This window comes from Arachis ipaensis, chromosome B09 (assembly GCF_000816755.2).
Source record: "Arachis ipaensis cultivar K30076 chromosome B09, Araip1.1, whole genome shotgun sequence".
NCBI lineage: Eukaryota > Viridiplantae > Streptophyta > Magnoliopsida > Fabales > Fabaceae > Arachis > Arachis ipaensis.
In genome coordinates this window covers 110,063,863-110,127,630 of record NC_029793.2, presented here as the reverse complement: position 1 = coordinate 110,127,630, position 63,768 = coordinate 110,063,863, and the positions used below count along the sequence as shown (strand labels likewise).

General features: G+C 38.2%; 1 protein-coding gene across 1 annotated transcript; it reads right to left on the bottom strand.

Annotated features, from left to right (window-relative positions):
* On the bottom strand, nucleotides 20,857–21,879 carry LOC110266702 (serine/threonine-protein phosphatase 7 long form homolog). The gene is made up of 2 exons (XM_021111670.1): nucleotides 21,383–21,879; nucleotides 20,857–21,290 (listed from the first exon to the last, which is right to left on the bottom strand). The coding sequence occupies exons 1-2, from the start codon at nucleotides 21,614–21,616 to the stop codon at nucleotides 20,871–20,873; spliced, it is 654 nt and encodes a 217-aa protein (XP_020967329.1). The 5' UTR covers nucleotides 21,617–21,879; the 3' UTR covers nucleotides 20,857–20,870.

Sequence of the window (63,768 nt, the reverse complement as noted above, 5' to 3'; positions counted from 1 at the left end):
TGATTGGATGAAGACAGCAGGAAAGCAGAGGTTCAGAGGAACGAAAGCATCTCTATGCGCTTATCTGAAATTCTCACCAATGATTTACATAAGTATTTCTATCCCTCTTTTATTATTTATTTTCGAAAACTCCATAACTATTTTATATCCGCCTGACTGAGATTTACAAGGTGACCATAGCTTGCTTCATACCAACAATCTCTGTGGGATTCGACCCTTACTCACGTAAGGTATTACTTGGACGACCCAGTGCACTTGCTGGTTAGTTGTGCGAAGTTGTGAACCATGGTATTGGCATCATATTTTTTGGTGCCATTACCAGGGAAAGAAAGAGCAATGAATTTTACATAATCAAGGTGTAATCACAATTTCGTCCACCAAGTTTTTGGCGCCGTTGCCGGGGATTGTTCGAGTTTGGACAACTGACGGTTCATCTTGTTGCTCAGATTAGGTAATTTTCTTTTTGTTTTCTTTTCAAAAATTTTTCAAAAATCTTTCAAAAAATTTCTCCTTTGTTTTCAAAAAAAAAATTTAAAAAAAATGTTTTCAAAAATCTATTTTTCTTCAGAATTTTTAAGAATGAATTCTAGTGTTTCATGAAGCATGTTGAAGCCTGGCTGGCTGTAAAGCCATGTCTAAATTCTTTGGACTGAAGTTTTGGCTTAAAAATTGAATGAATTACACTCATATTTTGACTAAAGCTTGGCTGGCTATTAAGCCATGCCTGACCCTTTGATTGGAGCTTTAGACTAACATGGCAAGATTCCTGGAATTCATATTAAAAATTTTGGAATCCTTATTTTTCTTTTTCAAAATGAATTTCGAAAAAAATTAAAAGAAAATAAAAAAAATCATAAAATCATAAAAATCAAAAATATTTTTATGTTCTTGTTTGAGTCTTGAGTCATGTTATAAGTTTGGTGTCAATTGCATGTTCATCTTGCATTTTTCGAAAAAACTCATGCATTCATAGTGTTCTTCATGATCTTCAAGTTGTTCTTGGTGAGTCTAAAATCTTTTTCAAAAATCAAATCTTTTTCATTTTTCTTAGTTATTTTCGAAAATTATAAAAATATTTTTCAAAAATCTTTTTCTTATCTTTATCACATAATTTTCGAAAATAACGTCATCAATTAATGTTTTGATTCAAAAATTTCAAGTTTGTTACTTACTTGTTAAGAAAGGTTCAAACTTTAAGTTCTAGAATCATATCTTGTGATTTCTTGTGAATCAAGTCATTAATTTTGAGTTTAAAAATCAAATCTTTTTCAAAAAACTAATTTCTATCATATCTTTTCAAAAATATCTTTTCATCTTATCTTTTTCAAAAATTTGATTTCAAAATATCTTTTCTAACTTCATATCTTCTTATCTTTTCAAAATTGATTTTCAAATTTGTTTCAACTAACTAACTAACTTTTTGTTTGTTTCTTATCTTTTTCAAAACCACCTAACTAACTCTCTCTCTCTAATTTTCGAAAATATCTTCCCTCTTTTTCAAAATTTCTTTTTAATTAACTAATTATTTTAATTTTTTATTTTAATTTTCGAAAAATTACTAACCTTTTTCAAAAACTATTTTCGAAAATCACTAACTCTTTTTCAAAAATAATTTTCGAAAATTCTCCTTCTCTCTCATCTCCTTCTGTTTATTCATCTACTAACATCTCTTCCTCACATCACTCACCAAATTCGAACCCCCTCTTCCATCTGTGTTCGAATTTTTTCTTCTTTTTTTCTTCTACTCACACAGGGACCTCTATACTGTGGTAAAAAGGATCCCTATTATTATTATTTTTCTTGTTCTCTTCTCTTTCTTATGAGCAGGAACAAAGAAAAAGGTATTCTTGTTGAAGCTGATCCAGAACCTGAAAGAACTCTGAAGAGGAAACTAAGAGAAGCTAAATTACAACAATCCAGAGACAACCTTTTTGAAAATTTCGAACAAGTAAAGGAGATGGCAGCCGAACCTAACAACAACAATGCAAGGAGAATGCTTGGTGACTTTACTGCACCTAATTCCAATTTACATGGAAGGAGCATCTCCATTCCTACCATTGGAGCAAACAACTTTGAGCTGAAACCTCAGCTAGTTTCTCTGATGCAGCAGAACTGCAAGTTTCATGGACTTCCATCTGAAGATCATTTTCAGTTCTTAACTAAATTCTTGCAGATATGTGATACTGTTAAGACTAATGGAGTAGATCCTGAAGTCTACAGACTCATGCTTTTCCCTTTTGCTGTAAGAGACAGAGCTAGAGTGTGGTTGGAGTCTCAACCCAAAGATAGCCTGAACTCTTGGGATAAGCTGGTCACGGCTTTCTTAGCCAAGTTATTTCCTCCTCAAAAGCTGAGCAAGCTTAGAGTGGATGTTCAGACCTTCAGACAGAAAGAAGGTGAATCCCTCTATGAAGCTTGGGAAAGATACAAGCAGCTGACCAAAAAGTGTCCTTCTGACATGCTTTCAGAATGGACCATCCTGGATATATTCTATGATGGTTTATCTGAGCTATCAAAGATGTCATTGGATACTTCTGCAGGTGGATCCATTCACCTAAAGAAAACGCCTGCAGAAGCTCAAGAACTCATTGACATGGTTGCTAATAACCAGTTCATGTACACTTCTGAGAGGAATCCTGTGAATAATGGGACGCCTATGAAGAATGGAGTTCTTGAAATTGATACTCTGAATGCCATATTGGCTCAGAAAAAAATATTGACTCAACAAGTCAATATGATTTCTCAGAGTCTGAATGGAATGCAAGCTGCATCCAACAGTACTCAAGAGGCATCTTCTGAAAAAGAAGCTTATGATCCTGAGAACCCTGCAATAGCAGAGGTAAATTACATGGGTGAACCGTATGGAAACACCTATAATCCATCATGGAAAAATTATCTAAATTTCTCATGGAAGGATCAAAGGCCTCAACAAGGCTTTAATAATGGTGGAAGAAATATGTTTAACAATAGCAAGCCTTTTCCATCATCCACTCAGCAACAGACAGAGAATTCTGAGCAGAATCCTTGTTCACCAATGAACTAAGTGATTTGGATCAACTGACATTGCCTCAGAAGAGACAGGATCCTGGAAAGTTCATAATACCTTGTACCATAGGCACCATGATCTTTAAGGCTCTGTGTGATCTTGGTTTAGGGATAAACCTCATACCTCTCTCTGTAATAGAGAAACTGGGAATCTATGGGGTGCAAGCTGCTAAAATCTCATTAGAGATGGCAGATAATTCAAGAAAACAGTCTTATGGACAAGTAGAGGATGTGTTAGTAAAGGTTGAAGGCCTTTACATCCCTGCTGATTTCATAGTCCTAGACACTGGAAAGGAAGAGGATGAAACCATCATCCTAGGAAGGCCTTTCCTAGCCACAGCAAGAGCTGTGATTGATGTGGACAGAGGAGAATTGATCCTTCAATTAAATAAGGACAACCTTGTGTTTACAACTCAAGGATCTCTCTCTGCATCCATGGAGAGGAAGCAGAAAAAGCTTCTCTCAAAGCAGAGTCAACCAAAGCCCCCACAGTCAAACTCTAAGTTTGGTGTCAAACCCCCATATCCAAACTCTAAGTTTGGTGTTGGGAGGTCTCAACAAAGCTCTGCACATCTGTGAGGCTCCATGAGAGCCCACTGTCAAGCTATTGACATTAAAGAAGCGCTTGTTGGGAGGCAACCCAATTTTTTTTATTTATCTAACTATATTTTTCTTAGTTATATGTCTTTATAGGTTCATGATCATGTGGAGTCACAAAATAAACGAAAAATTTAGAAACAGAATCAAAAACAGCGGAAGAAAAATCACACCCTGGAGGAAGCACCTGCCTGGCGTTCAACGCCAGAATAGAGCATGGTTCTGGCGCTGAACGCCCAAAATGGGCAGAATCTGGGCGCTGAACACCAGAATTGCACCCTGGAGAGGAGCTGGCGCTGAACGCCCAGAACAAGCATGGTTCTGGCGTTCAACGCCAGAAATGGGCAACAAATGGGCGTTGAACGCCCAAAATGGGCACCAACCTGGCGCTGAACGCCCAGAGTTGTGTGCAAGGGCATTTTACATACCTAATTTGGTGCAAGGTTGTAAATCCTTTAACACCTCAGGATCTGTGGACCCACAGGATCACCTCAGGATCTGTGGACCCCACAGGATCCCCACCTACCTCCACTCACTTCTTCTCACCCCTCTTTCACACAATCTCATAAACACTCTTCCCCAAAACCCTTCACCAATCACCTCAATCTCTCTTCCCCATCACCTCTTCACCACTCACATCCATCCACTCTTCCCCATAAACCTACCCAATAAACTCTACCTACCTTCAAAATTCAAAATCAATTTCCCACCCAGACCCACCCATATGGCCGAACCTTAACCCCCCTCCCTTCCCTATATAAAGCCTTCCATTCTTCTTCATTTTCACACAACACAACCCTCTCTTCTCTTCTTGGCCGAAATACACCTCCCCCCTCTTCTCCATATTTTCTTCTTCTTCTTCATCTAATTCTTTCTTCTCTTGCTCGAGGGCGAGCAACATTCTAAGTTTGGTGTGGTAAAAGCATAAGCTTTTTGTTTTTCCATTACCATTGATGGCACCTAAGACCGGAGAATCCTCTAGAAAAGGAAAAGGGAAGACAAAAGCTTCCACCTCTGAGTCATGGGAGATGGAAAGGTTCATCTCCAAAGCCCATCAAGACCACTTCTATGATGTTGTGGCCAAGAAGAAGGTGATTCTCGAGGTCCCTTTCAGGCTCAAGAGGCGCAGGAAGCTCATCACCATGAGATCCCGGAGATGCCTCAAATGCATTTTCCTCCACAAAACTATTGGGAGAAAATCAACACCTTCCTAGGAGAATTAAGTTCCAACATGGGACAACTAAGGGTGGAACATCAAGAGTACTCCATCATCCTTCATGAAATAAGAGAAGATCAAAAAGCAATGAGGGAGGAGCAACAAAGACAAGGAAGAGACATAGAAGAGCTCAAGGACATCATTGGTTCCTCAAGAAGGAAACGCCACCATCACTAAGGTGGATTCATTCCTTGTTCTTATTTCTTCTGTTTTTCGTTTTCTATGTTATGTGCTTATCTATGTTTGTGTCTTCATTACATGATCATTAGTAGTTAGTAACTTTGTCTTAAAGTTATGAATGTCCTATGAATCCATCACCTCTCTTAAATGAAAAATATTTTAATTCAAAAGAACAAGAAGTACATGAGTTTTGAATTTATCCTTGAACTTAGTTTAATTATATTGATGTGGTGACAATGCTTCTTATTTTCTGAATGAATGCTTGAACAGTGCGTATGTCTTTTGAAATTGTTGTTTAAGAATGTTAAATATGTTGGCTCTTGAAAGAATGATGACAAGGAGACATGTTATTTGATAATCTGAAAAATCATAAAAATCATTCTTGAAGCAAGAAAAAGCAGCAAAGAACAAAGCTTGCAGAAAAAAAAAATAGGCGAAAAAAAAATATAGAAAGAAAAAGAAAAAGCAAGCAGAAAAAGCCAAAAGCTCTTAAAACCAAGAGGCAAGAGCAAAAAGCCAATAACCCTTAAAACCAAAAGGCAAGGGCAAATAAAAAAGATCCCAAGGCTTTGAGCATCAGTGGATAGGAGGGCCTAAAGGAATAAAATCCTGGCCTAAGCGGCTAAACCAAGCTGTCCCTAACCATGTGCTTGTGGCGTGAAGGTGTCAAGTGAAAACTTGAGACTGAGCGGTTAAAGTCAAGGTCCAAAGCAAAAAAAGAGTGTGCTTAAGAACCCTGGACACCTCTAATTGGGGACTCTAGCAAAGCTGAGTCACAATCTGAAAAGGTTCACCCAATCATGTGTCTGTGGCATTTATGTATCCGGTGGTAATACTGGAAAATAAAGTGCTTAGGGCCACGGCCAAGACTCATAAAACAGCTGTGTTCAAGAATCATCATACTGAACTAGGAGAATCAATAACACTATCTGAACTCTGAGTTCCTATAGATGCCAATCATTCTGAACCTCAATGGATAAAGTGAGATGGCAAAACTATTCAAGAGGCAAAAAGCTATAAGTCCTGCTCATCTGATTGGAGCTATGTTTCATTGATAGTTTGGAATTTATAGTATATTCTCTTCTTTTTATCCTATTTGATTTTCAGTTGCTTGGGGACAAGCAACAATTTAAGTTTGGTGTTGTGATGAGCGGATAATTTATACGCTTTTTGACATTGTTTTTAGTATGTTTTTAGTAGAATCTGGTTACTTTTAGGGATGTTTTCATTAGTTTTTATGTTAAATTCACATTTCTGGACTTTACTATGAGTTTGTGTGTTTTTCTGTGATTTTAGGTATTTTCTGGCTGAAATTGAGGGACTTGAGCAAAAATCAGATTTAGAGGTTGAAGAAGGACTGCTGATGCTGTTGGATTCTGACCTCCCTGCACTCAATGGATTTTCTGGAGCTACAGAACTCAAAATGGCGCGCTTCCAATTGCGTTGGAAAGTAGACATCCACGGTTTTTCAGAAATGTATAATAGTCCATACTTTGCCCAAGTTTAGACGACGCAAACTGGTGTTCAACGCCAGCCCTCTGCCCAATTCTGGCATCCAGCGCCAGAAACAAGCTGCAAAGTGGAGTTCAACGCCCAAACTGGCACAAAAGCTGGCGTTCAACTCCAGGAATGACCTCTACACGTGTAGACTTCAAGCTCAGCCCAAGCACACACCAAGTGGGCCCCGGAAGTGGATTTATGCATCAATTACTTACTTTTGTAAACCCTAGTAACTAGTTTATTATAAATAGGACTTTTTACTATTGTATTAGAGGTCTTTGAACATCTTTGGACGCCTGGTTCTTAGATCAGAGGGGCTGGCCATTCGGCCATGCCTAGACCTTTCACTTATGTAATTTCAATGGTAGAGTTTCTACACTCCATAGATTAAGGTGTAAAGCTCTGCTGTTCCTCAAAGATTAATGCAAAGGATTGAATGACTGTGACGAGCTTCAAACTCGCGAGTGCTGGGCGTAGTGACAGACGCAAAAGGAGGGTGAATCCTATTCCAGCATGATCGGGAACCTCAGATGATTAGCCGTGCCGTGACAGGGCATCTTGGACCATTTTCACAAGAGGAGGGGATGTAGCCACTGATAACGGTGATGCCCTTGCATAAAGCCAGCCATGGAAAGGAGTAAGACTGATTGGATGAAGACAGCAGGAAAGCAGAGGTTCAGAGGAACGAAAGCATCTCTATGCGCTTATCTGAAATTCTCACCAATGATTTACATAAGTATTTCTATCCCTCTTTTATTATTTATTTTCGAAAACTCCATAACTATTTTATATCCGCCTGACTAAGATTTACAAGGTGACCATAGCTTGCTTCATACCAACAATCTCCGTGGGATTCGACCCTTACTCACGTAAGGTATTACTTGGATGACCTAGTGCACTTGCTGGTTAGTCGTGCGAAGTTGTGAACCATGGTATTGGCATCATATTTTTTGGCGCCATTACCAGGGAAAGAAAGAGCAATGAATTTTACATAATCAAGGTGTAATCACAATTTCGTCCACCATCGTCTTCCAACGAGTTGCAGGGAAGGGTGCTATTTTATTAATCAGAATGTTTTCGAAAAGGTTTTGGTTTAATGGTAGAAAATTAAACTAGAGAATTTATATAAATTTAAATAAAAGACTTGACTGGGAGTTGATTACATGGAAGCCCTATTCTTGATGGAATACTCTCAAGATTAATTGACAATTGAGAGTTATTACGTTTAGTTATCCCTTACTAAGTAAGGGAAGGTCAAACAAGTTGGAATGCTGTTCTATCCACAAGTCCCAATCCACCCTTGGGTGGATTGGTGTCAGGAACTAGAGAGCAAACCAACAATAACCCAATCACAATCTTTCTCTTGAGCATTCTAACTCAAGGGTTCCTTTCAATCAACTCCCCATCAAGTTAGGGAACTACTCACTCATTGTAAATGTAAAATTCATAACATCAGAATAGGAATTAAAGAAAGACATGATAAATAATGAGAAAAAGATTAATTAAAAATAAAAGTAATTCTTGTATTAATGAAAACTAAAATAATCCAATAGTAAAATTAAGTAAAATTAAGGAATATGAGAGAGTAAGAGACAAGTGAAGAGAACGAACTAGAATGTCGAAGTCTTGATGAGGCAATAACTCTTCTCAATATCCCAATGCAAAAACAATGAAAATAACCAATCCTAAAACTATAAATGTGTAGAGAGAAAAAAACCTAGAGGAAGAAGAAAACTAGATCTAAAAACTAAAACTACGTGGAATGAATGTTGTCTTTGGTTTCTGCATGTTCTCTGGCTCTAGTCTGCTGTTCTGGGCCGAAAACTGGGTCAAAATAGGGTCCAAAATCGCCCCCAGCGAATTTTGCAGATTATGCAGATCGCGCATGTCACGCGATCGTGTCATCCATGCGGACGCATCATTCGCGTTTTTCCCTGCCACGCGTTCGCGTCGTCCACGCCTCCGCGTCGCTTGTGCTTTTCCAATCCGCGTGGTCGCATGAGTCATGCGGCCGTGTCACTGCGATTTCTCCTCTTTCGCGCGGTTGCGTGAGCCATGCGGCCGCGTCACCTCTCGCTGGTTATCTCCTCAATTTCTTGTGTTCCTTCCATTTTGCTAGCTTCCTTTCTAATCTCCAACTCATTCATGCCCTATAAAGCCTGAGACGCTTAACACACAGATCACGGCATCAAATGGAATAAAGGAGAATTAAAATGCATAATTAAAAGTCTCTAGGAGGCATTTTTCAATCATGTAATAATTTTAGGAAGGAAATATAAATGCATGCTAAATTAATGAATAAGTGGGTAAGGATCATGATAAAACCACACAATTAAACACAATATAAACCATAAAATAGTGGTTTATCAACCTCCCCACACTTAAACACTAGCATGTTCTCATGCTTAATTGAAGGAGATAAAATAAATAAATATGAACATGTAGAAACTCATGCAATGCAATGCAATCCTATATACATGAATGCAACTATATGATTCTTGTCCACTTGATCAAAAGTAAATAAGCTCTTCAAAACAATTGCAAATCAAATTCCACTAATTCTATCATTATACAGTAAGACAGATAAAAGTGCAAGAAGATAGCTCATGAAAGCAGGGAACATGGAAATTCAAGCATTGAACCCTCACTGATGATGTATGTACGCTCTAATCTCTCTATTGTATAGGGTAATCACTCTATCCTTCTCTTAATCATGCTCTCTAACTTTTGTTCTTCTCCTAACCAATCAACAACAGTTAATATACCAATGTAAACATCATGAGGTCTTTTCAAGGCTGTAATGGGGCTAAGGTAGGGGTAGGGATACATATATGGTTAAATGAGCTTATAAATTAAATCTTTAATTAACCCAAGCTTTAACCCAACCTATGTATATTTAGTGTAACCTTAGAATTCATACCTAGCTACCCAGAATTCCCTTTTACATTCCATACTCATGTATCAACTTTTTATTTTAATTTTATCATATGTGCATTGATCTTTGAATTCTTAATTCAGCATTGGGGTAATTTTGTGCCCTTATTTATTTATTGATTGATTTTTTTTATAGACATAAAAATAAACATAGCTTATCGATGCACATAGATTTTTAATTCTTATAGTTTCACATGAGTAGGTATCCAAATTCCTATTGTATTATCATGACACATTCCCTTAATAACTTTTATTCCCACAATTTCCCATACTTAACTAGCACACACAATTCTATCTTAAGCTAACCAAAGATTCAATTTGGGATATACAATTATTTTTCCGCTTAAGGCTAGTAATGTGGTGAAATATAGAACAAACGGGATTTAAAGGCTCAAAGTGGTTAACAAAGGTAATTGAAAAGGTTAGGCTTAATTTGGATAAGTGAGTTTAAACAAATAATAGCCTCAATCATATGCAAGCATACAAATATAATAAATATTGGACATATAGGATGAAACAAAATATAGATTACAATCATAGAGAAGTAAACACACAAGAATAAAATATTTATGGTTAAATAATGTAACCATGCATAAAGGCTCAAATCTTCATAGGTTGTGTGTTCTTTAGCTCAAAAATCATGTTTCAAATACATCTTCAAGCAGATTTATCATAAAAAAATTTTAAAAATTAGTGAAATTTATTGTCTTTATACATCTTCAAATACATGTTCCAAAGATAGAGTCTTAGAAGAAACTTATTGTCTTTATAATCAAGTAGAGCATGCATGCAACTAACCTATTACTATGCAATTTATCCTATTCTATAAAAGAAAGAAAATCTAACTAAGATATCCTAATTTATTGGTGCTAGCAAAGAGAAATTACCTCCGGAAGTCAGGTACTGACCGACCTCCCCACACTTAAGGCTTTGCACCGTCCTCGGTGCCATCTGTCAGGAACAGGGGTGGGCTGGTAGCAGTATCTCCACAGTCGAGACCATCATGGCTCCCTGTGCTGGTAAAAGAAGTGGAGTCCGGGGTGTCTGAGTCCTTGAAGTGTCCCTTGAGTAGCTCCTTGAGGTGTTTGAATCGGCGCTCGTAACGGCGCTCTCTTAACTTCGCTTTCTATTCTTGCCGATCCAACCTTTCGATTATCTGCTGGAGCAGTTCGTCTGTTGTAGGTGCTTGTGGTGTTGAAGAAGGAATATCTTCAACTGGTGCAGTAGGAAGGCTTGTAGTGGCTGCTGGAGGTCTGAAGTATTTCCCGTTAGGGACATACTAATCATCCCGTGTAAGCATGGCTTTGGTGTCCCCAGCTCTGTAGGAGACTCCGGCTGCTGAGACAAGATCTGAGACCAAGGCGGGAAAAGGTAAGTTGCCCGCAATTTGGATGTGTCCCATGGCATTCCGGATATGTCTTGGTAGATTCAGAGGTTGGTCTGTAAGGATGCACCATAGTAGAACGGCCATGTCCGCAGTGAAGGAGGACTCATGAGTGCTCGGAAAGACGTAATGGGACATGATCTGTGCCCATACGCGAGCCTCCAAGGTAAGTGCTGAAGCCAATATTCCCTTAGGGCGGGTACAATGGTATCCGTAGATCCATCTGCTGCCAGGTAGTGCGATAACTCTGAGAACAACGTCCCAGTCAAATTGGTACATCTGGCGCTTGAGTGCCTCTCTTTGAAAGGCGTCCAATCCTTCTGGAATAGGGGGAAGACTTAAAGCTCTTTGAATGGCCTCTTCTGTAATGGGGACTTGCTTCTGACGAACAAAGACAGACTGCAGAGTTGGCAGGTGGAAGTTGGAGTAGAACTCGACTACCCAAGAAAGATTGACCTGCCTTGGCTGTCTCTGTAGGAAATCCCATTGTCTTTGGGCAATTTACGTCTCAACAAAGGTGGCAATATTGGGCGGAAGGAGAAGAAGGTATTCGTTGTTGTAATTCCTTTCTGCCAGGATGGGGAACATCTGCTCACAGTAGCGATTGGAAAATCGCGCAGTGTCCTTTGCTGGAAAGGCTCTTTCTTTATCATCAACCTTTATTATCCTCTTAATCTTCTTTGTTGAAGGCTTTACTGCAGTGGAAGGGGGTTCTGCCACTAATGCTCATTTTGTTCCTCTTCTTGCTGGTTGTTTGGGAGTAGCTTTCTCCTTTCCTTTCTTGGTGGCCATCCTGAAAAAGGGAAAAGAAAGTAAAATAATTTTAAAGGGATAGAGCAAGGAAGAGGGTTGTAGGAGTGAGAATCAATGCACAATCAAGGAGAATGACGTTAACACATGGTCCGGACGACATGGAAAAAGTCATCAATGGAAATATAGCAAGTGCATATAGGGACAAGTGAATGCAAGAGGTTTATTGGCATGCAGGCAAAGGCATGAGTAGCATAGAGCTAACATTCAATGTCCAATTTGAAGATGTGATCATTCGTAACAAACTATTACGTGTGTATTGACAATTAAATTCAATTAATAAAATAGTAAAAGAATTTTGTGAAAAGCAAGCATTGAATATTAGAGTAAAAAAAATATGTAGAGAAGCTCATAATGCCATATGGGATTTTTCACAAAAACATAGCATGCATGTAGAATAAGCTCTTGAAAAGAAGAATTTGAGCATGCAAGTAATCCCTTAAAATAATATATAATTGTCAAACAAATTTATAACAATCCACAAGCATATAATTATAAATTATGACTCACATAAATTGATAACACCAAGTAAAAAAGAAAAGGAAAGAAAAAGAAAATAAGAAGAATGAAGGTAAAAAGAAAAGAAAAGAAGATAACATGTAAAAATAAGAAGAATAATAGAAAAGTGAGGAGGAAAGAAGAGAAAAAAAAACCTTGTTAATGGGGTGAGAGAAAGCAAAAAGTGAGAAAGGAGGAAGAAGGAAGAAGGGAGGAAGAAGAAATAAGGGGGGGGGGGGAAGAGAAAATAGGATTTGGGGAGAAAAAGATATGATATTTGGCAAAATTAGGAAAACTATGCACCGCAAGCGACGCGATCGCGTGGGCACACGGTCGCGCGACTTGCGCTTAAGGTGATTGACGCGGTCGCATCGGTCACGCGATCGCGTGACCCGATTTGTGCCATTGGCGCGAGGGTTGCCTCGCACTCGCACAACTCTTTGTTCAAAATCATTAAATGCCAAATTTTTGGGTGACGCGCTCACATGGGGGCATGCGATCGCGTGAGGGGGCAGTTTATGGGGTACGACGCGGCCGCGTGGGACATGCAGTCGCGTGAGGGGACTGCGCGTCCAGCGCCAGTCCAGCACCACTCTAGCACAACTTTCAGCTGTGCATCATTATTACGCCAAAATCCTGGTCACGCGGCCGCGTGGGGCACGCGGTCGCGTGGGAGGCCATTATTCCCATATGATGTGGTCGCATCAGCGACGCGATCGCGTGGGACGATTTGTGCCATTGGCACGCCTCCAGCCACGCTCTCGCGTGACTCTCTGTTCATTTTTATTTGTCACCCATCTCCTTGCGACGCGGACGCGTCACTGAGGCCGTCGGGTCGCGTGAAATTTTTTTTTTAATTAAAAGCATGTAAATGCAGATGCACGAAATATACTAATAAAGAGAAGAGTTATTGAATAAGAAAACTAAAAATAAAGAAAGGAACGATCATACCATGGTGGGTTGTCTCCCACCTAGCACTTTGCTTTAACGTCCGTAATTTGGACGCTTCACTAGCTCAGTCTTCGGCTATGTGGGGATCTTCCAAGAGAAGGATCTCGAGTTCCTTGTCTTTCTTCCGCTTCTCGCCATGGTACAGCTTTAAACGATGTCCATTAACTTTGATAAGTTCAGAGCTCGAAGGATGGCTAAGGTGATAAACTCCGTATGGTTCGGCCTTCTCTACTCTGTATGGACCTTCCCATCTTGATCTCAACTTGCCTGGCATGAGCCTCAGTCGAGATTTGTAAAGGAGGACTGAGTCCCCAGGTTGGAACTCTTTCCACTTGATGTGCTGATCATGTACAGCCTTCATCTTCTCCTTGTATAATCTTGAATTCTCATAAGCTTCTAGGCGAAGGCTTTCCAGTTCCTGCAGTTGTAACTTCCTTTCAGCTCCGGCTTTATTAATTCCCATGTTGCATTCCTTTACTGCCCAAAAGGCTTTGTGCTCTATTTCAACAGGGAGATGACAAGCTTTTCCATAAACTAAGCGGAAAGGACTCATCCCAATGGGTGTTTTGTATGCTGTTCTGTATGCCCAGAGTGCATCTTGTAGCCTGGTGCTCCAGTCTCTTCTATGAGGCTTTACTATCTTCTGCAAGATACGCTTTATCTCTCTATTTGACACCTCAGCTTGTCCATTCGTTTGGGGATGGTAAGCTGTTGCAACTTTATGAATTATCCCATGCTTCTTCATCAATCCTGTTAGTCTCTTATTACAAAAATGGGTGCCTTGATCGCTCACGATTGCTCGTGGTGATCCAAAGCGACAAATAATATAGTTTCTCACAAAGGAAACAACAGTGTTAGCATCATCATTGCGGGTAAGAATTGCTTCCACCCATTTAGAAACATAATCCACAGTTGACAATATATAAAAATAACCATTAGAATTTGGAAATGGACCCATGAAGTCAATGCCCCAAACATCAAAAATTTCACAGAAAAGCATATATTGTTGAGGCATCTCATCCGTCCTGGATATATTACCAAATTTCTGGCATGGGATACAAGTTCTACAAAATTCAGCAGCGTCTCTAAAAAGAGTAGGCCACCAGAATCCACAGTCTAAGATTTTTATAGCAGTTCTTTGAGGGCCAAAATGTCCTCCACTCTCAGATGAGTGACAGGCCTCTAAGATGGACTGGAATTTTGATTGAGGCACACACCGTCTAATTACCTGGTCAGCGCCACATCTCCATAAATATGGGTCATCCCATATATAATTTTTAGACTCGCTTTTCAGCTTGTCTCTTTGATGCCTAGAAACGTTTGGAGGAAATGTGCGGCTAACTAGATAATTAGCTACAGGTGCATACCAAGGGACTATCTCAGATACTGCTTGCAGGTTATCAAATGGGAAATTATCAGTTATAGGAGTGGGGTCATCTGTAATGTGCTCAAGGCGACTAAGATAGTCTGCCACTAAATTCTGGTTGCCACTCCTATCCTTAATTTCTAAATCAAATTCTTGTAATATCAGTATCCAACGTATAAGCCTTGGTTTAGACTCCTTTTTAGCTAACAGATACTTTAGAGCTACGTGGTCCGAGTACACTACTACCTTCGTACCAAGTAAATAGGCTGGGAATTTATCCAGAGCGAAAACAATAGCAAGAAGCTCTTTCTCAGTAGTAGTATAATTAGACTGAGTGGCATCTAAAGTTTTAGACGCATAAGCAATAACAAAGGGGTCCTTACCTTCATGCTGAGCCAGTGCTGCTCCTACTGCATGGTTGGAAGCATCACACATAATTTCAAATGGTTGGCTCCAGTCTGGTCCTCTTACAATTGGAGCTTGAGTTAGTGTGGTTTTCAGCTTATCAAACGCTTGTTTGCAGTTTTCACTAAACTCGAACTCAATGTCTTTCTGCAGTAATCTGGATAAGGGAAGTGCTACCTTACTGAAGTCCTTAATGAATCTCCTGTAAAAACCTGCATGGCCAAGGAAAGAACGGACCTCCCTCACAGAAGAGGGGTAAGGTAAACTAGAAATAGCATCCACCTTTGTTGGATCAACAGAAATGCCAGTATTAGACACAACATGTCCTAGTACAATCCCTTGTTTAACCATAAAGTGACATTTTTCAAAATTTAATACAAGGTTTGTACTGACACATCTATCTAATACCCTAGATAATCCATCTAAGCAAAGGCTAAAGGAATCACCGTATACACTAAAATCATCCATAAAAACTTCCATACAATCCTCAATAAGATCAGAGAAAAGACTCATCATGCACTTTTGGAAAGTGGCTAGTGCATTGCACAAGCCAAAGGGCATTCTCTTGTAAGCATAGGTCCCAAAAGGACATGTAAAAGTGGTCTTTTCCTGATTCTCAGGAGCTATATGAATCTGGAAATAACCTGTGTAACCATCTAAGAAACAATAATGCGATTTACCTGACAGGCGATCCAGCATCTGATCAATGAATGGAAGAGGATAGTGATCCTTACGGGTTGCTTGGTTGAGGCGTTTGTAGTCAATGCAGACCTTCCAGGCGTTCTGAACTCTGGTTGTCAGGAGCTCTCCATGCTCATTCTTCACTGCAGTGACTCCAGACTTCTTTGGCACTACTTGTACTGGGCTTACCCATTCGCTGTCTGAGATGGGGTAGATGATATCGGCCTCTAGTAGTCTGGTCACTTCCTTTTTGACAACCTCTAGGATAGTGGGGTTCAGTCTTCTCTATGGTTGACGGACAGGTCTTGCTCCCTCTTCTAAAAATATTCTATGCTCACAGATTTGAGGGTTGATGCCTACTATGTCTGCCAAACTCCAACCAATTGCCTTCTTGTGCCTCCTCAGCACACCAAGTAGCTGTTCTTCCTGTTGAGAAGTGAGCTCCCTTGCAATGATGACCGAAAACTTTTGCCCGTCTTCAAGGTAAGCATATTTGAGGTGTGGAGGAAGGGGTTTCAATTCTAACTTCTGATCATGGTCAGGCTCTGGGTTGTCTGGAGCTGGTAACAGTGGCAAGGCACTGTCATTGTCCTCTGAGAATATCCCCACACTTGGACCTTGTCCTGTGTGCTTCTCTTCAAATTCCTCCTGGTGAACTTCAGCCACGGTTTCATCTATAATGTCACATTGGAGGATAGAATGATCCTCTGGAGGATGCTTCATAACTCCATTCAGATTGAAGATCACTACTCGGCCATCTATTTCAAAAGAGTATGTTCCTGAGAAAGCATCTAATTTAAACCTTGAGGTCTTCAGGAATGGTCTTCCGAGTAGGATCGATGATGGCTTATCTGAGGCATTCTGGGGCATCTCCAGGATATAAAAATCAATGGAAAATGTGAGCCCTTTAATGCCCACTAATACGTCTTCAGCAACTCCAGCCACTATAATAATACTTTTATCTGCTAACACAAAACGAGCTGCCGACCTTTTTAAGGGAAGGAGCCTCAAAATATCATATATAGACAAAGGCATTATATTCACACATGCTCCTAAATCACACATGCAATCTGAAAATACTACACCACCAATAGTACAATTAACCATACAAGGACCTGGGTCACTACACTTTTCAGGTAAACCTCCCATTAAAGCACATATGGAACTTCCTAAAGGAATGGTTTCTAATTCATTAATTCTATCTTTATGGATACATAAATCTTTTAGAAACTTTGCATATTTAGGTACCTGTTGAATAACATCAAAAAGGGAAACAGTTACCTCAACCTTTTTGAATATCTCTACCATTTTGGGATCAGGTTTCAGCTGCTTCCTGGGCTTCCTTGCAAGTTGTGAAAATGGAATGGAAAAGGTGTTTTCTGCAGTGTCTGTGCCTTTTGGTGCTTCCTCCTGTGGTTGGGCTTCTTTTTTTCAGCTATGTCCTGTATGTCCTCTTCCTCTTCAACATCTTCTATTTCTACTACCTCTTCATCTGAGGCGTGTTCTGGTGGGCTTGGCTCCTCCTGATTCCTCTCCTGCAGTGTGGTTCCAGACCTTAGGGTGATGGCATTAATGCCTCCCTTTGGATTGGGTAATGGTTGAGAGGGAATTCTAGTGGAGCTCAAAGGTTGGTTACTGGGGTTATTCATTGATCCAATCTGTGAGACAAGAGCTTGCAAAGTAGAGGCCAGACCATTCAGACTGGCATTAATGTTATTCATAATATTATTTTCCATGTTGTCTTCGCTCAAAAGATTGTAGTAACTCTTCATTAGAAGATGAAGAAAGATGAGTAAATTGAGAGGTCTGCTGTTGGGTATTCTGTGGTCCTTGGGATTGCCTCAAGTGAGGTGCTCTGTAAGGTTAATTCTGTTGCCTGTTGTTGTTATTATTACACCTCTGATTTCCATGATTATCTCTGCCTCCTCTGTTACTGTTGTCTCTCCAATTCTGGTTAGAATTATCCTGCCATCCATGGTTATGATTTCCACCTTGATTGTACCCTTGGTTGGGACAGTCATAGAAGTTATGAGTGGATGCCACCATGTTGTCTTCCTGCTGGAGCTGCGGGCTTTCATCAGTATAATGGCTATAATCAGCACAAATTCCACAGACTCTCTGTGGGACTAACTGTTGGCTTTGCTGTGCTGGAGAAGGTTGAGCTTGCTGAACTTATTGTTGATTCAATTGCATCTGCTTCAGCAAGTTGGTCATTTCACAGATACTCTGAGCTAGAGCAGCAGTCTCTCTGCTAGAAGATACTTCTACGACGGCTTTTGAACGGCCTTGTTTCTGCCTGTGGTTCCTAGTAGATTCAGCTAAGTCGCTGATCAATTGTCATGCCTCATCAGTGGTCTTGTACTTCTTCATAGACCCATTGCTAGCACTTTCCAATGTGGTCTTATCTTGGGGCCTCATGCCCTGTGTGATATAGCTGAGTAACACTATCTTGTCAATCCTGTGGTGGGGGCATGCTTCCAGAAGATTATTGAAGCACTCCCAGTATTCAAAGAGAGTCTCGTTGTCATCTTGAACAATCGTGGAAATGTCTTTCCTTAGTTTATCAGTAACTTCAGATGGAAAGAATTTTTCCAAAAATTCTTTTCTGAGTGTATCCCAGTTGGATACATTTGCTCGGGGTTGAGTGTAGTACCACTCTCTTGCTTTTTCCTCAAGAGAAAACGGGAAAGCTATCAGCAAAATTGAAGTTTCATCTGCACCATCACGCCTGACAGTAGAACAGGCTGCTTGGAAATCTCTCAGGTGCTTGATAGGCTCTTGAGTAGGTAAGCCATGAAACTTGGGCATCAAATTGAGCAGTGCGGTCTTTATTTCAAAATATGTAGCCACCGCTGGGTGATGCGCTTGAAACGGTTGCATTGTAAAATTAGGGGCTCCTTCCTCCTAGATAGTAACTCTTCTGGCTGCCGCCATGTTACCTGTACGTAAATCAACCGAATCAGTAGAACGGGAGCTGGTTTCTTCCTCAAATGGAGTTTCAAATCCGCCCTCAGAGAGGGCTAACCGACGCCGAGCTCGCCTTATTCGTGAAATAGTCCTTTCAATTTCAGGATCGAATATTGGCAAGCTTGGATCAGGAAGTGAACGCGTCATTTGACGAAAGAAACATGCCGCTCATAGTAGCAAAATAAAATAAAATGCAAATAAATAAATTCTAATTAATAACTTTAGCACTCTATTGCAACTTCTCGGCAACGGCACCAAAAATTGATGGTAGCAGAAATTGGCGAATTAAAAATTGTTAAAATATATACGTTGCAAGTATAGTTCTTAACTCGCCAGAAATCCACTTTATCAATTTAGAAGGGTGTCACAGAAATTAAAACTAAAATACTGGGAGTATGAGTCCCAGTCATCTCCCAACGAGTTGCAGGGAAGGGTGCTATTTTATTAATCAGAATGTTTTCGAAAAGGTTTTGGTTGAATGGCAGAAAATTAAATTAGAGAATTTATATAAATTTAAATAAAAGACTTGACTGGGAGTTGATTACATGGAAGCCCTATTCTTGATGGAATACTCTCAAGATTAATTGACAATTGAGAGTTATTACGTTTAGTTATCCCTTACTAAGTAAGGGAAGGTCAAACAAGTTGGAATGCTGTTCTATCCACAAGTCCCAATCCACCCTTGGGAGGATTGGTGTCAGGAACTAGAGAGCAAACTAACAATAACCCAATCACAATCTTTTTCTTGAGCATTCCAACTCAAGGGTTCCTTTCAATCAACTCCCCATCAAGTTAGGGAACTACTTACTCATTGTAAATGTAAAATTCATAACATCAGAATAGGAATTAAAGAAAGAAATGATAAATAATGAGAAAAAGATTAATTAAAAATAAAAGTAATTCTTGTATTAATGAAAACTAAAATAATCCAATAGTAAAATTAAGTAAAATTAAGGAATATGGGAGAGTAAGAGACAAGTGAAGAGAACGAACTAGAATGTCGAAGTCTTGATGAGGCAATAACTCTTCTCAATATCCCAATGCAAAAACAATGAAAATAACCAATCCTAAAACTATAAATGTGTAGAGAGAAAAAAACCTAGAGGAAGAAGAAAACTATATCTAAAAACTAAAACTACGCAGAATGAATGTTGTCTTTGGTTTCTGCATGTTCTCTGGCTCTAGTCTGCTGTTCTGGGCCGAAAACTGAGTCAAAATAGGGTCCAAAAAATCGCCCCCAGCGAATTCTACAGATTATGCAGATCGCGCATGTCACGTGATCGCGTCATCCATGCGGACGCATCATTCACGTTTTTCCCTGCCACGCGTTCACGTTGTCCACGCCTCCGCGTCGCTTGTGCTTTTCCAATCCGCGCGGTCGCATGAGTCATGCGGCCGCGTCACTGCGATTTCTCCTCTTTCGCGCGGTCGCGTGAGCCATGCGGCCGCGTCACCTCTCGCTGGTTATCTCCTCAATTTCTTGTGTTCCTTCCATTTTGCTAGCTTCCTTTCTAATCTCCAACTCATTCATGCCCTATAAAGCCTGAGACGCTTAACACACAGATCATGGCATCGAATGGAATAAAGGAGAATTAAAATTCATAATTAAAAGTCTCTAGGAGGCAGTTTTTAATCATGTAATAATTTCAGGAAGGAAATATAAATGCATGCTAAATTAATGAACAAGTGAGTAAGGATCATGATAAAACCACACAATTAAACACAATATAAACCATAAAATAGTGGTTTATCAATGTCCAATGAATGCAAACGGCAATAAATAAATCTACATATTAAATTGATACATGATGCGGAAACTATGGTAGTCACTGAAATAATCACTAAACAGCCGTTTTCAAAGTACAATATCTTGATTCGGAACAACAAACTGAAACATAAATAACCAACCTACATGTTCGATCGTCAGAGTACATCAACGACAAAAGTAAACTTGGCTAACATACAACAATGAACATGAACAAACAAAATACATGAGACATGAATCATCTAAACAGATGCGAGCCGGTGAAGCAACGACGGGGTACCCGTGTCCTCTGACCTCTGCGGATAAGCGGCTCCTCGTCCTCGATCTCATCCTCCTCATCATTCGGGGTAGGCTGTGCAGGTGGCCTAGGCTAGACGGGTGCCGCAGACGGCCCGGCAACTGAATGTGATGCAGCAGTGTATGCGGAAGGAGGGGTACCCCCAATGCAAAATGGTCAGCAACAGGCATCGTAGGAGGCTCGTTCAGATCGACATCTAAAGGTGCCTGTGTGCCGGAGCTCTGACCATGCCTACGGGCCGCACATCCTCCTGCATGATGGCAGTAATCTCGTCTAAAAAATGTGACCCGCCAAAGTCCGCATCAAGCCCATCTGATGCAAGGAAGTCTGAAAACATCGACCCCGGACTAACCCATGGCGTACTCTCCTGAAGGGTCTGGTCATGGGCTGGTACACCAACGAAGTAATCTCCAAGCGGCCCCGATGAAAATGCCATGACTGCAAAGCATACGGGAACGAACGATCACCGCTTCTACCGTCTTTCGACATCAGAAAGTCAATGTTCAGGGCGGGATGCGGACGGGGATGGACTCCGCCGAACTGCGGTAGAACCCTATCTATCTGATGCCACTCTATGACGGCAAAGTATATCAGTGACGTCACAGACCGCCACAACACCGTATGCCGAGGCTCCAACACCTCCGGATGCACAACCTGCAGTACCTCGAGCAAGCTATACGGCATCCAGATAAACTGCACAAAGAACTAAACATTGTCAGGCCAACTCATGCACCAAATTCATAAAGTTTGGTTAACTAAATAAACTTAGGCAGTAGTATACTCACATCCCTGTCCTGTAACATGTCTATTCTCAGTCTCCACATCTGCACTCTAGGACCCTTCTCGCTACCGGAAGGGTTGTAACCTGACCACCTGCAACTCACATGGGTGTTATGGCTAATTAAATGTGTGACAGATTTGTAATACATTAGAAGCGTACATGGACTTAGATATGTTAAATTGAAATAGAGAAGCCTGACTAAAGTACCTCGAGGCCAACGGCCAGCTGAACGTATCATACTTGGCAGGCCTAAACCTAGGAAAGCGCCAGAAGATCCAGGACTAAAGTAGCTGAAGTGGGCCTGCTAACTTGACCACATGTCTGTTCGCCACTCGGCACATGCACCGGTACAACCATGCCAGTGCTGCAGACCCCCAGCTGTAGGTCCCCATCTCCTTAAGCCTAGCTACGTAGGGAAGCCATCTGATGTGAATGTGGTTACCGGACTTGTCGGCAAACAGCTGAGTGCCCAACAACATCATGATGTAGGCACGAGCAAAGCGTCGCACAATCTCCCCATCGGCTCCCTCAGGGCACTCTCCAAAAGTCTCCTGGAACCAGGTACAGTTTACTACGAACTTCTGAACCTGGCTCGGAGGAGGAATCACTCCAAGCAACTCCTAGAACCACACCCAAGCTGGACGGCCACCCTGGATGTATATCTGGAAATCTGTAAGGCAACCACTGACATAACACTCGCCCACTGGCAACCCCAACTGGTACGCCACGTCCTGAAGTGTGATAGTGCACTCTCCGAACGGCATATGGAAGGTGTGTGTCTCCGGACGCCACCGCTCGACGAAGGCACTGACAAGGGGCTCATCTAACCGAAACCATCTATCGTTCAGCCTCGCAAGATGGTATAATCCAGCCATCTGCAAGTACGAAACATACCGCTCATCAAGTCGCATGCCCTGCTGCCGCCGCATGCTCCTGATGCATCGCTATGGCTGCGCATTACATGCACCGCATTTTTAGAACCACGTAGAAAACCAGTGACAAAAATAACCAACACCAGAAACCACTAATGGAAACCACTAACAGAATCTACATGCAAAACCAATATAACAAACCAGTTGCAGAACCACATGCTCAAACCGCTAACATAAACCGCATACAAATCCACTTACGAAAACCACATGCAAAACCACTATCATAAACTGCACACAAAATCACATAATAAACCACTTCTAATACCACCAAAATAAACCACCAACATAAACCATCAACAAAACCGCATACAAAACCACTAACATAAAACCACTAACATAAATCACCAACTAAAACCGCATGCAAAACAACTAACAAAAACTATTAACATAAACCATCAACTAAACCACCAACTAAACCGCATGCAAAACCACTAACTCAGATAAACCGCTAGCACAAAGTTTTCTATCTACTAATCTCGTCATTGATGACCCCGGCTATATGAGCAACTCCGTCCAACCGATATAGCCTTTCCGGATCGTCCCCATCGGCTGAGTATTCTGTTCGAGTCTTTATCGGATCAAATCTGGGTCGTTTTCTCTGGGATTTGGTGGGGTATGAGAATGAAAAAGTGATTCGAATGAAGCTGATTCGAACTCCTTATATAGCGGATTCCTGTGTAATTCGAACCAACCCAGTTCGAATTACTATTCGAGGCAAACTTTGACAAATTCGAACCAACTAGGTTCGAATTACTTGGTGAAGCATCCAATGTGTAATTCGAACTCTCCTAGTTTGAATTATATGCAATTCTAGTTCGAACCATATAGGTTCGAATTACGTTCATCACGAGTTCCATCATTATTCGAGCTACCTTGGTTCGAATTATGTGTTATTGTAGTTCGAACCAAGCTGGTTCGAATTTTTATGTACCTCTTCCTATTAACTTAAACTTTTAGAACAAGTAATATCATAACAAGCAATTATATAGCCTTAATAAATCTATGCAGCATAAAATTAAACTGATTCTCTAAAACATTTATTTTCTGTCTCAGCTTTCACTTTATCACTTTTTTTTTATATAATTTTATGATATGACTCATAAGATTAATCAATCTCTTTAAAAATGTTTAGGGTTAAGTTCGATTTTGGTCCCCAACATAGAGGTCGAAAATCGGAATCGTTCCTAACTTTTTTTTGCTACAAAATGGTCCCCAAAGTTTCAGTTTGTTTTAAAACTGTTCTTCGGACCAAAATGTCCCTATCCCTTCTTCCCCAAAATCATGCAAAGCACCAGCAGAAACACAAGCATAAGCACCACCACCACACCCACTACCACACCCACCACCACCATCATCATCATCATCATCATCATCATGGAATCATAAGTACTCAGAACCAAAACCACTACCACCCCCCACCCACTGCCACTCCATCACCATCTACATCACACCAACCAAAATTCAGAAAATCAACATCATCATCGTCATCCTCATCAGAACCCAGAACTCAGATCCAGAACTCAAACTCAGACAAACAAGAACTCAACTCAGAAAATCATCATCATCATCAAGAACCTAGAATCAGCAACAACAATACTCCAAATTCAAATTTCAGCAACAACAATGTTCCATAACAAATTTCACAAAAAATCCAGAAATTTCACAAAAAATTCAATTCACAGAATTCACAGAAGAAGAAGAAGAAGCGGCGGGCAACGGGTGGCGGTGCGGCGGTGGGGTCGGTGGTAAGAAGAAGAAGAAGAAAAAGAAGAAGAAGAAGAAGAAGCGGCGGGTATGGCGGTGGTGAAGCAGGGGAGGGGAAGCAGGGATGCTCGCTGGCGGTGGTGAAGCAGGGAAGGCTGCTTACCACAAGTAGCAGCTCAAGGTAATTCGAATTGGTCTCATTCGAATTATCAATGAATGCCCTATAAGTGCTTGTTTGGACGCCATTATTTTGATAAAAAAAAATCTTTTTTCAATGAAAAAATATCTTTTTTTATTTTTTAGTGTGTTTGGCAAATTTCTAGTAGTAAAGTAAAAGTACTAGAAAAATAAAAAAAAAACATCTTTTTTGAGAAACTGTAATTACATCTTTTTTTAAAATATCTTTTTCTTTAAAAAAAATATTTTTTACGTAATAAATAAACAAAAAAGTACTTTTATATGGTTATACCCAAACATAATTAATAAATAAAAAGATCTTTTTACATGAGTTATCCAAACATAAAATTACTTTTACTTTTCTATAAGATCTTTTAAAAAAAATAACTTAAAAAAAATCTTTTATTAAAAGCTCACCCAAACAAGCCCTAAAACTCTTAAATATTATTCATCTATATATGTTGTTATTTCCTTTCGGTGAATTGAACTTTTTCATTTCTAAAAAAGAGTAAACACCTAACTCGGTCCTTGTTTATTTTCACGAAGGACAAAGCGATCCTTGTAAAAAAAAAGGGACACTTCAACTCTCAACCTTTTTATTTTGAAATAATACGATCCTTCTGTTAAAAAATTTGTTAAATAATAATAAAATTTAATTTTGTGGGAGGTTTTATTTGTATTCATTAGGGGTTTTAAACATCTACAAACTATTAATAAGTTTGTTTTTAAAAAATTCCATCACCAACGGTGGTTGAGTGAAGAAAAACCATTGATAAAAATGATGCCGCAAAAAAAAGTAATTGTAGTACAAATACCTTTTAAAAAAAAATAACATCGAATAAGAGATGAAAGAAGAGAATTTTAATGTTGATAATATTGGTATTGGTGATGATGACGGTAGAGGAGATAATGAATGATGATAAAGCAATAAAAATAATAGAGGTAGGAATGATAATAATGAGGATGAAGAAGGTAGTGGTAGTAGTGGTAGTAATTGGTTATATTATTGAAAAGAATTTTGTGGATGTTTAAAACCCCCACAAAATACAAATAAAACCCCCTACAAAACTAAGTTTTGTTATTATTTAACAGATTTTTTTACAGAGAAATTGTATTGTCCCAAAATAAAATGGTTAAGGGTCGAAGTGTCCCCCTTTTTTTTTAACAAAAAACGCTTTATTCTTCATAAAAATGGACAAGGACCAGATTGGATATTTACTCTTTAAAAAATTGTTCACTAACCAAAACTAATTAATAGCCTACAGACATTATTTTTACCAACTTTATATTCTCAATGTTATCTTACCGATACTTTTTTCAAGTTATGTGAAAGAAAATAAGTGTCCATTAGGATTTTAGTGTTTTGTTAGGGCTTCAATGCTCTGTCAGGACTTCACATTAAAAATTTTAAAATCCTTCCCATCACAAACACGTTTCTCTCCTTTTCAATCAATTCATACACAAGTGAATTAGAGAATCATCAACATGGATCCAGGTGAAGAGAGAAGACGTGATCCTGATCTGGGGAGTGAAGAGGACGAGGATGATCTAGTACAATTGGGAGGAGAGGATGTACAGAAAAGAGCAAAAGTATGTTCAAAGAGTCTGATGAATAGATTATTTGCAGACAAGAGATTCTCAACTAAAATAATGGATAATACCCTGAAGGCGATATGGAGGAGTCTTGTAGGGTTCTGGGCAGTTAGAAGGGGAGACAATAGATTTCAATTCTTTTTCGATAACGAGTGATGATCGGATTTTTGATGGTATAGAATTTCACAAATGAATTTTCGTTGCAAGTATAGTTTTTAAACCAATCACTAATCCTTTCATACAAAAAGTTGTTTGTCACTAAAACAAACCCTTAAAATTAATAACCGAAGTATTCAAACCTCAGGTCGTTCTCCCTAGAAATTACAATAAAGTGTCTTGTTATTGGTTATGAGTTATTTTGGGGTTTTGGATAAGAAGCATGAAAAGTAAATGGCAATGAAAATAAACTAACAACTATAAAAGGCTCTTGGCAAGGTATGAAAATTAGAAGTCCTATCTTAGTTATCCTTCTCAATTGTGATGAGAATTGTTCGTTGCTACCACTTAGTTAACCCTTACTAATTAAAGGAAAGTCAAGTGGATGAATTGACTTGAGCCACAAGTCCTAGCCAACTCCCAAGGAAAGACTAGCTTTAGTGCACTCCAAACCAATTAGCAATCTCTCCAATTATCAATCAACAAAGGGATTAGATAACTCAAGTGTCACTAATTACTCTACCTAGGCCAAGAGAAACAAAATCTACACTATATCTAGAAGAGGCATTTCAACAAACACATAGAGTGCAATAGAAGTAAACATTATTAATTGCAAGAATTAAAGGAATCTACAACTACAAAGGCAAGAGATCAAAAATAGAAAAGCAAAGAAGAACAATTATTATGAATTACCTCTTATTGAATTGGAAGAATGTAGAAGGAACAATACTAGATCTACAACAAAATATAAGAACAACATAAAGGAAATTATAACAAAAGAATAGAAGAAGAATGAATGTAACAACAAAGAATTGAGAGGTAGAAAGAGATGAAAGCATGAATTAAAATCTAGATCTAAGATTATTGAACTAAACCTAATCCTAATTCTAGAGAGAAGTGAGAGCTTCGAAACTAACTCTAAACTAATCCTAATGAGTGTGTATGATTTTTGAATCCCCATTGCTCTTCAATCCTTGGCTTTAAATAGCATCTTTGGCACCAAAGTTGGTTGGGATTGGGCCCCACAACCCTTGAGAATTCGTTGGTCACATTTTCATTAAAAAATCATAAACCAGCACCGACGCGTACGCGCACAGCACGCGTACGCGTCCATGGGGTGATTCGCAGGTACGCGCAAGCGCCAGGTGCGCGCGCGTCCATGGGCAAGTTCAACTTCTTTGACTTTTCATGATTTCTCCACTTGCATGCTTTCCTCCTCATTCCTTTGATCCATTCCTAGCCCTTTTCAATCTGAAATCACTAACAAACATATCAAGGCATCTAGTGGAATCAAAGGGAGATTAAAACCATCAAATTAAGGGTCTAAAAGCATGTTTTCACATCTAAGCACAAATAAGGAGACAATCACAAAACCATGCTATTTCATTGAATAAATGTGGGTAAAAGGTGATAAAATCTCTTAAAATCAATACAGGATAAACCGTCAAAACGGGGTTTATCAATGAGCTAGACGCAATGAGAATTGAGCATGGTTCTCCATCAATATTCAAAGATTTTGTTCTTCATGTTCAAAAATGGTCTAATTCAAAAGGCTCAGAGGAAGAAGAGATTCAATCCGTCCCTGTTTGGGTGCAATTATGGGGCATCCCGAAGAAATTCAAGACATTGGAGGTAGGAAGGAAGCTAGGAAGAAGCTGGGAGACATTCTGGATGTTGGGATCTTCTTGGTAAGAGGAAGGGAGTCCTGAATTCTAAAAGCCAGAATTTTAATGAACGGGAGTAAAAGGGTGAAAGATTCAATTAGAATGTCTAGACCTAATAAGGTGGTGATGGAGATGGGTTTTGAGGTATGAGAGGCTTGGAAATCGTTGTTCCTATTGTGCAAAGCTTAGGCACGAAAACAAGAACTGCCATGCTTTTATTGCAGATTTGGCTGGTGGACAAACTCAGCAAGATTGCATAGGTGATTGGGTGAAGGCGGATCAAGCAGGAAAGCAAATTGATACAAGAGAGGATAATAATGCGACTAGTGATACACCCCTAGAAGTAAAATTACAACAAAAAAAAAGTCATCACTCGCTTGGCTTGTTGAGAGCTTTTTGGGGTTAAACATGCAAGTACCCACAAACAACACAGAAAGAGAATGTTGAAAAGAATAAAGAAGCTGAAATTGTATTGGGTATCCTCCCAAATATCAATTGACAATCTATTGAAAGGAGAGGGGATCCTATTGTCTTAGAAGATATCACAAATGATGATCATATAGCAAAACCATATCCTAGAATAACAAGGGATGAAGAGACCAGCAGCAAAAGGGTGAAAATAAAAAGTATGGCCAAGCAAAGACCAGACTAATTAAATAACTTTTGTAGCACAAAAAAGAGAGTATATACTGAAATGAAGAAACCACATATTGACGGTAGAAAGGATGATGAACTGACGTTGGTAGAGGGTGTTCGCTGTTCAATGGCACCCTTAGTACCATGAAGCTACTTACCTGGAACTGTTAGAAATTTGGAGAGAGCCCTGATAGTCCATAATCTTAAAGGGATGGTTTAGTCCCACTCCCCCGAGTTGATTTTCCTCTGCGAATCTAAAACCAAACTTGAATGGAGGAAACAAAAATCAGATCCTGTGGATTCGTGAATTGGCACATTGTTAATCCTAACGGCTTGGCAGGTGGTCTAGTGCTAGCCTAGAAGGATGATTGCAAGGTTTAGATATGCAACAGCTCTGAATTCGATATAGCAGCAATGATGGAAGATTCGACACTGAATACTACATAGGGCATGGTAGGAGTGCATCTAAATTGCAATGAACAGGTGAGATCAGGGCAATTCCATGAGTTAACAGATTATAAGGCATTTTCAAGATGGTGGAGCTGTCTTTGGTGATTTCAATTCGATTAATGGCCACAATGAAAAGGAGGGAAGAGGGCTCAAACCAGTATCTTCTATGGCAGATTTTAATCTGTTTATTGATGAAAATGATATGCATGACATAGGAATGGTTGGAAGACCTTTTACATGGTGTAATAGGAGGATAGGGGATGAGCTAATCCAAGAGAGGCTAGACAGGATTTTGGTGAATGAACAATGGCTACTGCACTACCCAAACCCAGTGGTTTTGAGACTTTTTTAGACTAGTTTTAACCATGCCCCACTGTTGCTGGATACCAAACCTCAACTAGAGGGATCAATGGCATTTTAAATTTCAAGAACGCTGGTGTGGCCTTGAGAAAGTTTGGGAGATAGTTCAAAAAAGCTAGAATATTAATGTTGACGGCTCTCATATGTTCTGAGTAGCTTAGGAATTAAAAGCTTACAGACATATGCTTGTTCAATGGAATCAGAATAGTAATTCTAACTCAAAGAAGGTAACAGGCGAGCTCACAGAATAACTAGAAGAACTGAGAACAGTAAGAGTAACAGAAGCCCCGAAGTCATTGAAATAGAGCTAAAACTCGAAAGAGCCTACCTTAATTAAGTCTCGGGTGAAGTAGCTAAAGGAAGGTGATCAAAATATAGCTTTCTTCCACTAAAAATTCAAAGCGCGGTCAAAGCGCAATAAAATCTGGAAGCTCATGCGTAATGATGGCGAGATTGCTACATCTCACACTGACATTACAAGAGTGGTGGAAGACCACTTCAAAAAGATTTTTTTTCCTCCTTTGCCCAGGCAAACCCTGAGCCTTTTTTTTATACATATTTTGAACCTAAGGTTACAACTAGCATGAACCGAAGGTTACTAGTGCACGAATTCTCATACTTCATACAAATGAACCAGCAAGTGCACTGGGTCATCCAAGTAATACCTGAGCGAGTCAGGGTTGATCCCACGAGGATTGTGGTTTGAAGCAAGCTATGGTTATGTTTTGGATCTTAGTCAGGTGAATAGGAGATGTAGGTATGTCATTTACTTGCATAAAAGAAAATAAAGAGAAAACGTTACTCAGAACTCAGAAGTTGTGTAAACTATGATAAGAAGGTGGTTTAGGCTTGGAGGTGCTTTGTTCTTCTGGATTAACTTTGGTCTTACTGTCTTCTTCAACTGCGAATGATTTTTTCTATGGCATGCTATATGTGATCAACGCCGGTTGAGAGTTCGCCAATGCTCCTCCAGATCTGAACCCGAAGGTTAGTGTGGATCCATTTTGATTGAGGGTGAAGCTCCTACAGTCCATTCTCCTTAATGATCCTACTCAAAATGCCACAGATAAGGTCGAATCTTCCAGATCAGAGAATGTTGTGCCTTTGGGTTCTAGCCTCTACCACAGAGACTCTAATCTCCCCATACCTCGGCTAAACTGATGTTTCGAGAAGTCCCCAACGAAGTCGTGGATTAACCATCTAAGAGATATATAATCAAGCTAGTGCTTCAATGCTTTCCAGTTACATAGTCACACGAACCCAGTGGTTGTCAGGCACATAGTCTTAGAATGAAGAACGAAGATACATCTTAGAATAGAAAATCAAACACAGATTGAAGAAAAACAGTAATACTTTTATTGATCCATAAAACTCAGCAGGGCTCCTCCCCTCAACCTAGGAGGTTTAGAAACTCATACTGATAGAAAATACAATATGTAAAAACGAAAATTATGACAGGTCCTCCTAAAACTATAAAAGTTCTCAAATAAATGCTAAGCTAATGACTAAGGATTATATAGGAAGGGTAAAACAGTCTTTTAGTGCTAAAATCCACTTCCGGAGCCCACTTGGTGAGTGTTTGGGCTGAAATTTGATGAGATCTAGGTGCTAGGAGGCCTCTAGGGCGTTGAACGCTGGTTAGGGGGTCCTTTATGGGCGTTGGACGCTGAAATAGGGTAGGAGGCTGTCGTTGGACGCTGGTTTTGGGCCTTCAGTTCTGAAGCAAAGTATGGACTATTATACATTACTGGAAAGCTCTGGAAGTTAGCTTTCCATAGTTATTGAGAATACTCCATTGGGATGTCTGTAACTCCAGAAAAGCTCTTTCGAGTGCAAGGAGGTCAGATCCGGATAGCATCTGCAGTGCTTTCTCTGTCTTTGAATTAGACTTTTGCTCCAGCTCCTCAATTTCAACAAAAAAATACCTGAAATTGCACAAAAATACACAAACTCAAAGTAGAATCCAAAAATGTGAATTTTGCACTAAAACCTATGAAAACGCAATAAAACTTAAATAAAACATGCTAAAAACTATATGAAAATGATGGCAAAAAGCGTATAAAATATCCGCTCATCAGAACACCAAATTTAAACTGTTGCTTGTTCCCAAGCAACTAAAAACAAAGTAGGATAAAAAGAAGTGTAAGATATAATAAATCTCAGAGTTTTCAATGAATTTCAATTTCAATTAGATGAGTGGGACTTAGTAGCTTTTTGCTTCTGAATAGTTTTAACATCTCACTATCCATTGAGACTCAGAAGTGTTGGTCTCTCTAGGAACTAATAATCCAGATGATATTATTGATTCTCCTAGTTTAGTTCTTTTTTATTCTTGAACATTGCTTTTTAGAGTCTTGGCCGTGACCCTAAGCACTTTGTTTTCCAGTATTATCACCGGATACGTAAATGTCACAGACACTTGACTGGGTGAACCCTTTCGGATTGTGATTCAACTTTGCTAGAATCCCCAGATAGAGGTGTCCAGAGTTCTTAAGCACACTCTTTTTGCTTTGGATCATGACTTTAACTGCTCAATCTCAAGCTTTTCACTTCACACCTTCACACCACAAGCATATGATTAGGGACAGCTTGGTTGAGCCGCTTAGGCCAGGATTTTATTCCTTGTAGGCCCTCCTAACCATTGATGCTCAAATCCTTGGATCCTTTTACCGTTGCCTTTTGGTTTAAAGGATTATTGGCTTTTGCTCTTGCCTTTTGGTTTTAAGAGCTATTGGATTTTTCTACTTGCTTTTTCTATTTATTTTTTTCACCTTTTTTTCGCATGCATATATATTATTGTTTTTTTCTTTTGCAACATGCTTTTTCTTTTTTTTTTCTTTTTGCTGCTTTTTCTTGCCTCAAGAATCAATTTTTGGATTTTTCAGATTACCAATAATACTTTTCCTTTTTCATCATTCTTTCAAGATCCAACATTCTTAATTCTAATTTCAAATATGCACTGTTTATTCATACATTCAGAAAACAAAAGCAATGCCACCACATCAAAATAATTGAACTATTCTTATTATATAACTTGAAATTTATGTATCTCTCAATTATTTTCAATTAAAATTTTCTTTTAAGTAAGGTGAGAGACATATGGAATATTTTATAACTTTAAGACATAGATAGAAATGATCTTGCAATAAGAACAAGAGAACAGACAATAAAACATAACAGAAAACAGAAAAATAACATAAGGAGAGGTGATTAGAGAATGAATCCATCTTAATGGTGGCTGCTAGTGCTCCTCTTTGAGGATCCAATGTAGTGCTTGATCTCTTCAATGTCACTCCTTTGTCTTTGTTGTTCTTTCCTTATAGCCCTTTGATCTTCTCTAATTTCATTGAGGATAGTGGAATGCTCTCGATGCTCCATCCTCAACTAATTCATGTTAGAGCTTAATTCTCCCATGGAAGTATGCCATTGATGCCAATAGCTTTGAGGAAGAAAATACATCCATTGAGGCATCTCAGGGATCTCATGCTGAGGTGGCTGCACAGGCTCATGTGTATGCTCTCTAGTGTGCTCCATCCTCTTCTTAATGATGGGCTTGTCTTGGGAATCACTTTTCCATTGTGCTCCTTCCACACGGATGTCTGAGAGCACTTGATCCAGTCTCTGATCAAAGTTGACTCTCCTAATGTAAGGATATGGGTCTCCTTGCATCAAAGGCAAGTTGAATTCCAACCTCACACTTTTTGGGCTAAAATTTAAGATTCTCCCTCGGACCATGGTGCTCCAATTCTTGGGATTTGGGTTCACACTAATGTCATGGTTTTTTGTGACCCATGCATTAGCATAGAACTCTTGCACCATTAAGATCCCAACCTCTTGGATGGTATTGGTTAGGACTTCCCAACCTCTTCTCCGGATCTCTCTTTGGATTTTCGGATACTCATTCTTCTTAATCCCAAAAGGGACCTTAGGGATCACCTTCTTCTCTGCCACTACTTCATAGAAGTGGTCTTGATGGACTTTGGTGATGAATCTCTCCATCTTCTAAGACTCGGAGGTGGTGGCTATTGCCTTTCCTTTCCTCTTTCTAGAGGTTTCTCCAACCTTGGATGCCATAAGTGGGAATCGAAAGCAAAAAGTAATGCTTTTCCAACACTAAACTTAAAAACTTTGCTCGTCCTCGAGCAAAAATAAATAAAAGAGAAAAATAGAGTTGAAGAAGAAGAAAATTAAAGGAGATGGAGGGAGAGAGCAATTCGGCCAAGGGGGCTTTAGGGTGTATGAAAGGTGTGTGTATGAAGGGTTAGAATGAGGGGTATTTTTAAGAGTGGGCTAGGGTTGAGTTCAGTCAAAGGTTGGGTAAATGGGACAAAAATTTAATTTTGAAGTGGGTGGGGATTGGTGGGGGTTATGATGGTTTTGGGAAAGTGATATGGATGTGATTGGGCTAGGATTTATAGGGAAGAGTGTATGGGAAAGTGTAAAAGTAAGTGGGGTAGGTGAAGATCCTGTGGAACTCACTGGTCCTAAGAGGCTAGGGTTTTCAGATTCCCTGCTCTCTGCATGGGCTTTGAACGCCCAACATTATGCCCATAGCTGGCGTTCAATGCCAACAAGGCTGCCATTTGGGGCGTTGAACGCGCAGCCCATTATGGGCATTGAATGCCCAGTCAGTGCTCCCTGGCTGGCGTTTAACGCCAGTAAGACACTCCATCTAGAGTGTTTTATTTTCATTGCTGAACCTTTCTGTCTCTGTTCTGACTGCTGTACATGATCATGAACCTAAATAAATGACTTAAAGAAAAACAAAATTAAGGAATTAAAAGAAATAAAAAAAAATTAATTAGGGTTGGGTTGCCTCCCAACAAGCACTCCTTTAATGTCACTAGTTTGACGGTTTGCTCCTTATGAAGATTGATATAGGCTCAGAATTTTGCCCCTTACAGTGAACTTTGTTCCTGTCCTCTCAGGAATGAGCTCCACATGCTCTAGAGATAGGACACAACTCACTGTATGTGGTATGGCTAGCTTCTTGGTGAAGACAACTCTCATGCCAGGTGAGAGGCCTTCAGTGGGGACTTTCTTATCCCTCTAGCCTTTAGGTACTTTCTCCTTAGTAACTTTGTTCTTAGTGCTTGTCAATGGCTGTCCAACACCAAACTTAGAATTGATGTTTGGGGGCTTAGTAAAGCTTTACACTGAAAAAGATGGTTAGAACACTAAGTATTGCACAGTTATTTCTCTATTTTCAGAGGAAGAGTTAGGGTGAGGCATCTTGAACAAGATGTGATCCTCCCCTAGTTGTAGAATCAGTTCTCCCTTTGCTACATCAATGATAGCATTGGCAGTGGCTAGGAAAGGTCTTCCAAGGATGATGGATTCATCCTCATCTTCCCTAGTGTCTAAGATTATGAAGTTTGTAGGGATGTAAAGGTCTTCAACCTTCACCAATACATCCTCTACTAAGCCATATGCTTTCTTTATTGACTTGTCTGCCATCTCTAGTGAGATGTTTGAAGCTTGTACCTCAAATATTCCCAACTTCTCCATTACAGAGAGTGGCATGAGGTTTATACTTGATCCTAGATCACACAGAGCCTTCTCAAAGGTCATGGTGCCTATAGTGCAAGGGATTAGGAAGCGTCTAGGATCCGGGAGCTTCTGAGGTAGCTTCAGCTGAGCCAAAGCATGGAGTTCTTTGGTAAGCACTGGAGGTTCTTCCTCCAAATGCTTTGTACCAAATAGCTTGGCATTCAGTTTCATGAGAGCTCCTAGGTACCGAGCAACTTGCTCTTCTCTAGTGTCCTCATCCTCATTAGAGGATGAGTATTCATCAGAACGCATGCACTGCAGGAGGGCATGCAAGCGAACCTCTATGGTTTCTATATGAGCCTTGGCTTCCTTTAGTTCTTGGATAGGGATTTCTTGAGTGGGTATTGAGTACTCAGAGGGTGTGCCATTACTAGTGTTTAATGTCAGCTCTTGTGACTCTTCGGGCGTTGAATGCCCATCATGCACCCTTTCACTGGCGTTAAATGACAGGTTCCTTACCAAGTTGGGTGTTGAACGCCCAGCAGGTCTATCCTTGCTGGCATTCAACGCCAGAGTCCTTGCCTGTTTGGGCGTTGAACTCCTAGTGAGGGCTTCCTCACTGGCGTCCAGCGCCAGGCTCTTGGCCAGTTTGGGTGTTGAACGCCCAGTGAGATCTTCCTCACTGGCATTCAATGCCATCCTATTCTCTCCAAATTCAGCCTCTACCTCTATGGTGATGGCCTTGCACTCTTCTCTTGGATTTACTTCAGTGTTACTAGGAAGAGTGTCAAGAGGAGTCTCAGGGATTCTCTTGCTCAGTTGACCAATCTGTACCTCCAAATTTCTGATGGAGGATCTTGTTTCAGTTATAAAACTATGAGCGGTCTTAGAAAGGCTGGAGACTAGAATGGCTAAGTCAGAAAGGCTTTGCTTAGGAGTCTCCATATTTCATTGAGAAGATGGAAATGGTGGCCTGTTGTTGAACCTATTTTGGTTCCTTCTACCTTGATTGTTATTGAAACCTTGCTGAGGTCTCTGTTGATCCTTCCATGAGAGGTTAGAATGATTCCTCCATGAGGGATTGTAGGTATTTCCATAGGGTTCTCCCATGTAATTCACCTCCTCCATGGTGGGTTGATCAGGATCATAAGCTTCTTCTTCAGAGAAAGCTTCCTGAGTGCTGCCAGCTGCAACTTGCATTCCAGTCAAATGCTAAGAGATCATATTGACCCGCTGTGTCAAGATCTTGTTCTGAGCCAATATGGCATTCAGAGTATCAACTTCGAGAACTCCTTTCTTCTGAGAGACCCCATTGTTCACATGATTTCTCTCAGAGGTGTACATGAATTGGTTGTTTGCAACCATCTCAATGAGTTCTCTTGCTTCTGCAGGCATTTTCTTTAAGTGGAGTGATCCACTTGCAGAGCTGTCCAATGATATTTTGGACATCTCAGAAAGGCCATCATAAAAAATTCCTAGGATAGACCATTCTGAGAGCATGTCAAGAGGATACCTCCTGATCAGTTGCTTGTATCTTTTCCAAGCTTCATAAAGGGATTCACCTTCTTTTTGTCTGAAGGTTTGAACTTTCACTCTGATTTTTCTCATCCTTTGATGAGGAAAGAATTTAGCTAAAAAAGCATTGACTAGCTTTTTCCAAGAGTCTAGGCTCTCTTTTGGTTGAGAATCCAACCATATTTTAGCTCTATCTCTAATAGCAAAGGGAAATAGCATAAGTATGTAGACCTCAGGATCCACTCTATTGGTCTTAACAGTATCACAGATTTGCAAGAATTTCAACAGGAATTAGTGTGGATCTTCTAGTGGAAGTCCATGAAATTTGCAATTCTGTTGCAGAAGAGAGACTAAGCTCAAAGTTGTTAGCTCCAATGGCAGGTACAGAGATGCTTCTGCCATAGAAATCAGAGGTAGGAATGGTGAAGTCACCAAGAACCTTTCTTGCCTCTCCTTCATGATTAGGCTCGGCTGCCATGTTGTCAACTTCCTGTTCGAAATTTCTGAGAGATTTCTTCCGGAGTGTTGTGCTTTAACTTGTTGTAAGCTCCTCCTTAAAGTCCTCTCAGGTTCAGGATCAAGATTAAAGAGAAGCTCTTTATCCCTGTTCCTGATCATAAACAAGAAAAAAGAAACCAAGAAAGAAGGAGAATGGAAGTTCTATGTTCAAGAATAGAGGACTCCTTGTGAGATGTGAAGAAGAAAGGAAAGAAGAATGAAGATAAAAGAAGAAGAAGAAGAAGAAGAAGAAGAAGAAGAATTCGAATAAAGAGAGGAGAAGAATTCGAAAATTAGAAGTAGAAAAGATAAACAAAAATTAAAATATTTTTATTTTTATTTTATTTACTTATTAAATTCAAAAATAGAGGTTAATTAATTAAAAAGAATTGAAAATTAGTTAATAAATTTTGAAAAAGAAGAGAGAAAAATAGAAGAAATTTCAAAAATTACAAGAGAGAGGAATTAGTTAGGAAGTTTTAAAAAAGAAGAAAGAGAAAATAAGTAAGTAATTAAGAAATATTTGAAAATAAGATAAGATGGAAGATTAGAAAAGATTTTAATTTAAAAATATTTGAAATAGTCAACAAGATAAGATAAGAATTGAAAAGATTTGAAAAAATATTAATTTTAAAAATTAAAAGAAGAGAAGACAGAAAATATTTTAAATTAAAGATAAGATAAGTTAGGTAAGAAAGATATATAAGATAAAGATGAATCAAATTTTAAAAGAAAAGATTTGAAAAGAAGTTAAAGAAGATAAGATTTGAATTTTGAATTTTGAAAAAGATTTGATTTTGAAATTTTAAATTTTAAATTTGAAACAAGATAAGATAAAAATTTAATTTTGAAATTTGAAATTAAGATAAGATAAGATAGTAATTTGAAATTAAAATCTGAAATTTTAATTAAAATTTTCGAAAATTAATAAAAGATAAGAAAAGATATTTTATTTTTTTGATTTTTTAATTTAATGAAGAAAGAGAAAAACAACTAAAAGACACAAAACTTAAAATTTTTAGATCTAAGACACCTACTATGCAAAAATTTTAAAGAAAAATACAAAGAGACACCAAACTTAAAAATTTTAAGATCAAAACAAGAAGAAAAATGATGAGCAGATAATTTATACGCTTTTTGGCATTGTTTTTACATAGTTTTTAGTATGTTTTAGTTAATTTTTAGTATATTTTTATTAGTTTTTATTCAAAATTTACATTTCTGGACTTTACTATGAGTTTGTTTATTTTTCTGTGATTTCAGTTATTTTCTGGCTGAAATTGAGGGACTTGAGCAAAAATCTGATTCAGAGGCTGAAGAAGGATTGCAGATGCTGTTGGATTCTGACCTCCCTGCACTCAAAATGAATTTTCTGGAGCTACAAAAATCCAATTGGCGCGCTCTCAATTGCGTTGGAAAGTAGACATCAAGGGCTTTTCATATTTATATAATAGTCCATGCTTTGCCTGAGTTTTGATGACTCAAACTGGTGTTCAAACGCCAACTTCCTGCCCTATTCTGAAGTTAAACGCCAGAAACAGGTTACAAACCAGAGTTAAACGCCACAAACAGGCTGCAACTTGGTGTTTAACTCCAAGAGAGGTCTCTACACGTGTAAAGCTCAACGCTCAGCCCAAGCACACACCAAGTGGACCCCGGAAGTGGATTTCTGTATCATTTACTTATCTTTGTAAACCCTAGTAACTAGTTTAGTATAAATAGGACTTTTTACTATTGTATTTTCATCTTTGGAACGTTTAGTCCTTAGACATTGGAGGCTGGCCTCACGGCCATGCCTGGACCATTATCACTTATGTATTTTCAACGGTGGAGTTTCTACACCCCATAAATTAAGGTGTGGAGCTCTGCTGTTCTTCATGAATTAATGCAAAGTACTATTGTTTTTCTATTCAATTCAAGCTTATTCTTATTCTAAGATATTCATTCGTACCCAAGAACATGATGAATGTGATGATTATGTGACACTCATCACCATTCTCACCTATGAACGCGTGCCTGACAACCACTTCCGTTCTACATGAAAACGAACTTGAGTGTGTATCTCTTAGCCTCCATTCCGAAAGATCGGAGTCTTCGTGGTATAAGCTAGAATCAATTGGCAGAATTCTTGAGATCTAGAAAGTCTAAACCTTGTCTATGGTATTCCGAGTAGGATCTGGGATGAGATGACTGTGACGAGCTTCAAACTCGCGAGTGTTGGGCGTAGTGACAGACGCAAAAGGATCAATAGATCCTATTCCAACATGATTGAGAACCAACAGCTGATTAGCCCTGCGGTGACAGCGCAGATGGACCATTTTCACTGAGAGGACAGACGGTAGTCATTGACAACGGTGATCCCCCAACATACAGCTTGCCATGGAAAGGAGTATGAATGATTGAATGGAGGCAGTAGGAAAGCAGAGATTCAGAAGGAACAAAGCATCTCCATACGCTTATCTGAAATTCTCACCAATGAATTACATAAGTATCTCTATCCTATTTTATATTTTATTTATATTTTAATTATCAAAATCTCATAACCATTTGAATCTACTTGACTGAGATTTACAAGATGACCATAGCTTGCTTCAAGCCGACAATCTCCGTGGGATCGACCCTTACTCACGTAAGGTTTATTACTTGGACGACCCAGTGCACTTGCTGGTTAGTTGTGTGGAGTTATGAAAAGGAATTGAGATTACAATCGTGTGTACCAAGTTGTTGGCGCAGTTGAGATCACAATTTCGTGCACGAAGTTTTTGGCGCCGTTGCCGGGGATTGTTCGAGTTTGGACAACTGACAGTTCATCTTGTTGCTCAGATTAGGTAATTTTATTTTATTTTTAAGCTTTTTATTTTCTATTATTTTCGAAAAATACAAAAAAAATCTAATAAAATCATAAAACCAAAAAAATTTTGTGTTTCTTGTTTGAGTCTTATGTCAATTTTTAAGTTTGGTTTCAATTGCATCTTTTTAATTTCCTAAAAATTTTCAAAAATTCATGCATGTGTCCTTCATAATCTTCAAGATGTTCTTGATGATTTCCCTTGTTTGATCATGTGATCTTCATGTTTTGTGTCTTTTCTTGTTTTTCATATGCATTTTCAATTTGTTAGTGTCTAAACATTGAAAATTTTTAAGTTTGGTGTCTTGCATGTGTTTCTTTTCTTAAAAATTTTCAAAAATAAGTTCTTGATATTCATCTTGATCTTCAAAGTGTTCTTGGTGTTCATCTTGACATTCAAAGTGTTCTTGCATACATTGTGTATTTTGATTAATAATTTTCATGTTTTGAGTCTTTTTGTTGTTTTTCTCTCTCCTCATTAAAAATTCAAAAATAAAAAAAATATATTTCCCTTATTCTTCTCATAAATTTTGAAAATTTGGTTTGATTTAGTCAAAAATTTTTTAAAAAATCTAGTTGTTTCTTATGAGTCAAGTCAAATTTTCAATTTAAAAATCCTATCTTTTCAAAACTTTTTCAAAAATAAAATCCTTTTCATTTTTCTTTTATGATTTTTGAAAAATTTAAAAATTATTTTCAAAATCTTTTTCTTAATTTTATTTCATAATTTCAAAATCTTTACTAACAATTAATGTGATTGATTCAAAAATTTTAAAGTTTGTTACTTGCCTATTAAGAAAGGTTCAATCTTTAAATTTTAGAATCATATCTTTTAGTTTCTTGTTAGTCAAGTAATTAACTTTAATTTCAAAAATAAAATCTTTTTAAATTTCTTTTTTCAAATCTTTTTCAAAATAAATTTCAATCATATCTTTTTCAAAACTTAATTTCAAAATCTTTGCTAACTTCTTATCTTTTCAAAATTGATTTTCAAAATCCTTTTCAATTAACCACCTAACTTTTTGTTTGATTTTAAAAATTCTTATCTTTTTTTAACTATCTAACTACTTTCCTCTCTCTGATTTTTGAAAATTACTAACACTTTTTTCAAAAATCTTTTTAATTAAGTAATTTATTTAGCTTTCAAATTTTATTTTATCTCTCTTTTTAATTTTCGAATTATAACTGATTTTTAAATAAAAACAAAAATATTTTTATTTTATTTTAATTAATTTTTGAATTTTTCTCTTCTCCTTCTTCTATTCTTCTCTTCTTCTACTCACATAAAGGAATCTCTATACTGTGACATAGAGGATTCCTCTTCTTTTCTATTCTCTTCTTTTTCATATGAGCAGGAACAGGGATAAAGACATTCTTATTGACGCTGATCCTGAACCTGAAAGGACTCTTAAGAGGAAACTAAGAGAAGCTAAAGCACAACCCTCTGGAGAGGACCTGACAGAAATTTTTGAAAAAGAAGGAGACATGGCCAAACCCAATAACAATGGTGGAGATGCAAGGAAGATGCTTGGTGACTTTAGTGCACCCTCTTCTAACTTCTATGGAAGAAGCATCTCAATTCCTGCCATTGGAGCAAACAACTTTGAGCTTAAGCCTCAATTAGTTTCTCGAATGCAACAGAATTGCAAGTTTCATGGACTTTCATTGGAAGATCCCCATCAGTTCTTAGCTGAATTCTTGCAAATCTGTGACACTGTCAAGACCAATGGAGTTGATCCCGAGGTCTACAGGCTTATGCTTTTCCCTTTTGCTGTAAGAGACAGAGCTAGAACATGGTGATTCACAACCTAAGGAAAGCCTGAACTCTTGGGATAAGCTGGTCAGTGCTTTCCTGGCTAAATTCTTTCCACCTCAAAAGATGAGCAAGCTTAGAGTGGAAATCCAAACTTTCAGACAGAAGAAAGGAGAGTCCCTCTATGAAGCTTGGGAAAGATATAAGCAACTGATCAAAAGGTATCCTTCTGACATGCTTCTAGAATGGAGCATCATATGTATATTCTATGATGGTCTGTCTGAGTTGTCAAAAATGTCATTGGACCATTCTGCAGGAGGATCATTTCATCTGAAAACCCCTACAGAAGCTCAAGAATTCATTAAAATGGTTGCAAATAACCAGTTCATGTACACCTCTGAGAGGAATCCTGTGAACAATAGGACGCCTCAGAAGAAGGGAGTTCTTGAAATTGATACTCTGAATGCCATATTGGCTCAGAACAAAATATTGACTCAGCAAGTCAATATGATTTCTCAGAGTCTGAATGGATTGCAAGCTGCATCCAACAGTACTAAAGAAGCATCTTCTGAAGAAGAAGCTTATGATCCTGAGAACCCTGCAATGGCAGAGGTGAATTACATGGGAGAATCCTATGGAAACACCTATAATCCTTTATGGAGAAATCATCCAAATTTCTCATGGAAGGACCAACAGAAGCCTCAACAAGGCTTCAACAATAATGGTAGAAGAAATAGGTTTAGCAATAGCAAGCCTTTTCCATCATCTTCTCAGCAACAGACAGAGAACTCTGAACAGAGCCATTTTGGTCTAGCAACCATAGTCTCTGATCTATCCAAGACCATACTAAGTTTTATGAATGAAACAAGGTCCTCCATTAGAAATTTGGAGGCCCAGGTGGGTCAGCTGAGTAAGAAGATTACTGAAATTCCTCCCAGTACTCTCCCAAGCAATACAGAAGAAAATCCCAAGAGAGAGTGCAAGGCCATAACCATGACCAACATGGCCGAATCTAGATAGAGTGAGGAGGATATGAGTCCCAGTGAGAAAAGCCTCATGGGACATCCTCTAGACAGAAAGGAGTTTCCCTTTGAGGAACCAAAGGAATCTGAGACTCATACAGAGACCATAGAGATTCCACTGAACTTTCTTCTGCCATTCATGATCTCTGATGAATATTCTTCTTCTGAAGAGGATGAAGACATCACTGAAGAGCAAGTTGCTAAGTACCTTGGAGTAATCATGAAGCTGAATGCCAAGTTATTTGGTAATGAGACTTGGGAGGATGAACCCCCCTTGCTCACCAATGAATTGAATGCATTAATGAGGCAGACATTACTTCAGAAGAAACCGGATCCCGGAAAATTCTTCATACCTTGTACCATAGGCACCATGACCTTTGAGAAGGCTCTGTGTAACCTGGAGTCAGGGATAAACCTCATGCCACTCTCTGTAATGGAGAAACTGGAATCTTTGAGGTACAAGCTACAAGAATCTCACTAGAGATGGTAGACAAATCAATGAAACAGGCTTATGGACTAGTAGAGGACGTGCTAGTGAAGGTTGAAGGCCTTTACATCCCTGCTAATTTCATAATCCTAGACACTGGGAAGGATGAGGATGAATCCATCATCCTTGGCAGACCCTTCCTAGCCACAGCAAAAGCTGTGAATGATGTTGACAGAGGAGAGTTGGTCCTTCAGGGTTCTCCTTCTGTAACCATGGAGAGGAAGCATGAAAAGCTTCTCTCAATACAGAGTCAAATAAAACGCCCACATTCAAACTCTAAGTTTGGTGTTGGGAGGCCACAACCAAACTTTAAATTTGGTGTTGATAGGCCACAACCAAACTCTAAGTTTGGTGTTGAGAGGCTCCAACCCTACTCTGATCATCTGTGAGGCTCCATGAGAGCTCACTGTCAAGCTATTGACATTAAAGAAGTGCTTATTGGGAGGCAACCCAATGTTATTTAATTATATCTATTTATTTTCCATTGTTATTTGATGTTTTCTTTAGGTTGATGATCATGTGAAGTCACAAAAACAACTGAAAAATCAAAAACTGAATGAAAAACAGCATTAAAAATAGCTCACCCTGGAGGAAGAGCTTACTGGCGTTTAAACGCCAGTAAGAGTAGCAAAATGGGCGTTAAACGCCCAGTCTGGCACCATTTTGGGCGTTTAATGCCAGAACAGGGCACCAAGTTGGCGTTAAACGCCAAGAAGCGGAGAAAAGCTGGCGTTAAACGCCAGAAATAAGCAGCAACCTGGCGTTTAACACCAGAATTGCACTCTAAGGGCGTTTTGCACGCCTAAATGGAGCAGGGATGCTAAGTCCTTGACCCCTCAGGATCTGTGGACCCCACAGGATCCCCTCCAAACCCAACCCCAAATACACGAATTCACCCTCTCCCTCAATCTCCTCTATTTTCTTCTTCTTCTCCTTCATTCTTTCTTCTTTGCTCAAGGACGAGCAAACACTTTAAGTTTGGTGTGGTAAAAGCATTGCTTTTTATTTTTCCATAACCATTTATGGCACCTAAGGCCGGAGAAACCTCTAGAAAGAGGAAAGGGAAGGCAAAAGCTTCCACCTCCAAGTCATGGGAGATGGAGAGATTCATCTCAAAGGTCCATCAAGACCACTTCTATGAAGTTGTGGCCAAGAAGAAGGTGATCCCTGACACTTTCCTTCACAAAACTATTGGGAGCAAATTAACACCTCCCTAGGAGAATTACGTTCCAACATAGGACAACTAACGGGGGAGCACCAAGAGCACCATTGGTTTTTCAAGAGGAAGGAGACGCCACCCTCACTAAGGTGGACCTGTTTCTTAATCTCCTTGTCTATTTATTTTTTCTGTTTTCATTCTCTATGCTTTATTTTTATTTATGTTTGTGTCTTCATTACATGATCATTAGTGTCTAGTGTCTATGCCTTAAAGCTATGAATGTCCTATGAATACATCACTTTTCTTAAATGAACAATGTTCTAAAAGCAAAAGAACAAGAAGTACATGAATTTTGAATTCATCCTTGAGATTAGTTTCATTATTTTGATGTGGTGGCAATACTTTTTGTTTTCTGAATGAATGATTGAACAGTGCATATTTTTTATATTGCTGTTTATGAATGTTAAATTTGTTGGCTCTTGAAAGAATAATGAAAAATGAGAAATGTTATTGATAATCTAAAAAATCATAAAATTGATTCTTGAAGCAAGAAAAAGCAATGAAGAACAAGGCTTGCGAAAAAAAAAGGCAAAAATAAAAGAAAAAAAAGGGAAGAAAAAGAAAAAGCAAACAGAAAAAGCCAAGAGCTCTTTAAACCAAAAGGCAAGAGCAAAAAGCCGGTAACCCTTTAAACCAAAAGGCAAGGGTAAAAAGGATCCAAGGCTTTGAGCATCAGTGGATAAGAGGGCCCAAAGGAATAAAATATTCGCCTAAGCGGCTAAACCAAGCTGTCCCTAACCATGTGCTTGTGGCGTGAAGGTGTCAAGTGAAAAGCTTGAGATTGAGCGGTTAAAGTCATGATCCAAAGAAAAAAGAGTGTGCTTAAGAACCCTGGACACCTCTAATTGGGGACTCTAGCAAAGCTAAGTCACAATCTGAAAAAGTTCACCCAGTTATGTGTCTGTGGCATTTATGTATCCGGTGGTAATACTGGAAAACAAAGTGCTTAGGGCCACGACCAAGACTCATAAAGTAGCTGTGTTCAAGAATCAACATACTGAACTAGGAGAATCAATAACACTATCTAAATTCTCAGTTCTTATAGATGCCAATCATTCTGAACTTCAAAGGATAAAGTGAGATGCCAAAACTGTTCAGAGGGAAAAAGCTACTAGTCCCGCTCATCTAATTGGAGCTAAGTTTCATTGATATTTTAGAATTTATAATATATTCTCTTCTTTTTATCCTATTTGATTTTCAGTTGCTTGGGGACAAGCAACAATTTAAGTTTGGTGTTGTGATGAGCGGATAATTTATACGCTTTTTGGCATTGTTTTTACATAGTTTTTAGTATGTTTTAGTTAATTTTTAGTATATTTTTATTAGTTTTTATTCAAAATTTACATTTCTAGACTTTACTATGAGTTTGTGTATTTTTCTGTGATTTCAGGTATTTTCTAGCTGAAATTGAGGGACCTGAGCAAAAATCTTATTCAGAGGCTGAAGAAGGACTGCAGATGCTGTTGGATTCTGACCTCCCTGCACTCGAAATATATTTTTCGGAGCTACAAAAACCCAATTTGCACGTTCTGAATTGCGTTGGAAAGTAGACATCCAGGGCTTTCAATCAATATATAATAGTTTATACTTTGCCCGAGTTTTGACGACGCAAACTGGCATTCAAACGCCAACTTCCTGCCTTTTTCTGAAGTTAAACACCAGAAACAGGTAACAAACCAGAGTTAAATGCCACAAACAGGCTGCAACCTGGCGTTTAACTCCAAGAGAAGTCTCTACATGTGTAAAGCTCAATGCTCAGCCCAAGCACACACCAAATGGGTCCCGAAAGTGGATTTCTGCATCATTTACTTATCTCTGTAAACCCTAGTAACTAGTTTAGTATAAATAGGACTTTTTACTATTGTATTTTCATCTTTGGAACGTTTAGTCCATGGACATTGAAGACTGGCCTCACGGCCATGCCTGGACCATCATCACTTATGTATTTTCAACGGTAGAGTTTCTACACCCATAGATTAAGGTATGGAGCTCTGCTGTTCTTCATGAATTAATGCAAAGTACTATTGTTTTTCTATTCAATTCAAGCTTATTCTTATTCTAAGATATTCATTCACACCCAAGAACATGATGAATGTGATGATTATGTGACACTCATCACCATTCTCACCTATGAATGCATGCCTGACAACCACTTCCGTTCTACATGAAAACGAGCTTGAGTGTGTATCTCTTAGCCTCCATTCTGAAAGATCGGAGTCTTCGTGGTATAAGCTAGAATCAATTGGCAGCATTCTTGAGATCCGGAAAGTCTAAACCTTGTCTGTGGTATTCCGAGTAGGATCTGGGATGGGATGACTGTGACGAGCTTCAAACTCGCGAGTGTTGGGCGTAGTGACAGACGCAAAAGGATCAATGGATCCTATTCCAACATGATCGAGAACCAACAGCTGATTAGCCCTGTGGTGACAGCGCAGATGGACCATTTTCATTGAGAGGACGGACGGTAGCCATTAACAACGGTGATCCCCCAACATACAGCTTGCCATGGAAAGGAGTATGAATGATTGAATGGGGGCAGTAGGAAAGCAGAGATTCAGAAGGAACAAAGCATCTCCATACGCTTATCTGAAATTCTCACCAATGAATTACATAAGTATCTCTATCCTATTTTATATTTTATTTATATTTTAATTATCAAAACCTCATAACCATTTGAATCTGCCTGACTGAGATTTACAAGATGACCATAGCTTGCTTCAAGCCGACAATCTCCGTGGGATCGACCCCTTACTCACGTAAGGTTTATTACTTGGACGATCCAGTGCACTTGCTGGTTAGTTGTGCAGAGTTGTGAAAAGGAATTGAGATTACAATCGTGCATACCAAGTTGTTGGCGCTGTTGAGATCACAATTTCGTGCACCAAAAAACAAGAACACTTTGAATATCAAGAAGAACACCATGAACAAAACTCAAAGAATTCAAAGAAAATAAGAACATGCAAAAGACACCAAACTTAAAAATTTTGAAAACCAAGAACACAATTTTCGAAAATTTAAAAGAAAAGACACAAGAAGACACTAAACTTAAAGATTGACAGAAGATTCAAACAAAAGACACTATTTTTGAAAATTTTTAGAAGAAAGACTCAAAGAATTCGAAAATTCAACAATAACAAAAACAAAAGACTCAAACCAAAAACAAAGATTAAACAAAGAAAAGAAAAGGTTTTTAAAAAAATATTTTGATTTTTTCAAAAAAAGAAGAAGAAAATAAAATAAAAGACTCTAACAAAATTAAAGACAATACCTAATCTAACTAACAAGATAATCCGTCAGTTGTCCAAACTCGAACAATCCCCGGCAACGGCGCCAAAAACTTTGTGCACGAATTTCCACACTTCGTACAACAGAATCAGCAAGTGCATTGGGTTGACCAAGTAATACTTGAGTGAGTCAGGGTTGATCCCACGAGGATTGTAGTTTGAAGCAAGATATGGTTATCTTGTAGATCTTAGTTAGGCGAATAGGAGATGTAGGTATGTCGTTTACTTGCATAAAAGAAAATAAAGAGAAAACGTTACTCAGAACTCAGAAGTTGTGTAAACTATGATAAGAAGGTGGTTAAGGCATGGAGGTGCTTTGTTCTTCTGGATTAACTCCGATTTTACTGTCTTCTTCAACTGTGAATGATTTCTTCTATGGCAGGCTATATGTGATCAACGCCGGTTGAGAGGTCACCAATGCTCCTCCAAATCTGAACCCCAGGTTTAGTGTGGATCCATTCTGATTGATGGTGAAGCTCTTGCAGTCCATTCTCCTTAATGATCCTACTCAAAACGCCACAGACAAGGTCGAATCTTCTGGATCAGAGAATGCTGCGCCTTTGGGTTCTAGCCTCTACCACAGAGACTCTAATCTCCCCAAACCTCGACTGAACTGATGTTTCGAGAAGTCCCCAACGAAGTCATCGATTAGCTGTCTAAGAGATGTATAATCAAGCTAGAGGTTCAATGATTTTCAGTTACGTAGTCACACGAACCCAAGAAGAACACCGGTGTGCACGAATCTCCACACTTTCATACAACAGTACCAGCAAGTGCACTGGGTCGTCCAAGTAATACCTGAGCGAGTCAGGGTCGATCCCATGAGAATTGTGGTTTGAAGCAAGCTATGGTTATCTTGCAGGTCTTAGTCAGGCAGATCAAAAGGTCATTGGTTTGAAGCTGTAAGAGTAATGTATGCTAAGAATACTGAATTAGAATCTATGATAGAAATAGAGTTAAGGATTAGAGTTGGTTTGTCTTTCTGAATTAACTCTGGTATTACTGCTCTCTTTGCTTGTGAGTGATTTCTTCAATGGCAGGCTGTATGTGATCGACGCCGGTTTGAGAGGCTGCCAATACTTCTCCAGATCTGAACTCTAGGTTTAGTGCGGGTCCATTCTGATTGAGGGTGAAGCTCATACAGTCCATTCTCCTTAATGATCCTACTCAAAACGCCACAGACAAGGTCCGATCTTCCAAATCAGATAATGCTGCATCTTTGGGTTCTAGCTTCTACCACAGAGATCCTAATCTTCCTGAAAATCGGCTGAACTAATGTCTCGATAAGTCCCCAATAAAGCGTGGATTAGCCGTCTGAGAGATGTATAAACATAGCTGTTGGTTCATCATTGTCCGGTGAAAGACGCACTCTGAACACAAGTAGACGCGGGTGTTTGTCAGGCACGTTCGTCTTAATTTGTTAGATCATCCTATTCACCACGATGAAGATTAAATATACATCTTAGAATTAATCAAACACGGATCGAAGAGAAACAATAATACTTTTATTAATTCATAGGACTCAGCAGGGCTCCTCCCCTCAACCTAGGAGGTTTAGAAACTCATACTAAAATTAATATACAAAGTAAAATGTGAATGATGCTGAATGGTAGCATGTTATTTGAATGATTATGTAAAATACACTTTAAATACTAAACAGATGACTGGTAAGGGTAAAACAGTCTATATAGTGCTAAAATTCACTTCTGGGGCCCACTTGGTGAGTATTTAGGCTGAGCTTTGATAGATCCACGTGCTTTGAGGTCTCTTGGGCGTGGAACGCCAGCTAGGGAGTCCACTTTGGGCATTTGTACATTGGTCTCTGCTCTTTGGGCACTGGACGCCTGGAAGGGGGCAGGAAGCTGGCGTTGGACGCCAGTTTTGGGCCTTCTAATCCGAAGCAAAGTATAGACTATTATATATTTCAATTGTCCAAAAACACAAAAAGTCATAGTATAATCCAAAAAATATGAATTCAACAGTAAAACCTATAAAAACTTAATAAAAACTAAATAAAAACTACTAAAAACTATATGAAAGTGATGCCAAAAAGTGTATAAAATATCTGCTCATTAAACACGGGTGGTTATCAGGCACGCGGTCTTAGAATGAAGATCGAAGATATATATTAGAATAGAGATTCAAACACGGATTGAAGAGAAACAGTAATACTTTTATTGATCCATAAAACTCAGTAAGGCTCCACCCCTCAACCTAAGAGGTTTAAAAACTCATACTGATAGAAAATACAATATGTAAAAACAAAAATTAAGACAGGTCCTCCTACAACTGTAAAAGTTCTCAAATAAATACCAAGCTAATGACTAAGGATTACATAGGAAGGGTAAAACAGTCTTTTAGTGCTAAAATCCACTTCCGTGGCCCACTTGGTGAGTGTTTGGGCTGAGTTTTGATGAGATCCACATGCTAGGAGGCCTCTAGGGCGTTGAACGCTAGCTAGGGAGTTCTTTATGGGTGTTAGACACTGAAATAAGGGAGGAGGCTGGCGTTGGATGCCAGTTTTGGGCCTTCAATTCTAAAGCAAAGTATGGACTATTATACATTGCTGGAAAGCTCTGGAAGTTAGCTTTCCATAGCCGTTAAGAACGCTCCATTTGAATGTTTATAGCTCCAAAAAATCTCTTTCGAGTGCAAGGAGGTCAGATCTGGACAACATCTGCAGTGCTTTCTCTGTCTCTAAATCAGACTTTTGCTGCAACTCCTCAATTTTAGCCAGAAAATACCTAAAATTGCACAAAAAAACACAAACTCAAAGTAGAATCCAAAAATGGGAATTTTGCACTAAAACCTATGAAAACTCAATAAAACTTAAACAAAACATGCTAAAAACTATATGAAAATGATGGCAAAAAGCGTATAAAATATCCGTTCATCAGTTACGCAGACCTGTCTTTTGATGAGGAGGTCAAGAGAGCCATGTTTAGTGTCCACCCTCAGAGTGTTCCTGGCGAGGATGGCATGACGGCCAAATTCTTTCGGTGCTACTAGGACATTGTAGGTACGAAAGTAATTAAAGCAGTGCGAAGCTTCTTTGGTAGAGGGAGAATCCTAAAAAACCTTAACCACACTAATATTTGCTTAATTCTAAAAGTGATAGACACCACTAGCATGAGTCAGATGAGACCTATTAGTTTATCTACAATTATGTATAATATTATATCTAAAGTTCTTGTTCATAGATTTCAAAATTGTATCAGTAAGCTGATATGCCCTAACCAGAGTGCCTTTCTGAAAGGGAGATTTATTTCTGATATCTTAATTGCTAATGAATGTATGTATTATCTTAAGAATAAAAAGAAAGGCTTGGAATATGAAATGGCAATGAAATTAGACATGACTAAGCCATATGACAGTGTGGAATGAAAGTTTTTACAGTATCTTATGGAAAAACTAGGCTTTGATACAACCTGGATTAGCTGGATTTGTGAATTAGTTACCACAGTTTCTTACTCTGTTATTGTAGAAGGTCAACCATTTGATTTTTTTAAATAAAATAGAGAGATCCGTCATGTAACACCCTAATTACCCTAAGTCTTACCTCATGTCGTCAAGCAAAGGTTAATCAAAGGTTATGACAACTCTAAGGTTTATACATACATACACATATATAAGGAATAATAATTCTAGAACCCCGATAAAAAAATAAGCTCAAATACGGAATTACAAAGCGCGAACATTCACACGAAGCTACAAACTTAAAGCACAAGATAAAGGTACAAGATAACAGAATATAAGAGTATAATGATCATAAGATACTAGCTACAGCCCGCGGAGTTTAGGCCGACTAGTTAAATACTGACATACAGAGTTTTGAAAGTAAAACAGCTTATACAGAATATCTCTCACAAAGTAAGCCTCTAAGGAAAATAAAATACAAGAGTAGGAGTTCTAATAAAAATAAATCAAAAGACTTCCAAAATATGGTAAAGATCCTCCGCTCTGTCACCATCAAAGCAACTTACTGAAGTGGGTTGCGACCTGCATCTGAAAAATAACAACAGAATATGGTATGAGAACCATAGGTTCTCAGTATGGTAACAGTGCCCAATGATGTAAGATATAAAAGTCCTGGATGCCAGAGGCAATCCTAGAGCTTCATATCTATCATGAGATTCAACTTAAAGCATACTAATAAAATTAAAACCATAACTTTAAAACCTTTGTAAAAAAGGGGAAACTAACTTAAGGGATTTCTAACTATCATTTCACCGCTGTCCCACAGCCTTCGCCAGCCTAACCGCCATGTGATCCCATCGCCACCGCCTTCCGATCCTCCTTAATCCCAGTAGAAAACACAAGTAATAGCAATGCAAGTAAAGCATAAGTATAAGCATGTATATCAAGTAATTTAGGAAACAACTAAGCATGTTAAACAATTAGGCAAACAATTCAAGTCAGCAAAGCAAGCAATTAAATAGAAGATGCACATGATAAATGCCTATCCTATTGACTGTGATATCACATCGTCGGTTCAACTGCCAACCCGACACACCTCCATAGAGATGTCACTCTTCGGTCTCATAATGGGAATCCCAGAGATATCGTGCCCGGATCACGGTCCAGGATATCAGTGCCTGCACACTATAGTGACTCCGAAGGGATGCGAGCGGGATACACTTGCCACGGACCTCACATCTCAACGTAAGCGGGACTAACCACCGCCCTTACGCCACCGCCGCGACCTCGACAGGCGGGATCCAACCAAACCGTCCCTGCCAGGCGCATAGCGTCTCAACAATCTCAGTATAAAATAGTGATTCAGTGGTTTTCAGAAATCATTTTTCATTATGTCAAGGATCCATCATTCCACTTCGAGTCCCAGACTCGTTTCAACCACCATCAATTCATAATTTCCACAAGTCATAGTCAGTGATCATCAACACAATACTCCGCCTTCTCACTCAACCAAATCTGTTCTCAGTACTCCAGAAACCTAAGTCTCGGTTTTCTAAACTTTTTACAAGAAACATATCTAACTAAACTTACCTAAAGCATCCTCCATGTGCTGACACCTAAAAACAAGCTAAAGGATCTTAGATAAGTGTCACAAAAGTTTACAAGTTTACCGGGAAGGTAAAACAGGCAAAAACAAGAGTTTTATTGAAAAATAGGGCAGTATGCGTACGCATAGTAGTGTGCGTACGCACAGAAAGTAAAAGTTTTCATTTTAAACACGCGCACAGATACGTGTGATCGCCCTGAATAGATTATCATTCCCAGCGTGTACGTGCGCACAACTTGCAAAATATCGTAGATTGTGTGTGTGTGCACACAGAGCATACTAGCGCTCCCAACAGTAGGCATCCCCCTGTGTGTGCGTGCGCACATGAGTGTGCGTACGCACGTTTTCAAAAATGCACATGTTGTGCGTGCACACAAGGCTGTGCATACGCACAAGTCAAAATTTGCCACTGATGAAAGCATGTACACAGCAGTGTGCGTGCGCACACAAACCAAAAATCATAAAATTCTGCAACATCACAGAATTCAAATTTTGACACCAAACTTTAAATGGTCATAACTTCCTCTACAAAAATCCATTCTCTACAAACTTTATATCAATTTAATACTCTCAAAGCCATCTTTAATTTAAAATAAGTTTCATCCAATTTTAAGCTTTGAGGCTCAAGTTATGGTCTATCAAAGTTTACCAAAAATATGTTTTTACCAAAGTTCACTAAGTGCTCAAAACTTCAAAATTCACAACCAAACCAATTCCAAACCTATTAAATTCACCATAAAACACAACCAAATGCTATACTTTACCTTTCCATCCCAATTCCACCAACTCAACAGCTATATCAATGAATTCCACCACTAAAACCCCACAATTTCATCATTTGCACCTCAACATTCAATATTAAACGCTAGCACCAAAATATCACTGCTCATAAGCTTTATCTATCACACTTCATCATAATTCTCATCTCAACACATCAAAACCATCACAAGCATTAACATCATCAGACATTATCAATTTTTAACAACATCATCAAGCATTATCCAATCCCACAATTAATTCAATCCAACCTATCCTATGGGTCACTAGCTTAAGTGTCTAGAAATATTATATATTACATAGAGGAAACCAATACCATATCTTGACCGATTTTCAATATGCACAAATACCACTTTGAGTGCAAACAAGCTTTCAATCACTGACAACTCACCAATCTCACCTTCAAAGCTCCAAATCAACTTCAACAAGTGCAAGAACTTAACTAAAACCATATAAATTACATAAATCAATACCTAGGGTTTCTAAATACACAATTTCACAAGGTAAATAATTTTCTTACCTTTTTTGATGGTGTTTGAGAGCACAAACCACCAACAGCCCAACCTTAGAGAACACCTAATCAATCAAAACACAAAAATTCATTCAAAACCAAAATCCAAATTTTCGAAATTCTTAGGACAGTAAACTGGGCAGATATGAGTGAAAAGCTTACCACAATACCTAGTTAGAAGTGACGGGCTCGATAATAGCTTCGCGTAGCCGCTGACGGTACGCGAATCGGAGCACTGTAGCTTGAGTTATGGCTATTGGAGGTTGTATGTGAGTAGTGTTTTGTAAGCCCTCTTCTCTCTTCTCACTTACAGCTGCTCTCACTCTCTTGAGTGTGTTTAATGAGCTGAATGAGTGCATTTGAGTGTTTATATATGTTGGGTTTGGGTCCAACTTGGGTACGGTCCAATCTGTTACCATTTTTGGCCCGTTTGGCCCAACTTTGGGCCAAACCTTTGAAATTAGTGTCCGGTTTTTAATTCTAAATATTTTTCTAAGGTTTTCTACTGTTTTTATTATTCTCGTACAGTACCGAACCGAGTTAAGCCGGTACTGCCGGTTAATTAATATTTTTTGACTCAGAAAAATCTACTGAGTCCAAATATCATATTTAAATTTTCTAATTAATATTAAAAATTTTTGGATCCTATTATGGGCAATTAAATTATTATTATTTTACGTTAATTAATCAGTCAATTAATTCGCGATTCTTACACGTCAAGAAGACCCTCTATCCCAATATCTGTTTCTTTTCTGCGCTGAAAGTTTATTCTTTTTGCTACATAAAGTAGAGTAAAACGGTCTAATTCAAGGCATTCAAATTAACAGGAGATGTTCTACTATCAACCACTTACTATTTGCAGATAATTTGATTCTATTTTGTAAAGCCTCAATGAAAAGTTGTCAGAAATTGTTAGAACTGCTTATTATCTATGAGAGTTTTAGTGGTCAGAAAGTAAATCTAGAAACATCAGTGGTATTTTTCAGTAATAATACCCCAGGTGCGAATCGGAAAAAAATAGATACAAGGCTAAATATTACCCATATTAAAGCACAGGATAAGTATCCAGGACTTCCTTCGGTGGTTAATAAATTAAAGAAGGCTACTTTCGGTTCTATCAAGGAAAAGGTACTTAAAAGAGCTCAGGGATTGAATAAGTCACTCCTATTTTGTGGTGGTCATCAAACCCTTCTTAGAGCAATGGAGGAAATCCTATTTACATACTATCTTATTTCAAATTCCTAGATAGCCTTATCCAAAAAATTCACAGTATTTTAAATCAATTCTGGTGAGGATAGTGTGGCTCAAAATTTGACTTTTTGAGTAAACAAGTTTGGAGATTAGTTACTTATCCTAATTCACTCATAGCAAAAGTATACAAAGGTAAATATTTCATGTATGGAGACATATTAAGGGCAGAAGAGGACACCTTATCATCATGGAGTTGGAAATGCATGTTAGAAGGTAGGCATGTTCTGAAAAAGGTCCTTAACTAAAAAGTGATTTCTTGAGATTCCATCCGTATGTGGAAAGATATATGACTTCGTCCTCCTCATTCATTTCGAATCTAGAATAACTGATGCACCACTATTTCGTGGTACATTTTGTACTTAATTGAGTGGATTTTATCCACTAAACTCACACTTATTCATATAATTCGCATGTTTTATATTTTCCTTTCTAATTCTGTGCTTTGATTGAAAACATGCTTCTTTGGCCTTAAAATTGCTAATTATTAATCCTCTCTTATTACCATTCGATGCCTTGATATGTGTGTTAAGTATTTTCAGGATTTATAGGGCAGGAATAGCTTAGAAGATGAAAAGGAAACATGCGAAATTGGAAGGAACGAGAGAAAATGAAGTTTTGAGAAGCTGGAAGCGACGCGTACGCGTGGATGACGCGTACGCGTTATTTGCGCGGAAGGCGAGCGACACGTACGCATGACGTACACGTACGCGTGACATGCGCCACGTGCAAAAATTACAGAAAGCGCTAGGAGCGATTTCTGGGCTCCTTTTTGGCCCAATTCCAAGCCCGGGAACACAGAATAGAAGCTGCAGAGTGGGAAAATAATTCATTCATACAACAATTCATTCATACAACTTTCATTTACATAATTTTAGGTTTAGACGTAGTTCCTAGAGAGAGAGGTTCTCTCCTCTCTCTAAGTTTTAGGATTCTTAGGTTTAGCTATTTTCAAGTTTAGATTTCTACTCTATTTCAATTTAGTTTTCTTCTACTCTTATTTGTTTTATTCCTTCAGTTTATCTATCTTCTCTTGTTGACTAATTTATTTACCAATTTAGTTTATGAACTCTTCATGTTAGATTGAATTTTCTATTTAATGCAATTTGAGGTCTTTCATGTTTATTGCTTCTTCCTTTATTTGTTATCATTGATTTTTCAATTGTTGGTTTTAGATTTTACATTCTCTATTGTTTTCCTATGCTTTTATTTTGCGCCCACCAAGTGTTTGATAAAATGCTTGGTTGGATTCTAAATTAGCTTTTTATATTCTTAGCTTGAATTGATTAATTGGAGACTCTTGAATCATCAAAGTCTCTTGTTGGTTGGTGATTGAAACTAGCTAGTTGATTTGAATTCCACTAACTCTAGTCTTTCCTTAGGAGTTGACTAGGACTTGAGGAATCAAATTGATTTATCCACTTGACTTTCCCTTCATAGCTAGAGGTTAACTAAATGATAGCAAAAGGCAATTACCATTCACAATTGCCATTGATAATAAGGATAGGAATTCTAATTATCAATCCTTGCTAGGACTTTTCATAATCGTTATTTTAATTCCTTGTTATTTTACATACTTGTTCCTTATTCCAAAACCCAAAAAAAAAAAGATACTTTTCCATAACCAATAATAAGCTACACTTCCCTGCAATTCCTTGAGAGATGACCCGAGGTTTAAATACTTTGGTTTAATTTTATTGGGTTCGCTTTAGTGACAACCAAATTTTTGTATGAAAGGATTCTTTGTTGGTTTAGAAACTATACTAGAAACGAGGATTTATTGTGAAATTCTTTATTAGCAAAAATCCGTTCATCAGAAAGGCACCGTTGCCGGGGAATTGCAAACGTGTGCCTTATTATTGGTTATTGTAAATAGTTGCTTTTTGCTTATTTGTTAGTTTTTGTTAGTTTTAGGACTTAGTTGCTTATTTTCTTATTAGTTTTTGTTTTTATTTTCTTTTGTTACTATGAATTCTCACCCCTTTGGCTACGAGTTTAGTTCAAATTATGTTGTAGGGAATGGAAGCCATAATGGGAACGTGCATCAAGGTTGGAACAATCGAAGATGGGAGGAGCCACAAGGATCTGATCAACCCTTTCGGCAACAACCCCCTACAATGTGCTATGGGCAACAACCATTCTATGATGCATACCAAGACAATGGTTATGGTGGACCTTTTCGTGACAAACAATAACCTCCACCAAATTACTATGAGCAAGAGCCATTCCAAGGTGCGTACCAAGACGATGGATATGGTGGACCCCCTCATAGTTACCAACAAGTCCCACCATATGCCTATGAACCCCCTCCCCAACATAGCTTTGAACCACCATACTCACAAGCTCCCTACTACCAAACACCCTCATATGATCCTAACCCTTATCCACCACACCAACCACCATACGAACCATATGAACCATACCCAGAACCACCACCTCAATATTCACCTTCTCCATACCCTTACCAAGAAGAACCACCTTCCTATTATGAACCCTTTCTCTAAAATAATGAACCCTCCTATCCACCCCAACCTCCACTGGATGACAACACCCTTAATGTTATTCGCCAAGGGCAAATAGAGCTTCAAACCACACTTACCTCTGCTTTTACTGGTCTAACCTCTACTATCCAAGCTTTTATATCCCGCATGGATCAATCCTCTACCTCGAATACTCAACCCTCAAGCTCTAGTACACCACCACCCTTTATGGAAGAACATCCACATCCATCAACCCAAGAGCAACATGATCCCAATTATGCTAGTGACATGGAACAAGAGAGAAGGGATCGTCTTAGGGACGTAATGGATCAGTTTCACGAATTCATACTTCAAAAGAAGCAAGAGGAGGCCCAAAAGGTGGAGGTAGGGGAGACCCTTGAAGATGAAGCAGTTGACGAATTAGTGAAGGTTGGACAAGAGGGAAGCTCCATCATTGAAGACAACTCTACACTAAGCGACATCAAGGAGGAGTTTGATTTTGTATCAGAGCAAGTGGAAAAGGCCGAAATTTTCAAAGAAGAGGAAGTGGTTGAAGACTTAGGAGATGCGGAACCTCCATGGGAAAGTCAAGTCATAGAGCCTCCTTCCAAGACGTTTGAATTTGATGTTGAGGAGGGTGTACAACCTCTAAGGTATATCATGGTTGAAGACTTTGAAGAGGTTGATCAAGAGATGGAGATTAAAGAAGAAGAGGCACAACCTCCCATGCCCTTAGTAAGCGATGAAGAAAACATTGAATTGGAAGAAAGCTACCAAGAGGAAGAGGTTAAAATTGAAGAAGCTTGCAAAGAGGTGAAAGTTGTCAAGGAAGAGCACAAGGAAATGGAGCTTGAAATCACCTTGCCAAAGTTGTTGGAGACCTCTCCCCCAAAGCCATTACCATCCAATACAACATTCAAGTGGGTAAAATTCATATCCCTTATCTTTCTCATTCCACTTGAATTTGGTTTGCTTGAGACGGATGGACAACTCAGAGCTCTTTGTGGTTTTAAGAGTAAAAGGGAGATGGTTAGTGGTTGGCATCACAATCCTAGGTTCGTTATGGTTGGATGTTCGCAATGGTTGGTATAAGTCTCAATTGAATGGGTCAAGGAGGTTGTTTGGACGTCTCAGTGAGAATTCCAATTGCTCACCACCCAAGTGGAAAAATGATGATCAACAAGAAGACGGGTGCAAAAGCAAGGTTTGGGACCCCGGAATTCATTCCAACAATCAACACTCTTGGGGCCTTGTCACTTGCTTGAAGGCTTTATGCTCCTAGTTTGGGATCCCGGAGGCTATTGGAATTACAAACACTGGTAGAAGTTTCAAGACGAGTTCAAGCACAAGCCACCATGACAAGGAGCTCACCAAATGTCCAACTTAAGGACTTTAACTAAAAGTGGTAGGTGGGAGACAACCCACCATGGTATAATCGTACCTTTTTATTCTTTGTTTTATTCTATTTTATTTTTATCAATGTTCATTTATAATTTCTGCATCATCACCTGCATTCTGCATAAAAAAAACTGCGAACGACGCGTAAGCGTCTATGACGCGCACGCATCCCATGCAAGTTCGCAGTATTAATAAATGGGACAGAGAGTTGCGATAAAAATGCACGGGAGGGGTGCGTGGCGCACAAGCCACCCCACGCATATGCGTGCCTCACGCGTACGCGTCCCCTGCAAATATTTCAAACCACGCGTAAGCGTCAGCGACGTGTACGCGTGGGCGTGAAAATCGGTGTAAAGAGCGAATTGAACAGAAAGTTGGGCTGCCACTGTGCTGGAATCGCGCGATTTGTCATGCGTACGCGTGACCGATGCTCGCGCGTCGCTTTTCTTTTTCGGGCACCCATGCGTACGCGTCGCATGGTTACTTCAGTTTTCACGCGTACGCGTGATGCGGGAGCACGCGTCGCGCCCTGTTTTCCAATTCTTACTTCTTTCGTCTATCCTTTCTCCCTCTTTCTTCCTCCTTTCTTACTTTCTTCCTCTTCATTTCTTTAACTTCTCATTCCTATTCTCCTTCATTCTATTTCCCTATTGCATTTGCTTTCTTCCACTCATTGCATTTTAATTTTGTGCATGTTTTAATTTTCTTTTTTAATTTTGATACTTGTTCTTCAGTGTTGAATTTTCTACTCAACTGTGGAATATTTCTTGCATTATTTTGGTGCTTACTGACTTGTTTTAAATTGTTGGGTATTAATAATTATAAGTCAATGCTAATTTTTATGACACTTGTATTCCTTTTGCATTGATATGAACTTATCTTATCTTGCATTACCCACACTCTCTTCCCTATTGTTGCAATTTTTGTACTATTGATATGTCATTTACTTCTACAGTTTTCTCACTTGCATATTGTAGCTACCATGTAATTGAGACCCTCATTATTTGGCATTAACCCACCCATACTTTATTTGTTTTTTTATCTTTATTTCTGAGTTACTTTTCTTCTTTTTCCTCTTCTTTCAGGATGGCCAACGAGAAGGGAAAGGAAAAGCTTCTCGATGGGACGACAGACAAGTCCATCTGCACAATCTTTGAAGAAAAGCATCAGTGTAGCAACCCGTCCACTTGCACATCTCAGCATGCATCGAGGATGGCGCAATATTTAAGTGTGGGGAGGTCGATACCGATCTCCATGGGTTAGTTATTTTCTTCTCAACACCAATGTTTTATTTTCTTTGTTAGTTCATTGTTGCATTTGCATGTTTGATTGCATGCTTGCTTAATTTTTGTGCATATTTTACCACTACTTGGTTGAAGTAACGATTTTCTTTTCAAGAAACTAATTTATAGTATCTCACTAATTTGAATTAAAATTTTTGTTGAACTTGTTTGAAGAAATATTATACTGGAACATGGTTTAGAGCTCGAACACACAAAACCAGTGAGATTTTGAGCCTATTCGATTGGTTGCATTTTATCAACCAATCTTTTATTTTTGGTGTGTGTTGTTCTCTCTAAAATTGTGATCTTTGTCTTGCTTAATTCTATATTTCTATTGTTTGATGTATGCATGCACTTATATGATTGAGGCCTTGTTTCACTGAGCTTACATACCCATATGGCCTTAACCTTTTCATTATCCTTTGTAAACCAATGTTGAGCCTTTTAACCCCATTTATTCTTTACTTTAGCTCATCACTAATACTAAGCGAAAAACAATAATGTCCTTAATTTGAATCCTTGATTAGCTTAGACTAGTGAGAGTGTTCATGATTTAAGTATGGAGAAGTTGGATTTGGAAACATTTGGTTTAAGAATTGGGTGTTGCATATCTTTATGAAAACGTGAAAGAAATATTTAGGACATGTTCATGCATTCAATAATTTAATCATATGCATTGAGAAAAAGAGAAAAAACAACAACAACAACAACAACAACAACAACAATAATAATAACAATAATAATAATAATAATAATAATAATAATAATAATAATAATAATAATAATAATAATAATAATAATAAAAGAAAAAAAGGAGAAAAAGAAAAAAAAAAGAGCAAATAATAAAAGGGGACAAAATGTCCCAAAGTAAATGGTAATAGCAATGCATATGAATTGTACTAAAACTAGAATGCATGAATATGTGGCAAAACGTAGTTAATGGATAGTTAGGTTTTATATTCTGATTACATAGATTGGCTTAAGTTAGGTGGAAAGTTTAAGTTAATTAAGGATTCATATTTTAGTCCACTTGACCAAATACAATCCTACCTTGACCCTAACCCCATTACGACCCTTAAAAGACCTCTTGATATGTGTATTTGTGCATCAAATTATTTGTTGATTGGTAGAAGAAGAGCAAGCCTTAGAAAGCAAGGTTAGTAGAAAATTGAGAGAATCGAACCTTAAACACATGAGTGATTATAGTGTATACACTTCCGGTGAGGGTTCGATACTCGATTCTTTGTTCCCGGCTTTTATGAGCTATTTTCTTCTGCAATTTTACTTGTACTTTATTTTGTGATTTGAATTAGTGGAATCCAGTTTATATTTGTCTTGGAGAATTTGTTTACTTTTAACCAAGTAGGTAAAAGCATTTTTGCATGTAGTTGCATTTATATAGATAGTTTGCATTTCATAATTTCTACCATTCTTCTTCACTGCTTTGTACCTTCCCCTGAGCCTAGCATGAGGACATGCTAATGTTTAAGTGTGGGGAGATTTGATGCACCACTATTTCGTGGTACATTTTGTACTTAATTGAGTGGATTTTATCTACTATACTCACACTTATTCATATAATTCGCATGTTTTACATTTTCCTTCCTAATTCTGTGCTTTGATTGAAAACATGCTTCTTTGGCCTTAAAATTGTTAATTATTCTTCTCTTATTACCATTCGATGTCGTGATATGTGTGTTAAACATTTTCAGGATTTATAAGGCAGGAATGGCTTAGAGGATGGAAAGGAAACATGCAAAATTGGAAGGAATGCAAGAAAATGAAGTTATGAGAAGCTGGCAGCGACACATACCCGTAAACGATGTGTACGCGTGATTTGCGCGGAAGGCGACTGACGCGCACGCGTGACTAACGCGTACGCATGACATGCGCCACGTGCAGAAATTGCAGAAAGTGCTGGGAGCGATTTCTGGGCTCCTTTTTGGCCCAATTCCAAGCCTGAGAACACAAAATAGAAGCTGCAGAGTGGGGGGAATAATTCATTCGTACAACAATTCATTCATACAACTTTCATTCACATAATTTTAGGTTTAGATGTAGTTCCTAGAGAGAGAAGTTCTCTCCTCTCTCTTGGTTTTAGGATTCTTAGGTTTAGCTATTTTCAAATTTAGATTTTTACTCTATTTCAATTTAGTTTTCTTCTACTCTTATTTGTTTTAGTCCTTTAGTTTATCTATCTTCTCTTGTTGACTTATTTGTTTACCAATTTAGTTTATGAACTCTTCATGTTAGATAGAATTTTCTATTTAATGCAATTTGAGGTATTTCATGTTTATTGTTTCTTCCTTTATTTGTTATAATTGATTTTTCAATTATTGGTTTTAGATTTTACATTCTCTATTGTTTTCCTATGCTTTTATTTTGCGCTCACCAAGTGTTTGATAAAATGTTTGGTTGGATTCTAAATTAGCTTTTTATATTCTTAGCTTGAATTGATTAATTGGAGACTCTTGAATCATCAAAGTCTCTTGTTGGTTGGTGATTGAAACTAGCTAGTTGATTTGAATTCCACTAACTCTAGTCTTTCCTTAGGAGTTGACTAGGACTTGAGGAATCAAATTGATTTATCCACTTGACTTTCCCTTCATAGCTAGAGGTTAACTAAGTGATAGCAAAAGGTAATTACCATTCACAATTGACATTGATAATAAGGATAGGAATTCTAATTATCAATCCTTGTTAGGACTTTTTATAATCGTTATTTTAATTCCTTGTTATTTTATATTACTTGTTTCTTATTCCAAAACCCAAAAAAAAGATATTTTTTCATAACTAATAATAAGCTACACTTCCCTGCAATTTCTTGAGAGACGACCCGAGGTTTAAATACTTCGGTTTAATTTTATTGTGTTTGATTTAGTGACAACCAAATTTTTGTATGAAAAAATTCTTTGTTGATTTAGAAACGATACTTACAACGAAAATTTATTGTGAAATTTTTTACTAACAAAAATCCGTTCATCAATAACCCCAACAATTCTCAGCTGACTCAACAACAGAATTTAAAAAATAATAATAGGCAATGGAGACATAATATTATTATAGAAAATTTCAAGTTATTGGAGGAACTCCACTTGCGAGCTCCTGAACCATAGCTTCCTTTCTTCTTCTTTGATTATTAACAATTTGGTTACTTTACTATTTCATGGTTTGTGTAAGAGTAAACTACTCATTCGATCTTTATCTATTTTTTAGAATGACAATACGATCTTTCAAGATAAAATCGATCTATTTCGGTCTTTTGTCTTTTACTTTTGTGATACAACATAGTTTTTGTAAGTGTTTTTTACTTTTTTCGTCAACTCTAAACGAAAAACGCTGACATGTCAAGTTCAGAAATGGACAAGAACCTAATTGTCTCTAAATTCAAATTGGTTAGGGATTTATTTGTCCTTATTTTTTAAATAATATTTTTTTAAATTATTTTTTTATTCATTATATTAATATTCTTTTTTCAATAAATAATTAAATATATGATATAATAAGTACAAACTAATTAATAAATTATTCAAATTTAAAAATATCATTTATTATGAAATTAAATAAATAATTCTCAAATATAATTTTTAAATATATAAGATATTATTTATTATGAAATTAAATAAATAATTCTCAAATATAATTTTTAAATATATAAATAATAAATATTAAAATATGGTTAATATATTAATAATAATAATCTTATGATAATATAGTATTAGTATTATGATCTAGATAATTTTGACAATAAAATAAAAATTAATAAACACATTATTTGATATATAGTAAATTTTTTTTGAGTAATAACAAATTTAATTTTTTCTCTCTTTAAACTAAATTAATAATTCTATTTGATATCTTTGCACTAAAATACATTATGAG

Bases quoted from the DNA above. Each gene is read 5' to 3' on its own strand.
- LOC110266702 (XM_021111670.1), bottom strand. From the start codon at position 21,616: ATGATACGTTCAGCTGGCCGTTGGCCTCGAGGTACTTTAGTCAGGCTT. The intron at 21,291-21,382 runs GTGAGTATACTA...TTCTTTGTGCAG, and splicing joins ACATGTTACAGGACAGGGAT to TTTATCTGGATGCCGTATAG.